The sequence below is a fragment of the Lycium ferocissimum genome, chromosome 2 (assembly GCF_029784015.1).
Source record: "Lycium ferocissimum isolate CSIRO_LF1 chromosome 2, AGI_CSIRO_Lferr_CH_V1, whole genome shotgun sequence".
In the NCBI taxonomy this organism is placed as follows: domain Eukaryota; kingdom Viridiplantae; phylum Streptophyta; class Magnoliopsida; order Solanales; family Solanaceae; genus Lycium; species Lycium ferocissimum.
In genome coordinates this window covers 63120827-63192344 of record NC_081343.1, presented here as the reverse complement: position 1 = coordinate 63192344, position 71518 = coordinate 63120827, and the positions used below count along the sequence as shown (strand labels likewise).

General features: G+C 35.1%; 6 protein-coding genes and 2 non-coding genes across 9 annotated transcripts; 4 read left to right on the top strand and 4 right to left on the bottom strand.

The window, feature by feature from the left end:
* Window positions 1-7400: 7400 nt before the first annotated feature.
* Window positions 7401-7490, bottom strand: LOC132048497 (small nucleolar RNA U31b). Its single transcript, XR_009413024.1, has one exon. It is a non-coding gene; the product is annotated as a small nucleolar RNA U31b (small nucleolar RNA).
* A 4956-nt stretch (window positions 7491-12446) lies between these two features.
* LOC132046703 (U-box domain-containing protein 3) lies at window positions 12447-15811 on the top strand. Of its 2 annotated transcripts, XM_059437423.1 has the most exons (3): window positions 12447-12893; window positions 14585-15377; window positions 15494-15811. In XM_059437423.1, the coding sequence occupies exons 1-3, from the start codon at window positions 12586-12588 to the stop codon at window positions 15503-15505; spliced, it is 1113 nt and encodes a 370-aa protein (XP_059293406.1). In that variant the 5' UTR covers window positions 12447-12585; the 3' UTR covers window positions 15506-15811. The 2 variants fall into 2 exon arrangements, with proteins under 2 accessions (XP_059293406.1, XP_059293405.1); XM_059437422.1 differs by having other exon boundaries at window positions 12448-12893; window positions 14585-15811.
* Window positions 15812-17928: 2117 nt separating this feature from the next.
* LOC132046702 (probable aquaporin NIP-type) lies at window positions 17929-20950 on the top strand. The gene is made up of 5 exons (XM_059437421.1): window positions 17929-18371; window positions 18459-18680; window positions 19521-19718; window positions 20175-20236; window positions 20313-20950. The coding sequence occupies exons 1-5, from the start codon at window positions 18255-18257 to the stop codon at window positions 20509-20511; spliced, it is 798 nt and encodes a 265-aa protein (XP_059293404.1). The 5' UTR covers window positions 17929-18254; the 3' UTR covers window positions 20512-20950.
* Window positions 20951-22472: 1522 nt separating this feature from the next.
* Window positions 22473-41398, top strand: LOC132046700 (protease Do-like 7). Its single transcript, XM_059437420.1, has 24 exons — window positions 22473-22951; window positions 23501-23571; window positions 24392-24526; window positions 25808-25866; window positions 26589-26625; window positions 27847-27972; window positions 28832-28921; window positions 31213-31278; window positions 31358-31414; window positions 31494-31559; window positions 31998-32105; window positions 33178-33258; window positions 33387-33436; window positions 33629-33794; window positions 34643-35161; window positions 36099-36281; window positions 36358-36463; window positions 37933-38103; window positions 38203-38282; window positions 38383-38610; window positions 38968-39183; window positions 39370-39527; window positions 40139-40250; window positions 40720-41398. Exons 1-24 carry the CDS (start codon window positions 22696-22698, stop codon window positions 40894-40896), a joined length of 3318 nt encoding a protein of 1105 aa, XP_059293403.1. The 5' UTR covers window positions 22473-22695; the 3' UTR covers window positions 40897-41398.
* Window positions 41399-41866: 468 nt separating this feature from the next.
* TRNAM-CAU (transfer RNA methionine (anticodon CAU)) lies at window positions 41867-41940 on the bottom strand. The gene has a single exon. It is a non-coding gene; the product is annotated as a tRNA-Met (tRNA).
* A 621-nt stretch (window positions 41941-42561) lies between these two features.
* Window positions 42562-43053, bottom strand: LOC132047862 (leucine-rich repeat extensin-like protein 1). Its single transcript, XM_059438841.1, has one exon. It carries the CDS (start codon window positions 43051-43053, stop codon window positions 42562-42564), a length of 492 nt encoding a protein of 163 aa, XP_059294824.1.
* A 2746-nt stretch (window positions 43054-45799) lies between these two features.
* Window positions 45800-46509, top strand: LOC132048299 (uncharacterized). Its single transcript, XM_059439206.1, has 2 exons — window positions 45800-46036; window positions 46251-46509. The coding sequence occupies exons 1-2, from the start codon at window positions 45978-45980 to the stop codon at window positions 46420-46422; spliced, it is 231 nt and encodes a 76-aa protein (XP_059295189.1). The 5' UTR covers window positions 45800-45977; the 3' UTR covers window positions 46423-46509.
* Window positions 46510-60659: 14150 nt separating this feature from the next.
* On the bottom strand, window positions 60660-61573 carry LOC132046699 (uncharacterized protein At1g66480-like). Its single transcript, XM_059437419.1, has one exon. It carries the CDS (start codon window positions 61361-61363, stop codon window positions 60860-60862), a length of 504 nt encoding a protein of 167 aa, XP_059293402.1. The 5' UTR covers window positions 61364-61573; the 3' UTR covers window positions 60660-60859.
* Between the last annotated feature and the right edge of the window lie 9945 nt (window positions 61574-71518).

The window sequence follows — 71518 nt, the reverse complement described above, 5'->3', positions numbered from 1 at the left end:
TAGTTAGTCGGTTAGTTGCTTTAAGTATCTTGTACACAGTAGCTGTTTTAGCTAATTGATTCAATACACAGATAATTTCAATTTCGGACTAACTGAGTTCTCTCCCCAAAATCTTGATCACTACCAAACTTCCATGAAGTAGAACGATGAACTTGGTAACATGAGCATAATGCACATTAATGGAGAAGAAATTTTGTTTTTGATACCCTATCCCCTTTTGTATTGAACTATTTTGCACTAGACTTAAAAGAGACAAATTAATTTCAATAAAGGTGTCGTCCCTGGGTGTAATTTTATATTTTGTAGCAAAAAGAAAAAAAAAATGATATCCTTAATACTTATCCTCTAATCCTTCCATACTACTTACTGATAATAGGTACTCTGTGAGGGATAATTTGGAATTAAGAGTAGCTGTTAAGCATGTTAAAGCACATGAGTGAGATTGTACTTTGGTTGTCCCTCATCATTAGAGAATGCCAGATCACGATTCTTTTTAATTTTGATATTCTGTGTAGTATTCTTCTTGGTTAATACAATTATTGTATAGCAGGACTTCATCGGAGTAATTTATTAGCATCTACACGTGCAAGATCAATTTAAATGTAGAGTACTAAATATGTAAGTACGTTGTCATTATTGAAGAAATTAATAGAGGATGATATTTATATATATATATATATATATATATATATATATATATATATATATATATATATAGGGGAGAGAAAGGAAGCAAGTATAGAGTATTTAATTGCATTATTATCGTCATTTTAGGGATCTTTTAATGCATTCCCAAGTTGGGAACAGATTGGTATGGGCAACTAATTAACCGACTTAAAAAGCTGGATTTCAAACTCATTTGCTGATCTGCACAGTTTCAGTATTAATACTTCGTGCAGATAGTAGAATGTAATGTAGGTTAGTTTAGAGCTTTTGTTCATTGGAAGTACTTTCTCAAATGGCTCTTAAATAGCAAACATAAATTTTAAGGTTATTGATTTATGATCTTACATCCATTGATAACTTAAATAAATTTTTATACTATATATATCGGTGCAATTATTTAACTTACTAAAAATGTTACTCGTACTTAATTGTTCTATTTTGTTAATTATTAATATTACTAATTTGGTAATGTAAAAAAATTACAATATCCGTATATACGGAGGACAAGAGAAAGAGTTGAAGAGCTAAAGGCAAAGAAGGTTGCATGATCTTTATTACATATCCCGTAATTGGAGGAACTTGGAATAAACTCATGTCCACATAGTCAACAACAGAGTTGAGTTTTCATGTGGCATTCATATTATTGTAGAAATTACATATATACACTATGTATAGCAGCATGTGTGTGTCGATTTTATATATGGAGCAAGTGAAGTTGGAAAAGGCGTACTTCACCTGTTAGCAAAGTTGTCTTCCAAGTGAGTCATGATGGGCGGCATGCATTTGGTTGACATCCACTTATATCTAACATGTTACTTTACATATCACTAGCTGTTGAATGAATCTCTTAATAATATTCTATTCAAGTATTCGTACACTTGACCACCCTTTATTCTACTAATAACTAAATACTAGTATATCTCTCAATAAGTGATCCTTTTTTTTTTTTTTTTTTTAATATGATCAACAATCCGTCGGAAATCGATTCTTTGTGCCAACCGCAGTCTTCTGATACTCGAGAATGATGGGCTTGTCCCTCTATCTTTGGCGCAGGGCTTGAACCTATGACCTAAAATGCAAGTTCCTCAACCTTTGTCAATTGAGTCAACTCTTGAGGATTTTTTTTTCTCTCAACCGCATCATATTCATATCTCAGTTTTTTTGTATATGCCGTATTCGTTTTGTACCTTAATTTTAAATGCTACAAGGTAATTTCTTTTGTTCAAAAAATAATTAACATAGAAAACTAAAAGACCTAAAAAAGAAACAAGATTCCGGTGCTTGTACCCATTATGCGGTGCTTTACTTGCCAAAAGCTCAACCGAATAGGGGTGATAAGTTCCAATTGAAAAGGAAAAAGAGAATGTTTTGCCTTTAGAGGGGTGATAAGTTCCAATTGAAAAGGAAAAAGAGAATGTTTTGCCTTTAGTGAGTCCTACTTGGTGCGAATATGAATTAATCAGTCAAATAAATTTCGATTAGCAGACAATCAGACAAAAAAAAAAAATGAGAAGGAGAGAAATGTATTGTTTTTTGTTTCAAACAAAATTGTTTCCTATTTTTCATTTCTCCTTCAAACCAGATGGGCCTCACAGCAATTGGGCCTATTGATGCAGACTTGGCTCATTCAGGAATCTTAGCTTGCGGGGAGAATCAGAGTCCGTGGTCACACACGAGTTGCTATGGTTTTTTTGCGCGGATTGTCCTTCTTTTGGGGTGGTCTTTAAATTTTGTACCTCAAATTGATGGTCTTTAAGTTTTGCTATTCGCTTGAAAATGTGGCTGAAAATACTGAAGTTCTGGGTTCGAACCCCCGCTCAGGCATAAAAATAAAAATAATTTCGCAAGGTAAAGCTTTGAGAAAAGTTTGCGTTATAAGGCAACCTATGCTGGATCCGACATAACTTTAGTTATGCCTTAAGACAACCTATGTTTTCTCCGGCGGAGGTTGCCTTAAGGCAGAACTAAAAGTCTGTCTTATAAGGCAACCTCTATCGGATGCGCAGAACTTTAGTTATGCCTTAAGTTAACCTATGCCGCATAAGGCATACTTTTCCAAAAGCCTTGCCTTGCGATTTTTTTTTAATTTTTATGCTTGAGCCGGGGTTTGAACCCAGAACCTCACGTTATTCTAGGCGAAGGGCAAGAATTAAAGACCAGCAATTTGAGGGGGGGGGGGGGGGGGGAATTAAAGACCACCACGAATAAGGGGCATTCCTGTGGGTTTTTTTTTTTTTTTGCCGGGTTGGCCCTTCATTTGGGGTGGTCCCTCAAATTGGGAGTCTTTAATTTTTGTCCCTCGCCTAATACCCCGAGGTTCTAAGTTCGAACCCCAGCTTAGTAAAAAAAAAAAAAAAAAGGAGTTTTACAAGGCAGAGGTTTGGATTCGCAAGGCAGAATTTTGCCTTTAAAAACTCTGCCTGAAGCATGGAAACTGCCTTGGGATCCAAATCTGCCTTGCGAATTATTTTTTAAATTTTTGACTGAACAGGAATTCAAACCCGAAACTAAGGAATTTTTAGCAAAGAATAAAAATTAAAGACCACCAATTTGAGGGCCAAAAATTAAAGACCACCCCCAGCAAAAGCCAATCCTACAAATTTTGACATTGCAATTTGTAGGATCTTTCTTTTTTGAATTTCGTGTCGATTCAAGAATCGTCATATGGTAATAACAATATAACAGTATAGTAGTAATTATTTTACATAAAATTCTGGGGTGGGAGGTATTAGCACCACAGAGGCCTATACAACTTAAAATTTTATTTTGCTAGAAGACAAGGAAGCAATGAACATGCAAGTTGGAAGAAGAGAGACGAATATCAGAGAGCTACTATTACTTTTTCATATTTGATTGATACTACTAGCAGTCTTACAACATGCAGCAGGGCAATTGGTCTCCATAATGGAAAGTCTAGTCTTAATCTGATGATAACGACCATGCATTAATCAACGCTTCGATTTAATTGCTTAATAAATATCCTGCCAATTATAAGCATCTAAATCAAGATTAGGATCCCACATTTGAAAAATGAACTATCAAGCATATGAATGATATTGATTTTTATCCACCTATCATTAAGTGATACTGTAGGAACATTTCTATTTACACTTTTTATAGAGAAAAGCAAAAAGATCGAATATATTCCATTTCTTGAGAATATTCGAAATTTCCGGATTTGTGCAAAGTCGATATTACATATTTATTATACGATTCAGGAACATATATAACTCTAGAATACAACATTGGAACAGGAAAATGACCAAATCTTAATTTAATTGGTGATGTATTTTCACCATATTTAGAGTTATTAATTTTTAAGGCTACGACTAACAAATTTGGGAAAGTTTACGTACTTGTAGGGATTTTTACATGAGATCACACAATTTAACTTCAGCAGTTACAAATTGAAATGAGAATGCACAGTATTTACTATGGTTAAGTATAAATACCAAAGAATTATATTATTCTAGTTACAACCAAATCATATCAACTAATTAAAGTCCTATAAATCCTTTTTCTATTTTAACGATAAATCGACTAAGCTGCAAAGATATAAAATATATCTTGTTTAAATTAGGATTATTTAATCCACATAATATTAACATTTTCTTGTATTATCTTATTACCTTACCAAAGGATAGATTCTGCATTTCTACATTTGTCGTTGAAGGCAATTGCTTAACTAGAATAAAACTCATAACAAAAAGGCGTGCCTAAATTATAGTACAACTTTATCTTTCCGTCCAAAATATAAATTGTAATTAACAAGACTTAAAAATTAATTAAGAAAATAAAGAACGTGAAAAAACATCATATATATATATGTAGATTGTAAAAGCTTTGGGGAGTATGATCATGCTTTACACGCTTTTATATCAAGAGGAAATTAGTTGGGAGGAAGGTAGAAACTTAGCTTAATAAATAATCACTTGAAACCCAAGAAATGAATATAATATCATACACTTTTTTCTTTCATTCTTTTTTTTTTTTTCCTCTTTTTCATGGGGGTGCATAATTTTTAGGTTTAGATGCCTTATACAAAACGTGTAGTCTACGAAACATGGCAAATTAGGATTACAAACCCTTTCAGCTTATCTACTTCCCACCAATAATGCAATGAGTTCAATTACTTGAATCGCATGTTTCTTTTTATTATAACTTGAATCGCATTAATCAGCTAATAATCATGTCAAAGGGCCTACTTATTAATGTAGTGCTACTAATTCCCACCAATAATAATGTGAGTTCAATCACTTGAATCGCATTGAATGGTTGATAAAAAATAGTCAAATTAAAGGCCCTACTCAATATACTTAATCCTACTAAAGTTCAGACTACATCATGACCATTGGGCCATGCAAATATGGTTTAGTTATGGTTCTACACGCCGTTAATTAGAAGTAAATTAATTACAAGAACAATTATGCGCGCGTTATTTTTTTAAGCTTAATTTCTTCTTTTGCCCGGCAATGTACGTAGCAAAAATACATTGTGTCTGCTCTCCGTCAAGATTTTAAGTGAGTAAATTTGTTTAGTCTCAATTTATATGTAAATCCAGATAAGTACACTCAGTATGCTACATGATTTAGCTAAATGGACATTGAATTGTTATATTTCTAAAAATTGCAAAAAATGTAATAATTAAATTACTGTGTTGGGGGGCGCATCAAACCTGTTAAACTTAAATGAATTTCAATTTTTTAAAAGTGAGATTTGTATTAAGTATTGTTATTTGAGAGATAGGGTCGGATATATTGGGAAGAATTTAAGTAAACGTGGGTCATACAAATAGGTAATGAAGAAAAAAATATTTTTAGTCAATATGATTGTTATGTAAAAGTTATAGGATGATAATTGAAAAGTACTCATAACTTTAATAGACCAAATAAACTATTAATGCATAGGAGAAAATGGATTGGCTAACAGGGACTCTAAAAATGTTGAATGGATAGGCAAAGAAAAGTTGTACAAGGAGGCTAGGAGCCTAGTGTAGTCAAACGGCTGCCAATAACGTTTTAAACAACGTAACGTACCCCAACTAGATAAGAACTATTCGCCGTTGGGTTCTTTCTTTCCTTTATTTTTGTTATACAAGTCATTGGGATCTCTAATATTTTGTAGTCCGTTGCAAATATAATTTTACTTATATAGAGAAAAATCGTTAAAAATAATATAAGAGAAATTATAGTGGACATAAAAGATGTTTTCGTTCCGATAAAAACACGATGCACAAAATTATTAATACGTTACACCGACTAAAACAATTTGCCACAATGTAACGGGCATCTTAATTCTGACGGCCCGACCAACAGTCTATTATTTGCTATTATGGACCCCTACCTCTCTCAGCCCTCCGTCGGCAATTACCGCCTGCCAATAAAACCAAGTCGGCTTTAATTTTCTAACACCTTTTAAGTATGACATCCTCTTAAAAAGAGTTAGTAGTAATAAGGATGATTTTATATAGTAATTAGGAAATTTTTGATCTCAATGAACTTGCGATTAATCCTTTTTCATAGTCAAATATTAAAACAAAAAAGGTAAATTCTTTGTAAAAATAAGAAATGTTGAGAATATTCCAACTTAAAATTAATATTAAAATAATAAAAGGTAGATTCTCATAAAAATTAAAAATATTGAGAATATTCCGCCTTAAAATTTAAAAAATTAGCACAGTCACATATTCAAGTACCTCTAATGAATGATGTACTTGTATTATTCTTTTATTAATTTTTTTTATCTTCTATATATCCTCTGTAAAAAAATTCCTTGACATATATTTGTATACATTAAGAGTATGGACTATTCAACTTCGCAGCATAATCCATACGCCTTCAACAAATTGAAGAAATGGTCTTTGTGTATTAGTTAAAAGATAAGAGATTAAATCAATACTAAAAAAAAAAAAACAAATATATAAAGTAAAAAAAAAAATTGGATTAAAGCATTACTTTTGTAGGTATACGATGCTGAATTCCTCACTGAGCAAACATGTAACAATCATCTTGTCTACTATTCCTAATTAAAATTCTTCATAAATATCAAGCAATCTCACTCGTATTGTGCACAACAAACTTCTTAAAGCCATAAAATAGTGTCGAGTCTTCTTTTCAGAAATATAACCAATGTTTGTTCTGCATTGTAACACATTCCTTGAACTTTCTTTTAACTCTCAAGTCTTGAACTTTCTTTTAACTCTCAAGTCACTACTCTTTTGTCTGGATATAAACACGTTGAAAAATCAATTGGTAAATCTTGCACATGTAATTGAATCCAATGCATGTGACACCGTTACCGTATTATTCAAATATCTATTAAAGCATCAAATAAAAACTCTTTCTCTAGTGAAATATGAATATAGCGATCAACGCATACAGTCTAGATATAAACAGTTTAGATTGTACTGCGTGGTACAATCTTAAACCAAGTACAGGGTACTGCGTACAATTTACAGAGTTTTCATCTGTAGAGTTCAAATATAAATGACTTTTGAGTTGGTTTAAGAGGGAGGAAAAGATGAAATCCCCCAAAACTTTAAAAGAAATGATATATGATATATATGGTTAGATGGTATTGTATGTCTTTAGACATATGATTGAACTCTACAGATTACGTGGATAAGCATCATCCCACGTTATTCACATATCTTTCATAAACATGATTAATATCCAAGAAAAAAAATTTAAATATACTAAATACAAAATACAGAACAAATTAGTCATTGTATTAAGGAATCATACATAATGTGTCAATCACCACATTGCAAATTTGATTTTTTGTATGCAACTCGAGACTGGACGGTAATAACTAACATCTTTTCCCTTTTCAGTTTTCATATAAAATATTGTAGCAAATAGTAATAACAAATAAGTTAAACCTTTTCTTTTTCCTAATTCTACACATAATAATAAAAGTTTTGTGTTATTACTGAATAATAAGGTTCAGATCAAGCTTAAAATAAAAATGGGTCATCTAAAATAATACCTTCATAGGGATTTTATTGCGTCGAAAAAATAAACTTTTTTCAAGAGATTTTAAGATTATTAATCAAACATACTCATCGAAATAAAAAAGAGTCGCTAAAAATGATAGGATAATTCCTTGACAAAGCTTCTTCGGTATTGTCTTTATAAAAACCACCATTATCACTCTATTATCCGCACCTTGATCTAACCATGGCAATTGAAGTGATTAAATGCACAATAGTCACATTCTCTTTCATTTCTCACTGTAGGCTACCAGAAAAGTTACAGTTAATGACTTGCCATACACTTAACGACTTGCCATAAGAATGACTACTGGAATGACTATATAATGCATGAACTAAAAAGTAAACAACATTTTTCATGAAATAACGTGATAATAATAAAAATAACTTATGATCATAGATATAAGCCTAATAATACAATATTCAATCCATTTACAGCAAAAGCGTGTATCTTAGCTTTTAGAAAAAGGTTCTCTACTATACCTTACTCTCATCTCGCCATTAGTCAAATCTCCATTTTTACTCATCTATTTATTTATTTTTTGGTAAAATTCTCATGGTTCTGCAAAATCAAGAAATAATAAAAAAAAAAACATTTTCTTTTCCTTGATTAGTTCCTCTTCTCATTACTATATATATAAAAAATTGTATAGAAAAAGAAAATACTCGAATGACACCATACACACACCAGAGGATGTTTAAAGAAAACGCATAACCATATCCATGAATCGAAAGCCCGAATACTGTTAAAAATCAACACACAAACTAATACTTAGGTTAACTAAAGAGCAAGAAACTTTGTATTGAGATATAAGTAAATGCCAAGGGAAATGACAGCGTGATAGACCCAATGAAATCTTCAATATTGGAAGTAATAGACAATAAAATGGATAAATATGAAATTGAAGTGATGGACAATGGAAATTAATGAATATGAAAGTAACCATGTTTAATGACATTAAATGGAGAAGGAAAAAGGAACGTGTGAATAGGAACTAATGGAGATTAATTCATAACTACTCAGGAAAGAGAAAAGCAGAATTAAATGGAGAAGACACAATGGTTGAAAACCTGTGCACAACTATTCCCGAACAGACATATCAAAATATTTTTTTCACTAATTAATTCATTCAATTAAAATACAAAATAAATAGATTTTCTGGTCTAGGAGGGTGCCACGTCAGCGGGCCTATGTCCTGCTTATATATATATATATATATAGAGAGAGAGAGAGAGAGAGAGATTCTATTTTCACTCACATACCCCAAAACTTTCTTTTTGTGTGCAATTGGAACGAAGTATTATGAAGTTGATTATGGAAGGGAAAACCAGAAAAAAAAATATATTACTAACAAAGAATAATATGGCCATGTGAAAATATATTTGGAAAAGAGAGAGATATGCTATATGGCTATCTTGGAAGTGTAACTAGGATAACGAGCGCACTCTAGATGTTTCTTTTAAATTTCTGTGTGTTTTTGTCACAGTTGTTTTCTTCTTTCTGTTTTGTGTTTTATGACGACCTAACGAGGTACATCAAAGAGTTCATATGGCGCACGAGCAATTAGAAAAAGTGAAAATTATTTCCGTATGACTACTGCCTCTAAAATTGAAAAAGTGAAAATCATTATTATATGACTATTACGTCTATTTTGTCGGTTGCAGGCGTTGTGAAAATAGTTAGTTGGGACTAGCCTTTATATTTCATTGTAGTATATATACTTTATCTGTACGTTCTTCCTCCAATGATGCTTATTTAAGAGAAAAAGGAAAAGAAAAGGTGAACTTGCACTAAATTCGCACTTGGGCCTATTCCTTCCACGTCTGAAGATGCTTTTGGGATATTTAACAACGTTGTCCACCAAATTATCGAATGGTATCATACTTCTTATATATTTCATGCTTCATTTTTTTTCAAAGAAGAAAACCTCAAAAAGTTAGGGGCAACCTTTTGGATTGAAAGCTCCCCTCATACCACACACTCGACTGACGACCATGTGATAAGTTTGAATTTTGATTGGATAGAAATCGGAATAACTAGAGTATTTAGGAGAGGTAACTAAAGCTCGATAGCAGGGGTGTATATGGACCGGGTTGATTTGAATTTTTTAAATACCAAATCAAATTCATTGCGTCAGGTTTTTAAATTTATAAACCAAACCAAACCAATAAAATTCGGGTTTTTCAACTTCAGATTTTCTCGGGTTATTCGATTTTTTCGGGTTTTTTCCCGAAAAAGTCTTCATACAAAACATATGAATTTTACTTCAAATATTTCTTTAGTCCTAGTAAAATACAACTATATAACTAAGGTGTTTCTTAAGAAAATAACACAAAATGTGAGATGGGTGATGACATCGTATTAAAATGTTCAACAAAAAAGATAATAAAATCGATTAAAATAAGTATTGCTAATTAATAAGCCATAAAGAAAATGACTTTAATCTAAATATTAAGTTATGCTAAAATAAGTACGGCTAATAAGTATTAATTACATGACAAAGAAAAAATTAAGCTATGTATTTTTTACACTCTAAAATAATTATGCAAAACTAAACAATAGATATCCAACATTACTGTCATTCCTAGTGTTAGAATTGAATTTCTTTTGTTAGCATTAGTGTTGAGTTGGTTTTGATTTGGACTTTATTTGAGTTACTAACATCCATGGGATACAAAACTTATTGGCATTCAAAGTTCTAAGTTCAAGCTTAAAATAATATGATAAAAGACAAAAAACTATGAAAAAATTAGGAAATATTTACAAATAAATATTTTTATGTATAAAATATTTTAAAAATCGAATACACATAATGTCGGGTCGGTTTGGTTCAGTTTGACTTTTTTTAGCTAAAACCAAATCAAACCAATTATGGTCGGGTTTTTTTTTTCCAACACCAAACCAAGTCAGACCAAACCACTAGTCGGGTTTTTTTTTTGGTTTGACTCAGTTTATCGATTTTGTGCGATTTGTCGGTTTGCTTTGTACACCCCTACTCGATAGTATATATATAGCTGGAATCCTCAAAAAAGTTATTGTAAAAATGTATATGACCCTCTTCTCTGGCCATTTGAACTTAACACTTTGGTATTATGAAAGCATGGGCATATTTCATGGGTCAGCAATAGGTTTGTCGGAACTCAATAATTTTGATTTAAAATTTTCATATATGTTAAAAAATTCACTAAATAAATATAATTAACTTATTTTAAATTCAGTAAATCAACTACTTATGTTGATGAATATCAAAATCAAACCCATAAAATTCAAAACTCGAATTCGCACTTGTCAAGTCTATAAGCTTACCTTTAGACAGAGTTGAACCAAAATTTTCTTTCCACTTAGAAGTATACAACTTGTATCCTCAAAGCTAGTTTCTAGAAATGTCCAAGTACCCTTCTTATTCATTGTGTTTTCTTGTTTCAATCTTCGGAATGAAAGCAAGCTTGTAAATAAAATACTACTATGATAGAAGAAGATTTGGGAGGAAAGTATTAAATTTAGATTATAAGTGAGTAAAAAACTTCCTTGTGAATGTATTAAAAGTTTTACTGAATAAATACAAACAATAAATTGCGATAGGATCTAAAATTCAAACACGTAATTAAAAATGAAAATGTGGATAATTTCGTTTTCGCATGTGACGCAAAAGGGAATTATAACAATAAAATCCCCCTCTAAATCATTGCAAGGAAGAATAAGAAAAAGTGGAGCCGTGGAGTGGAGACTTTGTCGTTTGGTGCATGGCCAAAATTATCTCGGGATTATAATTCAGGGATTATTTTATACCATCCCTTAGATGGTATAAAATAGTCCCAGGATAAGAAGGTATATCCCAGCTTATACCATGGAATTCATTTTATACTTTATTTGGTACAAAGTATAAATTTATCCCAGAATAAATTTATACCTTCTACCAAATATGATACAAAAAATTAGTGCTGGGATATCCCAGCTTATACCTTCTACCAAACGACCCCTGATGGTTAAGTAATTTTTTCTTCATATGGATAAGATTAAAAGTTGCCAAAAGCATACTCTAAATAACGAGACCGAACCATCTTGGTAAAAAGCATATCAAAGACCAAACAACTACCAAAAGCCGTTGGAAAAAAAAGAAAAAACAAAGAAAAAAAAAGCACCCTCTGTCCCCACAAGTCGGGTGCAGGTGGTGACTTTTTATTTCTCATCCCATTTCCAATATTTACTTTGAGATGTGACTAATTTATATTACATACTTATAAAATTTCATTTTAAAAATATTTATGCAATATTTTATCAAATATTTTTATACAATCTCTAATTAACAATGACTGATTACTTTATAATAAGGTCTATCAGAAACATCATCTCTATCAATCACTAAGTAGGAGTAAGGTCTGCAAACACTATATTCTCCCGTACCCTCACCTGGTGGGATTATATTGAATATGTTGTTGTTATTGTTGCACTTTATGGTAAAAAAAATTTGCATTCGATATTTATATCAAATCGATAAATACATAACACGTGTCTTCGCACATACTATTATCGCTAAATCGTAAAATTTATACATATTTTTAACGTAATTATATAAATTAATATAATAAATTTTAATTTACCTAATACCCTAACATACCCTTTGGGCTTTGGTAGTGAGGTGGTGGGTTCTTATAACTGTTGCTTAACGCCACGGCACCCCCCCTTTTGCCTTTAAAAATCTCAACCTTACGTTTCTTTTTCTCTTTTTTTTCCTTCTCAAAACTCAACAATATTACTGCAACTACCATACCATACCATACAATACATCTATATTACAATAACAAAATTGTCCCTTTCCTTTTAACCTCTTTCTATATGCTCTCTTGTCTCCCCTGAGAGCGAGCTTATTCTAAGCTCAGATATTTATTTTCTCTCCATATTACTTGTCCCAATAATAATAATTAATATGGAGTCGGAGGGCGAGAATTGTGTGCAACTTAACAGTCCGTCAAGTGTTACCGACGGTGATATAATTCGTGTAACGGCGTCGTCTTCGGCAGTTCAACAAACGCTTTTTCTTATTCATTCGGATGACGTCAGTTTGAAAGTACAGGCGGCTAAGGAGATCCGCCGTTTGACAAAGACTTCTCAACGTTACCGACGTCATTTTTGTAACGCCGTTAAACCCCTTGTTGATATGCTCCGTTCTGATTCTTTTGAATCTAATGAAGCTGCTCTTCTTGCCCTCCTTAATCTTGCTGTCAAAGACGAAGGGTACGTTTAATTTTGTTTATTGGATTGATTGGTGCTAATTCTGATTTCAATTTCAGTCTTTGGTTTTTGAGTTTTCGGGCTAGTTTTGATTTTCTTTGAAGTGGTACTTTTTCTTGATATTGTTTTTGGAATTTTCAGTTTCGCATCACTTTCTTGCTCTGTATTGGCTTAATTAAGTGTTTGTGAATTCTGCTGCAGAATTTGATTTGTGCTAATCCTGATTACAACTCAATTTTTGTGCTTGCTAGTTTTGATTTTCTTTGAAGTATGTTTTGTTGATTTATTTTTGGAATTTTCAGTTTTTCTGTCACTTTCTTGCTTTTGGTTTCTATTTGTATATACATCTTTTTCCTTGGAATCAGTGTATCATTAGAGGGACGTTGATACTTTTTCTTCTTTATTTCTTTTCTTTTTCTTCCTATTTTTATTCAGGTTATGGAAATATGTGACCTTGCAATTGGTGGTTATTGTTTTTATAAAGAATTCAACTTTCAGTAATAAAGATTGAAATTTTAATTTTTGAGTGCTAGTATTTTTGTGGGGCTTCATTGAGATTCTTTTTTTTTTTTTTTTTTTTGGGGAATGAGTGATCAGACTGAACTCGTGATGCAATTCACTTCTGGATCCAATTCTTGAAGCATCAAAATGTGCAAGAATAAGAATTACCTTCCTCCATTTGTGTGGATAAACTGAGCAGAGTAACTGCAGTTGTTTTCGATTTTTGATTGGTTCATTAAAAGATTATAATACTGTAGTTGCCTCTATCTGAAGATTTATTAAAGTTAATAAAAGTCAGAGGCATATGCTTTTCGATCGATCCCTTGGCATGGGATGCCTAAATTTGCAGGTGGGGCTGTTCTTTTATGATTTATCCACATGCTTTCTTTTATTTTCTTCTTTTAAATTCTTTACCCCATCTGCTTGTCTCCCTTTTTTCTTTTCTTTTACTATCTTGTTTATGAAGCTATCACATGGATTGGATTCTTTTCTCTGATAAATAAATTCTGCTCTTAATTAAAGTATTCTATTGTACGATGGTTGTTGCTATTTTACTAGCAATAATGCATTGATGAATATAGATTTGCAGATCACTCAAAGGGATTGTTTTTTCCCATAACCCTGTATGGGAAATATTAAAATTTAATATTAAAGTGGAATGACCCTTATAGGATTAGTACTTCGAGATACTGTAAACTATGTTAGATTTCAGTGGTTGCTTTGTACTGTTAACACTCTTACTCGTATTTGTTCGTAGTTCCTAAGTGTCAAATGATTTGGATTCAACTCTCGCCAGGATGTACCCTATTTGACATTTCAATTAGTACTGTTGTGAACAAAACTGGCCCTCCTTTCCCGTTCCTTTCTACAGTTAATAATTTGGCTACTCAAATCCATTCTAGTATCATTTTAAAGAGGATAAAAAAACTTCAATTTTATTTGATGAGGAAATAAGTTCGACAGAACCATAAACCTAATGAAAATGAGATCCAGGTTTGGTTCCTATATGTGAATGCTGGACTGCTTGCTTTTCATCAGACAGGGAAGTATATTTTACCATCTCTGAGATCTAAGCTAACAAAATATTGAAATGTGAATTCTGCCAACTTCAAACATATTGTAGTGTGCAAATATTAATCTTTGGAGCTTCAAGCTTAGTTGTTTAACTAATTTATTTCCTTTTTCATCTCCAGAAACAAGATAAATATCATAGATGCTGGTGCTCTGGAACCCATCATTGGCTTTCTTCAATCAGACAATGCAACTCTCCAGGATCATGCTACTGCCTCTTTACTCACATTATCTGCTTCTCCTGCCACTAAACCTATAATTAGTGCTTCTGGTGTTTTCCCTCTACTAGTGGAAATCATAAGGCACGGCAGTTCACAAGCCAAGGCTGATGCCGTGATGGCTCTTTCTAATCTGTCAACTTATCAAGACAATCTACTGTTGATCCTGCGGGCACAACCAATTCCATCTACAGTTTCTCTGCTTAAATCCTGTAAAAAGTCTTCAAAAACTACTGAAAGATGCACCGCTCTTATAGAATCTTTAATGTCTTATGAAGAGGGTAGGAATTCATTGATATCTGAAGATGGGGGAGTACTTGCAGTGGTGGAAGTACTTGAAAGTGGATCTCCTCAAAGCCGAGAACATGCTGTAGGAGCTCTCCTAACAATGTGTCAGAGTGACCGCTCTAAATACCGAGAACCAATTCTCAGAGAAGGTGTAATTCCTGGGCTCCTAGAGCTGACTGTTCAAGGAACAGCCAAGTCTCGGACCAAAGCACAAACACTTTTGAGGTTGCTGAGAGAAACTCCTTACCCGAGGTCTGAGCTCGAACCTGACACATTAGAGAACATCGTCTCCAATCTCATATCTCAGATAGATTGCGAGGAGCAATCAGGAAAAGCAAAGGAGATGCTCGCCGAGATGGTACAAGTTAGCATGGAACAAAGTTTGAGACATTTACAACAAAGGGCGATGGTATGCACCCCAGCCGATCTGTCTGTTCCTAGTTGTGTCTCCAAAATTACTTCGAAATGATAGATTTTTTTTCCCTTTGTTTGTTTCTTCCTGTATCCCTTTTCCTCTTGAAACAGGGGCTTGTGTGAGATCGATTCTCTGTATTTGGAAAAGCTGGATAGATACTGAAAATTGGCAGTCCGGGCCCTTAGATAGATAGGTCATAGGTGCCAGGTGACTGTTTAGTGATCAATAAGGTGGAAAATTATATGAGGTCTTAGAAGTATAGTTTATGAACTTGGTCTTTGTAACAACCATGCAGTTTATACAGCCAGCGAAAGTTTCCTTCTTCAACCATGGTTTTCATGATTGTAATTATGTGATGGAGCAACATGCTTGAAACTACAATTCTGTACAGGAAATTTCAGCTATTTAATCACTTCTCTATATGTGAATTTAGGTGTTGTCTTTAGCTATTTTCAGATTTGTACACTTTGAAGTGATTCTGGTGAGTGTAGCTAAGCAGCAGGGCTTTAATGTTGAATTCAATCTTTATATAGTGCTGATATAATTGTTGCTAATTTGTGCTTATAATTCAAAATTCTATAGCTTTCTTGATTTCAACCTCTCCGTTTTGCTTTTATTGGATGGTGACAGTTTGTATTAAGTGTATTATAAATGAAGCTTGTTTGGCTCTGTGTCGAAATCTATTTGGAGTTGATAAATATTTTACAGGTGTTACTTAACCCGGCTTCTTTAACACCAGGTATGATTTCATGAGTATTAGAAAACTATATTCTACCGAACACTAACTTTTGTTACCTACTTTGCGTAGTGTAGTGGGGATGAGGTAGTTAGTTGGGGCTTTGATGGAACAACAGCCCAAAAGTTTGATTTCTTAAAAACACATCCTGCCTGCAATATCTATGAAATTTTGGGGATTAAATTCGGCTTCTGTCTGCAAATTGAAGAACATAAAAACTTTATTTGCATAGGATGGAAGTAACTTTTTAGTAGTACTTGGACGTTGTGAACAGTGGCAGATCCAGGATTTTCATTCAGGGTGTTTGGAAAAAAGAAGAAGCTAAATATACACTGTAATTTTTTGCCGAGGGTGTTCAAAAGTTAATATATGTACATAAACACATAAAATTTACTCTATATATACACTGTAATTTTTTGTCGAGGTAGATCCGCCCCTGGTTGTGAATATGTGGGGGTTTTCCCTTTTTTTTTTTTTTGGCCACCATTTGTTGGTTTGCAGGTTTCAGAACAAGACACAGAATGTGTTATCAGCGACTGGAAACGTGGCAAATAATGAGTGAAACATGACAAATATGTTGGCTTCATTTGCCTCAAAATCCAATTACCAAACAAAATTGCTCACACAACTTATGTGCATGAAAAAAATATTTCTTATGTGCCGTTTCTTTGCTACCAGACCATATTTCACAATCATAGTCACACAAGCAGACACAGCTGGGAAGAGTCCGGCAACGTTGAACCGTTGAGAGCCTAAAAAACTATCTTCAAATACTGCCAAAATAGAATCTTAACGTGTTAAGAGTGATGTAAACATCATTTTCCTGACAAATAATTTGAACCAAGAAAACCAAACTCCTATTGTGCGGACGACAACTTATCATTTTAAATTTGTGAATTAGAGAGGCCTTTTTCAAACTGTTCCCTTTCTGAGCAAATGAAAATGCTGCTACTTTGAGAAATTATGCAAATTGACGAGTAAACACCGAGTTGCACCGGATATTTACACTCGATTATATGAATTTACTGTGATTAATGCTGTAAAAGTATATATTAATTAATTATAGTTAAGTGCATTTTTTATTTTTATTTTAACAAAGTGTCTCACTATTTTAGTTAAGTGCTAAAAGTCTATATACAAATGAAAAATAGACATATGAAAAATAAAAAATAAAACGGCGACTGATTCACTCCAATCTTATAAGTAAACCTGATTCTTGCGAAAAAGCTGGAAATCCAGGAAAGCTCCGCTATACGTCATTTAACTTGTGAATTGCAATTGGCCACGTGAAGGTGATATCTTTCTAGTTTCAGCCTTTATTTAAGGCACCTTAAACGCTCAATTGTCCCATAAAGAGCTAACTTCCCCCAAGATTTTTGTAATTTCCATTTGGGATTTACACTGGTATATATTAATTTACCTGCTTATGCGATAAAATAAATTGACAACATATATATTTATTAACTTAAAGTGATAAAAGTTTGTGTACAAATATATATCATCCCCATTTATCAGTTTGGACGCAAATGTCGGGTAAGATAAGCTTTTTAATTTTTTTTACGTTCCTTTCCTCATTAGCCTTAGGATTTTAAGTCTTTTTATCTTTGAAATTGGCCGTAGGTAAATCACATATGTTATTTACTTCTTTATCTTGAAATGTGAATAAGAAAAAGTAAACATAATCATGATCAAATTGAGATATTCACGGATTACTGATTCAAAGTTTGAAACCTATCCACGTTTTCCCCGATCCTAATAAACCGTAAAAATCCTAGTATATCTTTTTTACTTTTTCATCATTTTAGATAAGTTTGCAAAGAGAAGTGAGTACGTAGAGTGGAGGCGGCCTTTTGATAGATAGTGCAGAATGGAGTTTCAATATTAAGCTGCAAACTCCAATCCCTAATAAATCTCTTTTAAATTTGCACTATCTATCATAGATTACTGGATTTGTCAGCATTTAATTTGTTAAACTCCAGCCTCCAACACTCTCCGACTAATATCTTATCCTTATCAACTTAGCAAACTAGAGAAAAACAAGCCTCCTATCCTATCATATATAAGTATATTTTAATTAACTAACCTTATATTATCCTACTATCAACCCTTTTAAAACTAAAAAAAAAAAAAAAAAAATGGCAGGAAAGAAGGAAGAAGAAATCACCCATATGGAAGAAGGCAATATCCATACAGCCTCCGATTCCAATGTTGGATTTTGTTCATCACCTTCGGTCACAGTCATGGTTCAGAAGGTACAAATTAAATTAATTTGAAACAATTGTAATACTATGATTATGTAGTTATTTGATGAATTGGATTGTGATGGGCTAATTTTGCAGTTGATTGCTGAGGTCATAGGGACGTACTTTGTAATATTTGCGGGGTGTGGATCTGTTGTAGTGAACAAGATTTATGGGAGTGTTACATTTCCAGGGATATGTGTGACATGGGGACTAATTGTGATGGTGATGGTTTATACTGTGGGACATATATCAGGAGCACATTTTAATCCTGCTGTCACTATTACATTCAGCATCTTCGGTCGCTTCCCATGGAAACAAGTACGTACCTAAAATTTGTTCTTAAGTTTAATTTTGTGCATCGACAATGTATAGTCATTTTTTCACAATTAAATTAATCTTTATACAATAGTAATTTTATGGATTTACTTTGGGAGCGTATAGCATAGCATTGAAATTACACTACTGAGTAATTTGCACGGAAAAGAGAGAATTTTGGATTTACAGTGTGTCTTTTGTAAGATCCATAAACAGCAGAATCTATTTATCCAACCCTCAACTTTCAATTTCACTAAGTCCTAGAAATGTACGTTTGGTTTGGATAATATATATTATGCATGAGAAGAGGTTTATGCATGAGGAGAGGTAACAATTTCTTTTAAATATATTGTTCATACATACAGAGGCAGAGTCAGGATTTGAAGTTTGTGGGTTCGGGATTCTAATTCTTCCAAGTGACTGGGTTCTAAACTAATATTGTACATATTTGATAAAAAATTTAATACAAATATATGGTTCGGACCAAAGCTACTGGGTTCGGTTGAACCCACTCCCGAAGGGCTAGCTCCCCCGCATACATAATAGAGGAAATAGATCTCGAGGAAGAAAAGAAACTAAAAACGAGTGTAAAAGGGGATTTTGTGTGGATCAAGTTCACATTATTCGAAGTTTAATTTTGTTTCTCTCTTTTTCTTTTTTTATACTTTTTGGATTGTGGAATTATAAAGCTCAAAGTTCATCCAGTAAACATTTGTTCTGAACTTTCTCACATTGGGTCCCCATTTCAAATTAGTAATAAGTACATATGACCTGTATATTTTCTTATTATAAGATTTTGTTTCTTAATCGTGATTATCAAGAAGTTTATTCCATATATTGCAGGCACCTTTGTACATCATAGCTCAACTAATGGGTTCGATTCTGGCCAGTGGAACTCTGGCTCTAATGTTTGACGTAACACCGCAAGCTTATTTTGGTACAGTTCCAGTTGGATCTAATGGCCAATCACTTGCTATCGAAATCATCATATCTTTCCTTCTCATGTTTGTCATCTCTGGCGTTGCTACAGATGATAGAGCGGTACGCACCCACCCTTTTTTTATTTACGAGTCATAAATTTATTACTTCCTTCGGTTTAGTTTTGTTTGTCATAGTTTCACTCTAAATGAAAGATTAAAATAAAAACATTTTTTAGAAAACGTGTGGTCTAAAATATGTCATAACATTTGTATAGTTATAATACTCCAGTTTTGAATCTGATTTTAATGTCATTAATATTTATGCGATTATAAAGTTTTTCATTAAAAAAAATATAGAAATGAATCATTACTTTTGGATGGACTTACATGAACATAATGCAAATAACATAAACAGAGGGAGTATCTTTCTTTCTGAAATTTGGTATTGAGTCAATCTTTAATTTGTTCCAACTCTCCAGTAGTCTAATGATTGTATTTTTCTTTTTTCACATTTGGTAGTAGCATATTACTAGCTAATGCGTTAATTATTTATTTTTGCGTTGTGTTTTAATTGCAGATTGGACAAGTTGCTGGAATAGCTGTAGGAATGACCATAACCTTGAACGTTTTTGTTGCAGGGTATGCTAATTAGTTATTTCACTTAGTAGATTTTTATAACATTCTTTGTCTAAATCTTAATCGAATTAAAATGCAGGCCAATTTCAGGAGCATCGATGAATCCAGCAAGAAGCATTGGTCCAGCAGTAGTGAAGCATGTTTATAAAGGTCTTTGGGTATATGTGGTTGGTCCAATCATCGGAACCTTGGCCGGAGCATTCGTTTACAATTTGATTCGATCCACAGATAAACCACTGAGCGAGTTGGCTAAAAGTGCATCGTCTCTTCGTAGTTAAAGAGCAAATCAAATACATTTAACCGAAGTTTTAGACCATGCTACTCTTTGTCATCCCAATTTTGTTGGATTGCCACAAGGAACATATTTAGGGCATGCCACGAACAAAAGAATTGGCATTTTTGCAACATTTTTTTTTAATTTTTTTTTGTCACCTTCTCTCCCTACTTTGCTACTTTTTCATCACCTATGTTACATTACATTTCCTTGAAAAGTAAACAAGAGGGTTGATAGGTAGATCTGATAGGATTGGCGGATGTTGAAAAGTACGTGTATATATATTTTTAATTATCGTAGATGAATAAGTACTGTAGGATGCGTGAGATCACACTGAATATGTTATTGTTTTAAAGAATAAGTGTAGGTCTATGTTATTTCCAATTTAATATTTCAACTTGGCAGAGGTTATTTTAGACTATATAATATATATGTGCTCTTAATTCTCTCTTCGAAATATTGTGTTTTGTAATGCTCTTCATCTCCCATTAAGAAGCTGACATGTATGTCAATAGGATGCCCAATTGACGCAATCCAGTTCCCATCTATTTTAAGTCTTGGACGAGTATCTAATAATTCCTTTATTTAAAGAAAAAAGAAAAAGTAAAACCATTGCAGTTTGATGTTTCACAATATTTTCAGACTGTTAAAGGAGCTAAAAAGATTTCCAATAAATTGTGTACATCATGCATACAGCCATGTAAAAACACAAACACACACAAGAAAAGAAATGGAAAGTTCAAAGAACCTTATTCTCCAGTTATTCAGAGGATTTTTTTTTTTTTTCATCTTCCCAATCTAAAATGACCCTTGAGCTTGGAAATACTATTTTGCATTGTTTTGTCTTAGTTGTATTAATATTTTGTTGAACGATATTCTTACAACATAACTTGAACCTTCGACGTACTTAAACGGTATATAAATAATTCAAAGCTAGCACACAGGTTTCTGCTAAACTTTGAGGGAAATGATCTCCCATGTTCACTTACAATTTGAATATAAAAAAATAATCCTACAAAAATTTCTTGTATTTCCTGTAAAAAAAAAAAAAAAAAAAAAAAAGTTACATAACTTAAATAATATTTGTAATGAACTACCAAACCTTTCAAAAATCTGCTACTATCCACTTCAAGTATGATGATAATACTTACAAAGGTTACAAAGGGTTTCAAAGTCTTAGGCGGCCCCTTAAGGTATCTAGAAAAAATATGCTGACAATTTTAAAGGCTAGCTTATGACTTTAGCCTGATTTTCAATTTCCTATGGAAGGTGTCGGTCAAACTCTTTTTATTCAAATCCCCTGCGCCCACCCTTGCAATCGTTTTTTTTTTTTCCAACGTAAAAAGAAAAAAAGGTACTTAAGTTATTCACGTGCTAGACGTAGCTACAGATAAAAGTATTTGTCCTAGTAGCATAGCATGAGAGGTCTACTTGACAAATCTTAAACAAGTTTAAAGAGCTATATAGGTATTTCGCCTTAAAAATGGGAGAGATTACACAGGACTCCTTTACAAGACTCATCTCTATCAAGAAAAAATATGCTTAACTGGTCACTACCAAAATCAAGAGGTGTCCACTTGAAAATGGGAAGAGATTACACTGGGACCCCTTATCATTCTGGCTCTTGATAATCCAGTACTAAGTGATCGTTTGATAATTAGCTAAAATTATTCCGAAATTAGCTAAAATTATTCAGGAATTATAATTTCGGGATTAATTTATCCCATTTCTTGGAATTATTTTATTCCATCTGGAAGATGGGATAAAATAATCCCAGGATAAGTGAGATAAGGGGATATTCCACCCTTAGGATAAGGCTTCATTTTATACTGTGTTTAGTAGGAGGCAGGATAAATTTATACCTCCTAGCAAACACAATACAAAAAATTAATGTTGGAATATCTCAACCTATATCATGCACCAAACGACCCCCGAGTATACAGACACTCACGAGATTAGCCCACGTGAAAAAAAGAAAAAAAAAAGTACGGGGACATTTTCGTAATTAGATGTCATCCGTACAAAAGCAATGGAGAAATGAATGCGACGAATGACTGAAGGAAAAGCAGTTGTCAGCGCCAATTCAACTACTCACTCCCCGTCGATCTTCAGGAACATCCTTCATATTCTCTCTACATATCTTTGCATCAATAAATAGATACTTGGAGAAGGAAATTAGGGTTTCGAAATGGGGGATTCGCTATCCGATGGAGCCTTGGGAACGGAATTGTGTATGGATATAGATCCTCCATTCAAAGACAATCTCGCTACCGCTGAAGATTGGCGTAAGGCGCTTGATAAGGTGGTTCCTGCTGTTGTTGTTCTCCGTACCAATGCTTGCCGTGCATTTGACACCGAAGCTGCTGGTGCTAGTTATGCTACGGGCTTCGTCGTTGACAAACGTCGTGGAATTATACTTACAAATCGACATGTTGTTAAACCTGGTATTACAACCATTCTTTTACTTCAATTGTTTTTGTATAAACTTGTTTTTAGTAAAGATAATGCTCACCTGAACTATTACCTTTATGCCAGTTTCATATCCAACTATCGGTTTTTCCCTTTTCTTTACCTGAACTATCTCCATCTATGTATTGAGGGAATGGTTGCTAGTTGGCCTAATTAACTTCGAGGTGTGTTTTGATACCTAGATGGTGATGGTTCAGAAAGTGAACAAGACTTTGATTTGGCATCAAGTTTAAGAATGTAAACAAGACTTTTGAATCTTGTGGTTTTAAAATTAAAGATATGTAGGTTTTCTTTAATCTTGTGGTCTTAAATTAAAGATATGTAGATGCTCTTTAATCTTGTAATCTTAAACATGCCACGTGGAAAGTTGGAATTAGAAAGTTGCCAAAAAAAGGAAAGAGACATTCTTTTTGAAACAGATTAAAAAGGAAAGTAAGACAAGCACATTGAAACAGAGGGAGTATATCTTTTTAAGTTCAATTTTTGGTCTGATGGAAGTGTTGATTGTTGTTTTTGCTTTGCAGGACCTGTGGTGGCTGAAGCTATGTTTGTGAACCGTGAAGAGATACCAGTCTATCCGATATATAGAGATCCTGTGAGTTCATCTTCAAGCTCGTCTTTTGTATAGCACTCCAGTTTTATATTCCTCGTCACAATATATAATGCACTCTTTTCATTTTGAGACGTTTTTCGATCATTTAACTTATTTAAATAATAATGGTTTTAAGGAACATTGTTATCTGAAAATGAGGTATTTTTAAACCATTCTGAGTAATTGTCTATATATATTTTTAGTTGTATCCAAGCACCCGCACCCTTACTCTTATTCGTGTCCTTGAATTTGAAATGAAAGAGATCACGGTCGGACACGTAATTCGTGCCAATTTCAGGTACTCACAAGTCACAACCGTATCCATAGCAATGTAAGAAAGGATAAGTCATAAGTCTCCTTCCACCACCCGAGCCATTAGTGTACTTAGGCCCCCATCACAAACAGAAACACTAAATGATACTCCGGCCATTTCATTTTATAAGGCTATATATGGCTGGACACAGAAAAAAGAAAAGCTTTTACCACTTACCCAAGTCATCGTTAGAACTTAGAACTTGTGGTCTTTAACATGCCTTGGAATTTCTATGGATATAAGAGCATGTCATTAAGGGTAAAATGAAAAGTTTAAAAGTTAAAAGAGTTTCCAAATATAAAATGTTTCATTCTTTATCACTTTATGAAATAGATTAAAAAGGATGGTGTACCGTACAAAATGAAGCAAAGGAAGAATGTCTGTGTTGATTTCAATGTGATGTTATGCATAGGTTTATAGGGACAATGGGAATTGCCGAAGAATACTTGATAATCATATTCCGCACTTTTTAGTTTTACTCATGAATTAAGCTTATTGATCATCTTCTAGGTTCATGACTTCGGATTCTTCCGTTATGATCCTGCTGCAATACAATTTTTGAGCTACGAAGAGATTCCTCTTGCTCCGGAGGATGCTTGTGTAGGACTAGAAATCAGGGTTGTTGGTAATGACAGTGGAGAGAAGGTATGTGGAAGAGATTTTATTCTGTTGCCTTACTTTGCTTTGTAAATGATGCATCCAGGTGGAATGCTTCTTTACATGAAACTTGTCACTCGGTCATGTTATGACTAATGTCCTATAGTTGATCAGAAGGGAATGAAATGATATTTTGCCTACTCATTATAGCATCTTCAAAGAATCAGTAAATGGGTTAAAACTTTCTGGAATGAGTGTTCCAACTCTTAGTAACTTTGCTGGAGGTGTCATACCTGTCGAAAGATGCTCATGATAGAGGCATTATGACTTGAGAAAAACTTTGGAGGCCTGATATCACTTAAAACGTGTAGAGTGCATGACTCTTAACGTGTAATCTACTTGTAAACTTTGCGTGTGATTGTTGAATGCTGACATAATGTCTTGGTCTTCAACGTCAAGCATTAGAATACGTGTGTAGGCTGTTCACATTGACCTATATGTTGCTGTAGACTGGAAGCATCAATAAATGTGTTTTTTCGACCCAACCACTGAAGACAAGCTAACTGTCATGAGTCTTTACCTTTATTAACCACACTCCTACTTACACGTGAGCTGGCGTGAGTATTCAAGGTTGCTTCTTAAGTACAAAGATTATGGTGGTGTTTATGGCTGACACATTTATGCTGTTTTGGACTGGGTGTGAGACCACGTTTAATCGTTTGAGACTATGGACGTTTGGATTAAGGGGTATGTTGCATCGCTAAGACCATCCAAGTGGATACGTGTGTTACTAATATTTATCTGATCAAATAGCACTGTATTTTAGAATTACTTATTTACCTGACCAAATAGCACTGTATTTTAGAATTACTCGATCTATAGTTGTTCTGAGGTTTTCTAGTCATTTTGATGGGTGTTGGGTGGCTAGTCTTTCCATTAGAGTAATTTGAAATATTGGATTCTTGAGGTCTTTTAAGAGTTAGCTGCCACTATTACTGAGTTATCCATTATTTTTTTTTTCTGTTTCTAACATTGTCTTGCAAACTATAGCTTACTATTTCTCTTGTATGGTTCTCAGATTTGTTGTGTTACCTGGCCTTTCTCTTTTAGACTCTCTTTTTCCTTTATGGACATAGTCGTGCAACTAACAATTATGTTTTAGCTTACTAGTTGTCTTGTGTGTTTCTCAGGTTTGTTGTGTTACATGACATTTCCTTAGGTTCTGTCTTTCCTTTGCTTGCATCCTTTTGATTGTTTTTTGAGGGGCTATATTTTCTATAGAAATTTTCATATCCTATTCCTTATTTTGCTTTAATCTGGATTATGCAGGTGTCTATTTTAGCTGGAACGCTTGCTCGTCTGGACAGAGATGCTCCGCATTATAAAAAGTATGTGATGGTCTACCTAAAATGTTCATTCACCACTGGAGATTTCATGTATTCCCTAAATGATATGGGCCGTAAGAATCTCATTAAGTGCTTAACATTCCTTCAAAATTTCTTTTGTAAAGTTTCAGCCAAAAATAAAAATTAAAAATTAAACATGCTTCTGTAAACATACTGTGCTGCTTTTTTTTTTTGGTGGTGTTGGTGGGCTACTATCTCTTTCATTAGAGTGGGTTTTGCTTTGTGCAGCCAGTTGAATTTTTTTGCCTATTATGAGTTTTTTAGTTTTGATGTATGATGACGCTGATTATTAGCATTAGATTCTTGCATGATTGAGTACTTAGCACAAATTGTACGCTCCTGCTGTTTTAAGGTTTTATTTTTCCTCTGATTGGTTTGGGTGCAATGATTACGTCACATCAGCATTGCTTGCCTCAAAATCAATGTAGTATGATTGTTGCTTGCGTTATTGCACGTCAAGGACTTCCTTATTGTCCAAATACAATGAGCAAATTAAAGCTTTACGATGCTAAAATGGTCTTGCTTTATTAAATAACTTAATTATGAAACTTACCATTTGAGTAGAGTGTCATTTGTCATGTTATGGTGATGTCGTCTATATGATTTTCTAGTGCCTGTAATGTTTGTGCCACAATTTGTTTTTCGTATTGCAAATGTTTGGTAGTACAACATATTCGTTCTGATAACTCCAATTTTTGGTGCAGGGATGGATACAATGACTTCAACACTTTCTACATGCAAGTAAGCAGAACAATGTTGATCTCAAGTTATTTGAGCCTGTAATAGAAATTTGGGCTTTTTAGCATGGTCCAAAAGCACAAAATTAGCTCCTTAACTTTAAAATAGACCTTTTGTAATAAAACTATCATTGTCTTTTTTGTACTTATCTTATCTGCTACTATTTTCATCCTTTTGATGCCTTTATGAAAACTCACTTCGTCAAAAAAAGAAAGAAAGAAGAAGATATGTTTAATCACGTGGATGGGGGCTAGAGAGGTGATTTTAACAACTGAAACTCCAAGTACATGTTAGTTGGTGCATCATGGGCAAAAGAAAGGTGGAACTTGTAAAAACCGTATTGTCAGGTCATTAGTTGTCTATGTTGGAAGTTGGATAATTTAAACTGGTCTGGAATATAGTGTTCAATGCAAGGCAGTGAGTGATGTGATACATAGCTGAGCTCTGAGAAGAGAGGAGAAGGGGTAGCAAATACGATGTGGCTCCTTTGGCTCTTTTATGGTTATTTCTGCGGAAGGGATGTAAAAGTGTTAAAGGGAATATTAATGATCTTGCCCAACTTTGCTAATATAACGTTTTTAGTTGATTTTTGGTTAAAACATAAAGTGCTTGTTAGCATAGGTATGTCTTTCATAAAAGACTAAACTTTTGTCCATGTTTTCTGCTTTTTATGTTCCACTTATATACAGGGAATATATTCCCACATCAATAAAATATTACTTTACCAAGAAAGATATCTGTATGGTTCTGAGTCCAGGGATGAGATGGTAGTGAACTTATTCAGTGCTTATGCAATCCAAGAGACATTTCATTGCCTTACTGAAGTCAAGAGGCTTTGGGTGGTTGGTCCAGATTATAATATTTAGATCTGGTGGTTGCTGTACAGTTAAATGATTCTTCTTGTGCCTACATTTGGTATTTTGAAGTGAACTTATGAGAGAAGATTACTGATAAGTAGGTTTGGCATTTCAATTGTTGTCCATGTACAAAATTTTCATGTGTTTGATCCAAGAAAAAAGAATTAGGGTAAGAGGTGAGGGGCTTGTTGCATTCCAAAAATAGATAAACAAAGATATTCCCTCAACTGTGTGAACCACCTCATTTAATAGTTAAAAGCTGTTATGGAGGGGAATAGAAGTTAATTTATTTTAGGTCATCAACATACTTCTACCCCAACTTTCAGGACTATAGTTGTTGATTTACTTTTGTGTTCTTTGCCAACAGGCTGCTTCTGGGACTAAAGGTGGTTCAAGTGGCTCCCCTGTAATAAATTGGCAAGGGAGAGCTGTCGCCTTGAATGCTGGGAGCAAGTCATCAAGTGCTTCTGCATTTTTCTTGCCATTAGAACGAGTTTGTACTCATTCTTATATCTTCTCTTTGTTAAAGACCTCTCTGTGCTCTATTTCTGATCTGTGGAAAGTGTGCATCTGACAGTTGACTCTAGATAAACTAGGAATTTTTTAATTTAACTATTGAGAAGTATTATCAATGACTGTTGCTTTCGAACAACGCTATGCATTGCAAAGGTCTTTATTGACTTCTTGAATGGGCAAACAGTAAGTATTTTATACTTCTCTGGAAATGGTTATTTGCATTTTGCTTTCTATTCTGCCTGTTTTAAATCTTTTATTATATCGGAAACCATATCTTTCATTTCATCGACTTTCTTTCCTTTTCTTTTTCCTGGGTTTTCTGTTGTCAAATGTGCGCTAGTCCCTGATATGCAGGGTGGCAAGTATGTATCTCCATCATTATAATTGTCTCTTTGTACTCTATGGGCTATAGGATCCAAATTCTTTATTTCCTTGAAACCACTGAATTTTATTTCTTTTTGTTATTTGGTCTTTTCCTGTTATTATTCATGCGTCATCCTTGAAATAGGTTGATATCTGTGAGGGGATTTGAAATCTAAAAGTTCCTTTTCTGATGGCTTCCGCTCTATTTTATTTTCCTAGTTAACAGTTTATGTTAAGTTGTGTCTTACCTTCTCATTTCTTTAACTGCCTAGATGAGGCATGTTGGTTCCTTATTTGGTGGCATTGCATTTTTTCTGTTTCCCAAACCCCCCCCCCCCCCCCCCCCCCACCAAACAACACACACACCCCCCCACAATTATTGCTGGTTAAGGTCTGAACTTTCTCTGTTATTAAGTATATCAATTATTAGTTTACGGACACAAACACTTATATATTTATTTTTTTGTTTATAGGTTGTCAGGGCACTGAAATTCTTACAGGAAGGAAGGGATCTTTGTACAAATAAATGGGAGGCTGTTACTATTCCTCGTGGTACGCTTCAGGTTTGTTAGTTCGGTTCTTCTGGAACTTATTCCCCCCAACCTTCTGCACCTTCTTTTAAACTTTATTTCTTTCTCAAATGATTGCTCCTGTGAATGGTAGCTCTCTCAATTTTGTTTTTAGCTTTAGGCTTATGAAGAAGTAACTTAATGCATAAATATGAATCTGTCTTCTGATTTTCATGTTTCACTAAACTGGATACGATAAATGTCATATTGCCTTAAAAAAAACATTATAATAGAGGTTGGGTTTGCCCACAGATTCAAGTGGCAAAGGTTGAGGGACTTGTTACTTTCTTTTTTGATAAGTTAAAGTTTTATTGAGGGACTTGTAACTTAGGTCACAAGTTCGATCCCTGCGCCATACGAAGTAAGACTGGTATTTATGTGGAGAAAGGTGGAGGGGCGGGTCCATTATGCTCGAGTTTCGAAGGTTTGGGTTGGTCCCAGATATATTTCTCGATCATCAAAAAAGAATCTCTAGATTGGGTTTTTCATTTTCATAACATGATGAAACGGATCCTTTTAGTAAAGCGAGATCAGAGTACATGTACTAAAAAGATGCGTTTCCAGTACCAAATGTATCTACTCTTGCATCTGCCCACTTTATAACAGATAAATGATTTTTTACAAACCATGGGTGCCGTAATTTCAATCTTTGATGTTGTGTATCTTATGTGGCACGGGCATGGTCAGACATTTCCTTGATTTGTACTTCAAATAAACCGATCATTCATGTTTGATCATCCTTGATATGAGTAAAACTCCATAGATATCTGCTATAATTGGAGTTATCTGTTAACTTTTGGTCTATCCGAGAATTTGTTTTTGTGTTTGACCTCTTCTTCCATGATAATTGTTGCTATATTCTAATTGAAGTTTCTCGAGGAGAAATCCGTCTCCAAATATGTTCTACTTCCAACATGCTTGTCCAACAAGGCTCTCCTTCCCATTAAGGGAAATTTAGGAGCCGTTTGGACATAGAAACTAAACATTATTTGGTATACATTGGACTGTTTTTTGGTTAGTTTTTGAAGATGAGTTTTTCAAGTTTTTAAGTGGAGAATCTTTTTGCCATCTACAAACCTTCAACCTTTTTTCAAGTGAATTGCCTGTCCAAACACAACTTCTACTTCCAAATACCAATTTTCCCTACTTATTTCTCTTTACCTTTTAGCGATGGTCAAGTGATGAACAATTTTCAGAATTCAGAGACTGTTAAACTTGTTTTCAAGCTGGTGCCTTCATGTTTGGTGGATGATGGCCTGCCCATCTCTACCCTTCTTCACTTAAATACCAGGCTTTTGTCTGCGGTAGAGTTTAAACCCGTGATGTGCACCTAACCCACACATCACAAGCTGCACTCTTACCACTAGACCAAAGCCGTGGGGCCAAATATGATGACCCTTTAGAATGTTTTACTTCAGTCTGACAGCTTAATGTGGTATAGATCGTAATATCTCTTGATATTCTTCTTTTGCCACTGGACCAATGCTTGATGGGTCTCAAGTTTTTGAACCTCATCTGGAGCTACTTCTTAGTTGCATATTTATATGGCTTCCTCGGTACATAATTCCTTATTCCAAAGTTGCAAGAGCTCTTCCGCACCATCAGAATCAAGTAATCCTGAAATGTATTCTAATAGGCTAATAGCCCCCTTTAACGAAGTGTATTCTCCCCAACATATGGATTATGGAAGGCATATCCTAGTTTTATTCTCCTACCTGTATATTTCTTTACCTTACATTATAGAAAAATGCTGCATATTTAGAGGAGAATCTTAGTTCTCATCTTCAGCAGATCAGATAGTCATGGTTATAGTGGATGGTAGTACATTACATGGTGTATGTATGTTTGCTTGCTAAACTGTACATGAGTCCTTTGAGATGATCTTAAATGGGTGGATCCTTCACTATTGTGCTATATTATTTTATCTGCATGAGTTGGCTTTTAACAGTCCTTGCCAGCATTTATTCTGTAAAGGTTCATGAACCCTTCTTGATTTAGTCTTCTCTTCGGCTGACCGCTATTCTGCATATGCATCTATGTGACATGTAGTTTACTCGAACATAAAAGTACAGTAGTTTTTAAGGCACAGAAGGTCTAGGAGAGATGGGGAACTTCTCTCTTCTCTCGTATATATTTTCTTTGAACGGGCTTCTTTAATCCCCGAAAACAGACTTCAATTTCGTGTTGTACCATCTGAAATCAAAGAGAAGACAGGGTAGGTCAAGTGAGGCAACCATAATCTTCATAAACAGACTTGGTTAATTGCATATATGTTTCTGATATAGGTAACTTTTATCCACAAAGGATATGATGAAACTCGTCGGCTTGGCCTCCTTAGTGCAACAGAGCAGGTAAGCACCAAAATATTTTTTTTGCAAGCTCTATTACTAATATGACCATACAATAACCTTTTGAAATATTACTGAATAGTTGGTGCGCAATTCCACTCCACCCACTGAAACTGGAATGCTCGTCGTTGATTCTGTGGTAAGTGCACTTCTTTCGAGTGTCCTGACACAGTATTGTTCTGTGTATCAACACTTATTCTTTCTCTGGGTTGTCACAGGTGCCCGGTGGCCCAGCTCATAATCATTTGGAGCCTGGTGATGTGCTTGTTCGTATGAATGGGGAGGTTAGTCTGGCTTTGTTGTTGTAAGACATCTTATATTGACGGTTTTGCTGTCCTTATTGTGCTCTGATTCTATGCATAATTTATTAAAACTTTGATTTAAATACATCTACTCGGCTGATACCCCGGGGTCGTTGTCCACAGTCTTTTTTATCTGTCACTGCATCTAGATTCTGCAGAGCTACTTCAATTGTCACGGACCAACCATTTAACCAGATTGAATGAGGGACCTAACTTAACAAAGTCATGCATCTTGTCAATCCTTCTCCTTGACTGTGTGCTACATGGGAAAAAAATAGTTCTAGTTCTCCGATTTCTTTTCTCTCTGACCAAGATGAATACAGAAATTTTACATTGTTGGCAATTGCTTCTTTAGACAGTTGGAAAATCATTCATATTATGGTTCATAATACTAATTTTCCTCCTGTAAGCTTCATTCAGGTGATTACTCAGTTCCTGAAGATGGAGACCTTACTTGATGACAGTGTTGGGCAGAAAGTTGAGCTTCAAATTGAAAGGGGTGGAACTCCTTTGACAGTGGAACTGTTGGTGAGTGTTTTCTTTGATTTCTGTAGTTGCAAAGTTATGTACTGTACATCATAGTTATCAAATGATTAGGATTTTGGTTCATGTCGGTTAACCTTTGGGTTTGGTCCAAGCATGACTTGTTAATTCATCAGGTGCCAATATACTTCTGCGATGCTAAATGTAGGAGATATCTCATTCAACTATTATGATAGGTATTGCGTATCGAAATGGCCAATCACATTACCAATCCTTGATAATACACGACAGATTATTATAAAATATGCATGGATAAGCGCGCAAGCTGGCCCGGACACCACGGTTATCAAAAAAAAAAAAAAAACGCATGGATGATGTCTGCTAATGACTGAGCATTCCCATCCATATCTCACTAAAAATATGCTAGAATCCTTTTTTTCTGGACAGTGTGGATAAATGAATTACGAATAGCTCAGAACAGCAATAACAGAAAGAACAATGAAAATAAACTTGTAGATTTTGAAGTAAAGTTATCATCTCTCCAATATCTATAGGTATTGTTTCTTATTTTGTTTATCTTTATACATTTGTTATTTGTCATATTCTAACTGGGTCTTTGCATTTCTGTTTGCCATGTACTTTGTGCACAATAATGTTGAACACCTGGGTCATGGTGTGTAATTATGTAAGAGTAAGATTGTTTTAAAAGTACTATGTTAGCCTTTGTATATATGGCTACCAGCACAGTCTGTGCTGATGAATATACTGAACCTTTGTATGAAAAAAGACTTTATTTGACCACAATAGGAAAGCACTAGTAAATAGTAAGGATAAATGAAGAAGATACGGAAGCTTACCTACTCTGGTGACCAGATAATTGATGTGTTCCTGCTTAACCTCCTACTAACAGCAACGTTTCGCTATGGCAATTCAGCTTTATCACAAAATTCATTGCAAAAGTGGTCTTTTATATTTTAGCTATGGTGATTGAACTTATATGTCATTCCAAAACGTTCTCTTTTTGAGAGCCCTAAGGCTGTTTTTTAAAAGTAACATAATTCTATTGGCAGAAAGGGACAAACAGCCAATGTGACTCATCTGCTTATGTTTCCTTCAGGTTGAGGATTTACATTCAATTACTCCTGATCGCTTCTTGGAAGTCAGTGGTGCAGTTATTCATCCCCTTTCTTATCAACAGGTTTGTGAGATTCTGCCGCTACTGCCTCACAATCTTTAATGTGTCTCTACTCTAGCAACATTTATCTGTTACGTGTAATTGAAGCTCACGTTTCTTCTTTGTTCTATCTCTTCCCTCTTTTAATGCAGGCTCGAAACTTCCGCTTTCACTGTGGTCTTGTCTACGTGGCAGAAACAGGGTCTGTACATATTTATTTCCATGTTTAGATGATTGCTATGATGCAGTTATTGGCTTAAGTTATTTTGCTTTACTTAACAGTTCATACTCGAAAGTGTTTCTGGTTTAAGTTTAAAATTCTGTTGATGCAATCTTTAAGAGTATTTTACTTGGAAAAATAATTTCTGACAGTTATACTACTTTGCTATTGTAGATATATGCTATTCAGAGCAGGAGTTCCTCGCCATGCCATCATAAAAAAATTTGCAGGAGAAGATATATCAACCCTTGAAGACTTAATTTCTGCTTTATCTAAGTTGTCTAGGAGTGCAAGAGTACCATTGGAGTATATAAGCTACAATGATCGTCACCGGAAAAAGGTATTAGTAGTGACTCTTTGCTTATGTTGATTTCCTAATACTTGTGCTTTGCTATCTTTCAGAAAACAATCACTGCCTCTTTTTTTTTTCCACCTGCATCTGTAATTCCTGCCCACTACTGCCATTTCCTTCTGTTTCTTGGCAAAGCGTGATAATTTGTTTATCTACTTTTGGTATGCAGAGTCACAAATACCGATCTCTGTTGGTTTTATTATTTCTGCTTTAACCAAAAACTATGGATCCAAGTGGGTCTACAGTCGGCTACTACTGATGTCAGAAAGGTGTTAATCTTGATTTGAGAGCGTCAATCAAAACGGAAAAGAAAATTAATAGGATGTCAAACTGTGTTGTCACCCACAATTTCCGGATCATGGCAAGAAAATGTGAATATGTGCATCAATTATATTATTTTGTCTAAATGGTTATTTGAACCCCCGAAAACATCAGTAGAATTGTATACTGTCCTCTTAGATGGTTTAGGTGTTGTGGAGGTGGATGATATAGATGATTAACCTGCAGGTAAACATTGTCAGTCTTGTGGTTTAGTCTAGTGTTAACCATTTGATCATCAAGCCTGGTAAGGCGTTGAGTTGCTGAGTTGTGAAGGTGTAATTGTCTGAAACATATATTCAGAAAAGATCCCCCGAAGAAAAAAAAATTACTGTCTGGTTTTGTTCCTCTAAAGAATGAAAATTCCATGTTGCTTTCGCAGATAACTCTCTTTAACAACTTTAAATCAATTACAGATGCTAATTTAGTTCCTGTTGGTAGATGTAGAATAGTCCCTCTGGCGCTTTTATCATCTCGTTGTACCAAGGCCTTCTCATAGAAACTTCTTTTTGCTGCAGTCTGTTCTGGTCACTGTTGACCGCCATGAATGGTATGCACCTCCTCAGATATATAAACGTGATGACAGCTCTGGTTTGTGGACTGTGAAACTTGCCTTGCCACCTGAGTCCCCACTTCTATTCTCTGGCATCCAGCCAGGCAAACAAGATTTGTCAAATCATAGTGTTTCTTCTTGTGCTACTGAGGTTAGTGCAATTGATCTTAGGCCGAAACAAGTCAGCCAAGAATCAATGGACGGAGTTACCAATATGGAAACTAGTTGTGACAATGTTACGGAGGGAGTAAACAGTCAGGATGATTCTGATGCTGGAACTAAGAAACGGAGGGTGGAAGAAAACTTATCTGCAGATGGCAGTGTAATAATTGACCGCTCTTTAAATGGACATAGAGAGGAAAGGTTTGATGACTCTGGGGCCGTGAAGGATGCAGCTCTGAGAGATTATCAAGGTGCTGCACCTGTGGCTAATAATGCCTCTGTTGCTGAGCGTGCGATAGAGCCTACTCTTGTGATGTTCGAGGTAACTTTAGTTCTCTCCTATGCTTGTTTCTTGTGTTACTTGTATTACTGGAGTTGGGTTTTACTCCCTAAGCAGTTTTAACATAATGAGCATTGATCTTAAGAGTTTGGGCTACCAGTACTTAGAAATAATCCCTGTATTAAACCATGCTTTGATTATCAGGTGTTTGGTTCTTTTTCTTTTTGTGCTTCTGCATTAATAATCTCCGCCTTAGTAATGTTGTAAAGGTGTATTATATTAATCTAATTCAACATGCAATAACAATACACGTCTTAGATTTAAACGTGTATATGCATGGTCATTTCTCATCCATATTCTAATAATGATGAATCAAACATCTGAAACCAAATACAGAATTCACTCATTCACTATATTGTATAACAATCTCTATATTGCAATGTATGTATAACTTGTCTGCGAACCAAACACCACCTCCTTTTCTCTTTGTGGTTCATGGGAGGTGGATTTTGTCATCTAAGTACTTACAAAAAAAGGTTTTATCATCTAAGCAGAATACCTGAAGGATATATAAGTATAGAATATTTAGTTACTTTATTAACATAGTGATTGACCACCTACCGTATTGTATGCAGTCTAAGGCCTCATTTGTTTGCACTTAATGAAGATCTGAATCTTAATCATTAGGATTTCAGTCATTTAAGTGTGTTTGTTTCTTAGGTCCAAATCTTAATCATTCATTTTTTTTTTCCTTTACACTGTTGTATAATGTAGAAGATGCTGAATAAAGTTACTAACTCCTGGTTTTCTCTTGGTAACTACTGGTTAAGATTGTTATATGTTCTCCTAGTAAATATGTAATATGAAAAATCAATACTAATATGCTGCAGCTAGTTTTAAGGTATGTCTAGACATGTATGGTTCTGTGGTTATTCCTATCTCCATCATCTAGGTTCTAAGTGCCTCTCATGAATTGCAGGTCCATGTACCATCATTATGCATGCTTGACGGAGTTCACTCACAGCATTTTTTTGGAACTGGTGTTATCATATACCATTCCCAAAACATGGGTTTGGTTGCAGTTGACAAAAACACCGTTGCAGTATCAGTTTCTGATATAATGCTATCTTTTGCTGCTTTTCCTATTGAGATTCCTGGAGAGGTAAAACCTATTTTTGTCTTCACTCTTACCTGCTATATTGACATTTTTTTATTGATTAGGTCTGTAATATTTTCAGGTAGTTTTCCTCCATCCTGTCCATAATTTTGCTCTGGTTGCATATGATCCTTCTGCTCTAGGAGCTGCTGCTGCTTCTGCTGTTCATGCTGCTGAACTTCTTCCTGGTAAGTGGAAGCTTCCTCTCTTGATCCTTTATGCTTGCCTTTCTGATACTTCACCCAAAAAAACATGCTCTTCTTTTTATTGTTGTTATTCTAACGGGTTGGTGGAAGTGATTTGTCTCTGCAAACAATAGAGAACACCTCTCAGTGACTTGATTTAACAATGTACAAGAAGTGTTTTTTTATATAGGAGTCTTAGGCTATGTATAAATGATAGGTAATCAGTTCCTATACTAATAAGGTGAATATTCTATAATTACATATAGAATGAATCCATATATCACATTCATTATTCACTTGATATATGAACAGGCCCCCTCAAACTCAAAGTAGGGAAACTAACTGGAGTTTGTGTAGTTTGAAAACATAGAAAGCTGAAACCCAAAATCTCATTGGAATAGTTCACAATCACCAAATCGGAAAGCAGTCCTGGAATTCTTTCCTTCGGAAGTCGTTGGTAACTGCACAATGGAAGAAAGTGCTTCTTGCATTATACCCGGAACAGAATCTATTCTCAATCATCAAAATGATATTTGGTACTGCAAAGCTCCAGAACATTGTCAATGTAACTTGAATAGCTAGAACAATGAGAAGAAATCCAAAGTTTAGAGGAGGGAGTTGGTCGTCGATTGCCGGTCGCTGGAAATATGAATAATGCTTGAATGACCTTAAAGAGAGGAACGATGCCTGAATGATCGTTCGGAGAAGGGGCACCGGTTTTCCGGTGAGGAGCATTGTCAAGCACCAAAAGAAAGAATAAAAGAAGAAACATTGACCCAGCGGGCTAAACGTATTGGCCAGTGCCGCCTGCGGTAGCAGAAGCTATTTGAGTCTCTACCAAGATCTTAGAGGCTCGGACACCATGTGAAAATCTCTCTTTGACTTGATGGCTATCCATTTCAATGAATCTGCACATGTTTGAATATAGATACTTTTTCACTTGATATTCTATCAGTCTTCATTCCAATTGCTTCTCGTGCACTTTAGATGTACTTCGAGAATTTAGAAAAGCGCCTAGTCATTGAATGGCGTTTTGGACATCCAGCTCTGACCATAATATGCTTTTGGTGTTTCAGAATATAATCCCGCCTTAGCACCATCTTTCTTCTCCTCTTTTTCATAATATTGTATTAGAAAACTGTGGTCTCCTACTCCTTATTGGTATTCTTGTGCCAAAAGGGATCTGGGAATTTTTATATACTTAGTGGACTGAACGAACAATATATATATATATATATATATTAAAAAGAAGCCTCTTCTCCAATGTAATTGGGATTTTATGCTGAATGGGATAATCTTATTTTCAAAAAAAATGCTGAGTGGGATCTTTGAATTATCATTGTGGTAAGTGGAGCCCATATAAGTCCTTTTTAACTTGCTCTAGTTATCATGTACTCCAGAAAATGGCCATCTTCTCCATTACTTTTTTCGCTAATGTTTGTTTAAATTTTAATATATTCTGTTGCCAACAGATCCTGCTCTTCGTCGTGGGGATTCAGTATATCTTGTGGGATTGAGCAGAAGTCTACAGGCAACTTCCAGGAAATCGGTTGTGACAAACCCATCTGCTGCTGTGAATATTGGTTCTGCTGATTGTCCACGTTACAGAGCAACAAACTTGGAAGTGATTGAGCTTGACACAGGTTACCTGTGCCACTTCTGTCATCCTGATTCTCTAATCATATAGTATCTTTGCATTTGTTTGGGGCATTTCTTTGACGCCATTATGTTTCTCATTTCAGATTTTGGAAGTACGTTTTCTGGTGCGCTGACTGATGAGCGTGGCAGGGTTCAAGCTTTATGGGGAAGCTTTTCAACACAGGTTTGTACTCCCAACTGATGCTTCTCTCTTGTTAATTGGATGTAACTAGTTTTAGAACTTTTTTGATAATTAATTGGTTTTGCTTCATCCATTTTTTCAGCTCAAGTATGGTTGTAGTTCGTCAGAAGATCACCAATTTGTCCGGGGTATTCCAATTTATACCATAAGCCAAGTCCTTGGCAAGATTATTTCTGGTTCAGACGGACCTCCTCGTCTTATAAATGGTTTGCAAAGGCCTATGCCACGATTAAGAATATTAGAAGTTGAACTTTACCCAACTTTGCTTTCCAAAGCTCGAAGTTTTGGACTCAATGATACTTGGATCCAGGTACACTGCTACTTCTGGAGATATCTGTTTGGTTTGTTATTTTTTGTGCTTGCTTTTCCTTTTATCCATATGTTACCCCGGGTGTTTTTTTCTTTTCGTCGACTTTAATTTAAAAAGGTCTAGCCAAGATACATGTAGGAAAAAGATGTATTTCTATTAAATCTTTTTCTAACATGTTTCGCGTCTTTAAAGCTTTAGTCTCAATCCTCAAGTAGTAAAGAACTAGACGATAATTATTTGATGGTGACAGGTATATTCTAGATGTGTATGTTTAGATAATGATATGAAGATGTTTGACATGGGTGCACCATATGTGTGGGATGTAAGCAGTTTCTTAACACCTGTCATACTTTCTAGGCCCTTGTAAAGAAGGATCCCATGAGACGCCAAGTTTTGCGGGTTAAAGGTTGCTTTGCTGGATCAAAAGCTGAAAATTTATTGGAACAAGGGGATATGGTCTTAGCAATTAATAAAGAGCCAGTTACATGCTTCCGTGACATCGAAGACGCATGCCAATCATTAGACAGGTCTACTGACAGCGATGGAAGACTTAACTTGACAATCTTTCGTCAGGTAAACCTCTGGCAATTCGTTTCCATTTCCTTCCCCATTTTTTCTTTTATAGGACCAAAAGAACTTCACTACTGTCTTGATCCAAAAAAAAAAAGAAAAGAAAAGAACTTAACTGCTGTCGTATGTCCTGCTTGAGTCAGTTCTTCATTCTGTTATATTCTTTTAAGTGATTTAATGAATTCTCAGGGCCATGAAATTGAACTACTTGTGGGAACGGATGTGAGGGATGGAAATGGAACAACTCGTGCAATAAATTGGTGTGGTTGTATTGTCCAAGATCCTCATCCAGCTGTACGTGCACTTGGATTTCTTCCCGAGGAAGGCCATGGAGTATATGTAGCAAGGTTAGTAGTTGCTATACTGGAAAGCTTTGTTTAGATGTTAAGAAAGTTGGAAGAATGTTTCTTGAGAAAATTGCAGCAAAATAAAGGAAAAAGGAAATAAGTTTCTTGTATGCATTTGTTTTAAAAGGAAGAATAAAATCCAAATTGAGACAAAAGGAATTATCCAAATTGAGAAAAAAAGAATCTTTCAAGTTTACTTCACCTTTTTCAAGACCTGATTTGAAAGAAGTATTCTTGTGGGAATCTTTTACCGCTTTCATCATAATTTATTAACTGAAAGAAAAAAGAGTTGTTATAATTATTCCTTGTTATCATTAAGAGAGAGAGACAGACAGACAGACAGAGATAGAGAAGAATAATTGTTGCTAGTTAGTATATTTCATTAGATGTGCTGAAAATATCTGTTAAGCAAGGTAATCACTGATCAGCAGGTAGCGATGATTTTTTTTTTTTGTTTTGTTTCTGATGAAGGGCTGATTGAGCCTTTCAAATTTTCATGATGCATTTGTTGATGCATCTAATGTAAAAGAAAGAGAGGGCAGTTGGATATCTTTTGTTGAGTTAGCTATTAGCTATTTGTCACTATTATTAATGCCCAAAGTAATTCTCAGGTGGTGTCATGGAAGTCCAGTACATCGATATGGTCTTTATGCTCTTCAATGGATAGTTGAAGTCAATGGAAAACCAACTCCCACTTTGGATGCTTTTGTTGACGTCACAAAGGTATGACTATTTATTCTGAGATGTTTTGTATACATTATGTGTTTGGAAAGATATGAATATCAGCATAAATGGAGATATTTTTCTCGTTTAAACGTGGTTTTTGCAAGGCTTGTCAATGAATAGATCCTTACTGAACCCCTCTCTGTATGGGTATTTAATTCCTGCTCACTAGGATTTTTGGAGAAAAGAATGATAATGTATTTAATCTCAAACACAGTTGTATATTCTTGCTTAGTTTTTGGTGCAATATGGTTACGAGAAATGTTGTAGAGACTGAAACCATGCTTGACTTTCAACTTTCATTACAATCCCTGTAATGTTCTCATACATTTTGGATGAACTCTTTGCTGAGCTTTTAGCTTGCACACATGAATAATATTGCCTTACAAAAATGATCCTTACTGAACTTAAAGTTTTCGACTGATATCTTGTTACTGTCTTGTTCTTATGCCTAATTAACTTTTCACAGACAATAGAGCATGGAGAGTTTGTCCGGGTACGAACCGTCCACCTGAATGGGAAACCTCGAGTACTTACATTGAAGCAGGATTTACACTACTGGCCAACATGGGAGTTGAGGTTTGATCTGGAAACTGCTATGTGGCGACGCAAAACAATCAAAGCTTTGGACTCTGGTGTTTTGTGAACTGACTCGGCTGATTAGGCTTTACTGCGGGAGTGCAAAATTGAGGAGCATGTTGAAAGTTCATCGGATTCGTTGGTAGTTAGTCCAACTTATTGGAGTTGAAAGTCGCCATACATCAATATATGCAAAATCATATAAAGCAGGTATCTGGCTTTATTGCCTATATGTTGTAAATGACCATTTATCTGATGAAATAATAAATCGTAGTATTTTAGACAAGAGTTATAGGTTCTAGTGTTATACATGTCTTTGTGAATTTGAAGATGTGAACCATGAACTAGGGGTTACTTTTACCCACCAGATTCGTGGTGATCCCCCCTTTTAGCCCTATAGGCTTAAAGCATTTTTTCTTCTGAAATTATTGTGTTGATTTAGCTGGCCGTGTTAGATCCTATATATGCCAGTGCATGATATAGAGTTGTATTGCTTTTTTCTGACCTCTCCAGAATTTTGGTCAGTTGAGGGACAGAGATACTTGAATCCCCATCGACCTCTATGTTTATTGCTTGTGTATGATTACGCGCTTAGCTTGTATGCATTTATAGATGTAGCAGCTAGTGCATTCATGAAATACTTAAATAAGAGGCAAAAAGGTAAAGGAATGAAAAAGGAAGGGAGGTTGGGTTTGGCAAAAATCTGCCGATGCTTCACAAAATCTTCTCCCCAGAACCATCTGTCAGGTTTTTTGGTTTATGATGAGTTTAAGTTCTATGTTCTTGCGTTGTAAGAGGTATCTACAGTCAGGTTACTTATAGGGTGATTCAATGTTAATAATACTTGGAATGGATGGTAAGAACTAGCTATAACATGTTAATTTCACTGTCGGTGTAACAAAAGAGTTGGCCGTGATAGTGTAGTGATTCTATCCCTCCCCTACGTTTTCTTTCTCCTTCCACTCCAAAAAGCGAAAGGCGGGAATTAATTACTAGTTAACAGATTCAGCCCTACAATAGTTTGGCAAAACAAGATGTTGCAGAGACAGGATTTGAACCCGTGACCTCAAGGTTATGAGCCTTGCGAGCTACCAAACTGCTCTACCCCGCGCCAAAGATACGAACTGAAAACTAATAGATAAACAAGGATTAAATGCGCCCCTCCACCCTATCAAACTATATATACACTGAGATCCTTCTGATGATTGGAAAATTGGGACTGTTGGCTACTATCTTGGCGAAAGAAATGTTTGGTAGTGTGGAGCTATCAGAGACTTGAATTAAGGCTACTGAATAATCATTGAACTAGTGAAGGCAGCTATTGGCCCTTGTTGCAGAACTAATTTAAGTGATTGTAGCCTACACTAATTACTTCATAGTATACTAGTATACTATGGCAGATGAAAAATAAAAATAGTACATTATGTCTAACGTACTAACTTGATGCAGTAAACCCTTGAACCCGAGAGAGAACAAATTTGTAGGGAAGAACACAGAAGAAAGGAGATGCTTTTTCTTTCAACCTGCTCCTTCCAAAAATAATTTAAACATGATAGTAATTGAGAATCAGAATACTTGCCACTTGTGCTGTTGCCCTCTTGAGAAGAATAAGATAAAAGAATACCCAGAAAAATTCATATTTGTACCATATTGTACTGCACATGAACTTGCTTAGTGAAAGCCAAATGCTGAAAAATATTGATGCAAAATCTTGCCACCTTCGTTTGGTGCATTACTGACACCAAATAAGGAGAAGAAGTGCAGCTTGCATCAATAACTTGCTCTTCATCTGCTTGATTGTCACATAATGACTTGCAGCCGAAGAGTAATCAGATGGTGGTGGTGGATTCTTGTAGTAAAATGGGAGGTAAGGCAAAATTGGATTAGGAGGTGGAGGGCCATACACATACACTGGTGGAGGGAGAGAGTATCCATCTGGCGGCAAATAATACCCCAATGGTGGTGGGTAGTTGACTGGCCCCGAAGGTGGCTTTGAAGGAGTAGTTGGAGTTGGTTGCTGCAGTGAAGGTGGCGGTGGTGGGCAGTCGGTAGGGGTGGGTGGAGGAAGACAAGAATAGGGACATGCATTTGGTGGCGGTGGAGAAGCATAGAGAACAGCTTCATTAGAACTTGTTATCTCAGACGCTTGAGCATTTCCAGAAGAACTAAAAGTTAATATTGTTAGGATCAATATTGGAAGAAAGCAGCAGAATTTTGTGGCCATGGTGTTTTCAGAAATGGAGTAATGGAGAACACTTGGGAATTCATATATATACACATAAAGGAGAAGGAATCATGCGAGCTGATGGTGGCCTCGCTAATGGAATATTAGGAAAAGGTACCCTTTTTCGTCAACGATATAATTGGTTTACTGGTTAAGAGTAAGCGAATTATTATTGGAAACTTTGAAAGCCACCTTGAATAAACATTTGGATGAATCCCTTACTTTTGAAGCATCTTACGTGAAAATGCTTTCAATTCGTTTTGATTTTTTACCTTTCTGACTTAAAATCTTATGCGTTGTCGATGGAAGGTCAATTGATAACCCGATAATAATGATAAGTATGCTACTACAGATTACAATATTGATGGTGTAAAAGATCCTTATCCTTTCTATAGCGGTTTGCCCCCTTCGATGATACATGAGTTGCAAGGGAAACCGCTACAGGTAGCGGTTGCACTCATAAATGTAACAGCGTACCTATCCATGAGTTGCAAGGGAAAATGTTGCTCTAGCGAATAGCGATCACTTGTTACTATGTCCGAAAGTATGATTAACTGTATTGATCGAAATGAAAACACTTTTTCTCCACACCTTTTATTCTGAAGTCAAAAAACACGATTTATTTCATTTAAATTATACTGAACGGCGAAAACTTATATATACCACTAATGCACTATATTTGAAATCTTCTTAATACCATGAAATTGAAGTTACTTGTACATTCTATTCATAAATTTATATCAAGGGGAATGACATAGTGGTTTCAAAAAATTTATTCAAAAACAAAAGAAAGCAACGAAGGAATAACATATAAAGTTCATGAGCATCAATGCTAGCTTGGGTGCATGTGGCTCAAAAAAGTGCTTAGGATTTGTGTGCATTAGTCTGCATTTGGAATCCAAGGCAACAATGATTGAATCTTTATGAGTTCATTTTGAGAAGGGACATACTTAAAGTGTTAATATGTCTTTTATTCCATGAAAATTAGTGTTGATCAATCTTGTTAACGAAATAAAGGAGGAATTATTGACTCAATTGGTTGTCACTTGAAACCGCAAAACTCCCTTAACCAGATTGCCACATGTATGGGGTCCATCTCTTTAGTTTTATGCATCAGTAATCTTCATATATATTTTGAATGTCTCAAGTTGGCCTAATATTATAGTAATTGTACGCATGCACGTAAAAAATTCACGAGAATCGAATCTAGCTTTATATGGACCTTTAGGTGAAAGGTCAAATTCCATGTATAAAGTAGAAACTATATTCATTCCATCATCCTCATCTATACTTCTATTGTTCTACAGTATATCATATATGAGTTGATTAAATTCTCGTTTTGAAAGTGTAATATCTTGTTTGAGAGGGGCGCTTTAAGAGTTTGTGTTGTAGCAAGAAAAACAAATACTCTTTTTAAGTGTAGTAACTAGGAAATGAAGAAGTACTACTAGCTTGTAGAGATTTGAACACACTTTTTCTAGAGCTTTTGGATTTATTTTGGGTCTATGATTATAGTTTCCATTTTAAACATCCGATGCTCCTTATCAAATTAAATGTACATGTAATTCAGCCTAGTCTTGTAAATGCGCGGGGGGGGGGAGATGTTGAGGAGCCACTATACTACTGGCGGCGGGTTCGGCCGGACTCAGAAACTTTGATCCAAATTCTGTCTCCGCCTGCGGGGGATGGGGATGGAAAAGAAAGAAAATAGGCTTAACATTACATACCAATATTATGAAAGCAATACGCGAGAGTTCAAAAGTGAGAATTTCACGGCGGGATACCTTTATTTCCGACTTGTGGTATGAATAACTTGGAAATTTTGACTTATCTTTTCAACTTGAGCCCCACTGGTGGTATAAATAACTTGGAAATTTTGACCTATCTTTTATACTTGAGCCCGACCAATTTAACTAATTTCCATGGTCAAACTAGTTTAGTTTAGCTAAAAATGGAGAAATAAGGAGAGCAATCCCGTCTTTTCATTTTATCTCCTCTTTTTATATTTCTTAGGATGATATTAGATGTTCTAAATGGGCATGAAAGCCTTTTAGATAACAGAAAAAACATCTGTTTGAGAACCATGCACCCATATTTCTCCAATTCCGTATAATTTTTTGCCGGAATATGTACCAGTTGTTCATTACGTCTCAACATAAATGGCATTATCGGGGAAAATTATATATTCTATTTGACTAAATAAATGTAAAACTTGACGTGATATTTTTTTATTAATTTCGTGTACAAAAATTAAATAATTATCACTAAAATGTTGGAACTTAGAAGAAACAAGTAAAACGAAGAAAATATTCCTCCGTCCATTTTTACTTGTCCACTTGTAACTTCGCACACTCCTTAAGAATTAATAAATGAATTATGTATTTTATTATAATTTTCATATTAATTGGTATATAATCTCATGGACTCAGAGAATGATTTGAAAATGAGAAATTAATGTTAAGGATAAAATAAAATAAAAAAAAATTCTTGATATGCTAAAGTGAACAAGTAAAAATAAAATTTATTTTTAATATAGTGATCAAGTAAAAATGAAGAGACGGAGTAATCACGGAGTAATAAAACTAACTTCCAACTCCTCGATTTTGGGTATGATAATATTGTTATATTCCCGTATGGACACGTGTCGGTATGCAACAGTTGATTAACACGTCTCTTCTACCACCAGCTTCATAAACCAACACGTGTCCAATTCCACGTTTAAATAAACATCATCACCGCCATTCATCACTTTGCGAACAATCCTATTAATAGCCCGATTTTCAACTTGTCGATTCATGCTTCTTTTAGCAAAATTTGTGTGTAACATTACAAAAATTGCAGCTTTCTTCTTCTTCCTATTTCTTCGAGCTGGTCCTCTGACTGTGTATTTGGCAAATACCACAACTGCGTAGTAAGGAGAAAGAATGGGTGGTATTGGAGTTCCAATTTGTGTGCAGTGTGGCAATGCTAGCAACCCTTGTAGGTCAGTATTATTTGCGTTTGACTCGAATTATGCGTCAATTGATTGCAAAAAAAGAAAATGTACTACTCCCTCAGGTTCAAAAAGAGTGTTCGCTTAACCTTTATTTTTTTTTTCCAGAAAGATTCTTTATTAAGTGTTAAGTGGCTAAATTTCAATACTTATTTAGTTAGGGGTAGTTTAATCAAACTTTATTGTGTTTATTCTGAATTGACAGGTGCAAGGTGGTTGGTCCAACACTTGGTTTCTTGGCTTTTGCTGCGGCAGCAATTGTAGAACGGCCGGTTGGTGCACTGGTTTATGTGTTCCGTCACTCTAAGGGCCGTCGGATCATGGGTCATCCAGCCACCGTGATTTATCCTTCAGTCACCAACTCTATTCCTATATAACTTTTTTTTTTTTTTACTTTTAATAATAATGTAAGGAATGTTGCTTGCAAGTTCCATCTTACTATAAACGTATGTCAGTTTTAATTACTGTACCTAGTAAGTAAAGGATGACGTGGTTTTGTTTGTAGCACGATAATAATGTATGATGCTTTTGTAATGCACTAAGATATATAAGCACTATGTTGGTTTTGTGTATTTGGATTACGAATAGTTTGTTGTGGTTAAATTCTTAATATCGTACTTGTTATAAACCTGTATTCGAAAATAAAGATAAACAGATTCTGGAATATTTTAGAAAATAGTATCTTGATAGCGTTCTTAGAGAAATTATTTCCCTCCGTGTATCCGAGGTATATCCTTTCAACGATGATTTACTCAATGTTGGAGTTGTACAACAAACTCGAGTGACTGCGAACTCACTTAACGGCGGTAAATCACACGAAATTTTTATGAAGTACAAGAAGTAGAAGAGAAAGAAGATCAGAAAAATCGTAACGAATATCTTATAGATTAGCAGGATATATACAGCCATGGAAGCGTTGGTTCAGAAAGGTGCAATTCAGAGGTTGCACCCTTTCAGATAGGTTGTGTTCCGATAGATGGGCAGGAATAATTTAAATTATTCTAAGAAGGAAAACGGACCAGCAGGTCAGAATCGGATCGGGAAAAATGGGTCATAATTTGAATTTTAAAAGATTAATCAATCAATCACTTGATCAAATTCAAGGCCAAGCGAGCGCCGACGACCCAGAGGCTTACCTCCTTTAGGAACTAGAAGGAGTGCATCTATATTGGAGCACAAAAATTTTCCTTTCCACACAGGCCTGCTGAAAGAGTAGGCAGGTAAGGCAATGGCCTAAGGCCCCACTTTTTTGGGGGCCCTACTTTTTTTTAACACCCTACATGTATATATTTACCATATATTTACTACTTAAAAAAAAGTGTACGTTAAATTGGAAGTTTGAAAAGATACTGGGAAGAAGTACAACAGTTATTTCTTCCTTTTATTATGGGAAGTGGGCTCCGCATTGGGGATTTTGTTTGGGGAGAGAATGGTAACTTCTTCCCTTTTATGGGGGAGCAGAATGCTGAGCATAATTGAGGGAATGGGATAACTATTCTTGGTAATTGTATATTTGTATTATTCTTTTTATTGTTTTTTATTGTTTATATTTACTTATTTTCTTCTTCTTTTCATCATTTTTGTACTCTTATTATTATTGAAAATTCTCAGTTCCTAAACACCTAAACATTCTGCTGCAAAACTTAGTACTTACGAAAGATCAAGATTTACTTTATGGCTTCTTCTTCAAATTATCAAGCCTTGCAACAAGCAATCATTATATTGAAGCAGCGCAACACTATTTCGATATCATTATATCAACTTATCAAATTCTTGAACCAGATTTTATTGTTCTAACTTTATCTTATATTTCGTTGAAAATTTGTCATTGTTGATATTCTTATTTCATAAGTAAATATTTTTGTTTTAGTTATTATTAGAACTTATTCAATTTATATGTCAATTAGAAAATATGAATCCGATTATGCAAAAAGAGAGATTGAATAGATTAGCTATATTATCAATTGAAAAAGAATTGTTAGAACAAATAGATTATAAAACGATAATTAATGAGTTCGCATCTAAAAAAGCTAGAAAAGTAGACTTTAAATAAAAATATATATGACGATATTTTCTTTATTTTATTTTTTTAAATTAGGGCCTCTTTATGAAGTTTGGCCTGAGGCCGCCAATTTTGTTGAGACGGCCTTGTTTCCGCAACCAATGTGGAAGAAATGCTTCATCCAAAAAGCAAAAAGAACAATTTAAAATTTTCATTTTCCCTCCATATTTTTTTCCTCCATTTTCCATTCATTTATCACATTAAAGCTCAACAGTACTTGCATACGTATTATAATCTGGCCAAAGAGGACTAAACTAATATTATTAATAGAGTTTAACAACATTCTACTGTGTTACCCATTAAGAATAATCAAGAATTTTGTAGAGTGATGTTGTGGGCATGATAGGGAAATTCGGATTTTGGTTAATTCAATTCGGGCAATTCGCAGAATTGCCCTTCTTTTGGGGTGGTCTTTAAATTTTGCTTATTTGAAATCTTTAAAATTTGCCCTTCTTTAACACCCATAGGTTCGGTTCGAACCCACGCGCGGTCAAAATTTTAAAAAAATTCGCAAGGCAAGTTTAAATTTCGCTTTATGTCAATACTTTTGTTAAGGAATTACAAAGTGACCGGCATACTTATTTGTGAAAATCAGTGATAACGATAATTCCTTCAAAACTTGGTCCCGTAAAAAGTTTGCCCGTTAAAAGTATGGATTTGTGAAGGAATATCATGTGCGGACCCGCATTTACCTTTTTTCCAAGTATGCGGGTCCGGGCGCAAGCAGATACAAAGTTATGCGGGTCCGGCGATAAAAGTTTGCCCGTTAAAAGTATGCCCCCACCGGCATTTTGACCGGGAATTATCAAAGTTATGTGGAACACTTATGCCAAGTCTACCCATAAGGCATGAGTATGCAAGCGTAAAATTTGTAATTCTTAACAAAAGTATGCGGGTCCCGCATACACGCGACTCAAACCCTTGTCTTGCAATTTTTTTTTTTTAATTTTTTGCTTGAGCGGGGGTTCGAACTCGGGAGCAACAACGCGAAAGCTCAAAGTTGCATGCGAAGGGCAAAAATTAAAGACCGACGAATATGAGGGGCATAATTTAAAGACCACAAATATGAGGGGCAAAATTTAAAGACCACCCCAAAAGAAAGGCACTCCGCGCAAAAAAATGATTCAATTCCTCTGTTCTTTACTTGAGGCTTTGATATGAACTTTTGTCGGGCCGGTTTTGACCAATATAGTCAATTTGGGTACTGATTGAAAATCAGTGATCGTTTCAAAACTTGGCGTAAAGAACCCAGGGATTTGTGTACATATGTGCATTACCTTTTTCCACGTTTGGGATTGTATACGGTAAAAGTCGGATTAATGCTTGACCGGTGAGACGGGGGAACAAGAAAAGAAAGAAACAAGCACGAACGATCAGACCGGGGTATTGCATCGAAAGTGGTTAATCAAAAGGAGTCGGAGGAAAACCGTAAGGTCCGGGTTAGTCCGCATCGGCCGATCGGTTTCTCCATGGCCGAGTTGATCGTGGCCGTTAGTCCTACATGGCCGAGTTGATCGTGGCCGTTAGTCGGTTTCTCCATGGCCGAGTTGATCGTAGGCGGTTAGTCGGTTCATTCAATTGCCACGGGTCAAGACCGTTCTGCCACATAATGCTGCCAATCGTACGGGTGTCAGACCGTACGACCCAACCTTATCCTTTTAGGGTCTTCTTTATTTCAATAGGGCTTTGTGTTGTATGAAAGGCCCATAGGGCAAAACTATAAATAGGGGGCACTTTCCTACTTTTAAGGGTTAGCTTTTCAGATCTAAAACATTGTATTAGAATTTATATTGAAGCTTTCTCTCTCTCTTTCTGATTTTGGTTCGGGTTGTAGTGTTGTTAACTTCATTCAACCGTATTCAATATAACAGTGAAATATACGTATATATCTAGCTCAAATCCATAATATTAACATATTCATCCAAGTTATTAGCACATAGATATATATAAGTCATTATAAACGAATCCGCATATACATTCCTCATTAATCGAAATAGATTAAAGTATCCACATATCCTATACCTCATTTACAAATTCAATTTATTACCTAATTTCGGGGTAAACAGTTTGGCGCCCACCGTGGGGCAAGGATAATAGTGGTCTTTGATCTCGGTTTCAGTCGCTCACCCATTAAGATTTTTCAATCTTTCGTTCGTCTCTGTGAAAACGGACCAAATGGCGAGTAGTGGATAATCTGGTCACGTCAACAACAATGAGATTATGGCCGAATAAGACAACAGTGGGCTACGGGGATTGCCAGCTGAACCCGTCGACCCAAACACCGTCGATTCGAGGGAGGGTCTCAACGGAAGAACACCGTGAACCAGGAGAATGCCGCCCAGCCGGCCACCGATCCCTTAAATACTCTCAATTCAGTTACTTTGTCCCGGACACAAGGCCAGAAAGTGCCAAATACCCCGGATGATATTAACTTATGCCTTATCTTTGAAATGTTGCAGGAACAGAGAGCAGCTATTGCCGAACAAGGAATCGTAATAGCCCAGTTGCAAAGCAAAAATGATGAAACGGCTCCGGAGAAGACGAAGGGTGTTGCCGACCCAGAAGGGATGAAGCACGGATAGTCGAGAGCAATGGATCCGGAGCTGGTTCGTCCACCGAAGTGTTGAGAATGCTCGAAACACTGGTGAAGCGGGTAGATTCAATCGAGAAGAGGATGGAAACATATAACTCTCGGGTGGACCGACATCTGAGGCTCGCCGTTACGAAAGGACCCCGATTCGAAGAGGTACATTCAGAGGCCTTTTCCTCCGAGCGCGGCTCCGAAGTTGATCCCGAAGAGGTTCAAAATGCCGGATATCCAGAAATATGATGGTACGACGGATCCCCAGGAACACGTGACTTCATACACCTGTGCCATAAAAGGCAACGATGTCGAAGAAGATGAAATTGAATCCGTATTGTTGAAAAAAATTCGGGGGAAACTCGTCGCGAAAAGGAGCATTGACCTGGTATGACCATCTGCCCGAGCATTCAATCACTTCTTTCGAAATGCTCGCGGATGCGTTCATAAAAACTCATGTCGGTGCCAAAAAGGTACAGGCCCGTAAGGAGGATATTTTCCGGATAGTCCAAAGGGATGACGAGTTATTGCGTGAATTTGTCAACCGTTTCCAAAGGGAACGGATGGAATTCCCTCCGGTTCCGGAGGAATGGGCTGCACAAGCTTTTACCAAAGGACTCAATCCTCGGAGTTCGACGGCCTCGTTCAAACTAAAGGAAAATTTGCTGGAATACGAGGGCGTAAACCCGGCGTGTCCACACGGATACAAATCGAAGATTCGGGTAGAGGATGACCAGCTCGAACTTTCCCCGGGTCCCATAAACATAAACAAATGCTCTGAGAGATCGAGGAAGAATTACGATCCGGAGTCAAGGCCATCGAGGGAAAGATATCAGCCATACTCTCATTCAAAGAAGCCAAGCTTCAGGTCGAAAAAATCGAGGATTAGTCCCGGTCAATTCTCCAGCCGAGGAGATAGACGAACTGAGCGACCATCGAATAGCCGAGGGTTGTCATTTAGGAGTGATGCGGAAGCTCGGCTACCGAACGAGACCCGCCAAGGATATCGGAATACAACTTTAGTGTCAATACCTCGGATCTCGTCTCGGCCATAGGTCGCATCGCAGAAGCAAGGTGGCCGAGACCATTGAGGTCAGATCCCGATCAACGAGACCCGAACATGATATGTGAATACCATGGAACCTATGGTCACAAAACTGAAGGCTGTCTCCAATTAAGAGAAGAGGTGGCCCGTTTACTGAAAAATGGTCACCTTCGTGAATTCCTGAGTGAGCGGGCTAAAGGCCACTATAAGGAAATGGAGTCAAACAAACGGGTTGAACCGGTAGAACCTCAGCATATAATCAACATGATAATCGGGGGTACAGACGCTCCTAGAGGGCCGGTGATGAAACGGACAAAGGTTTCCATTGTTCGTGAGAAGCGCAATGATTATGTGCGAGGGTTCCATCACCTTCAGCAACGAGGATGCGGAAGGCATTATTCAACCGCACAATAATGCGTTGGTAATTTCTATTCTTATTTTTAAATCACAAGTTAAACGTATTTTGATTGACCTGGGTAGCTCGGCCAACATCATCCCGGGAGTGGTTGAACAAATAAGGCTACTCGACCGCATCGTACCAAAGAGTCCGGTGCTCGGCCGGATTCAATATGGCGAGTGAAACCACGAAGGATGAGATTTATTTGTTAGGCCAACATTGATGGCACTATTCACAAAACGATGTTCTATGTAATTGAAGGAGATATGAAGTATAATGCATTGCTGGGTAGACTATGGATACATAGCATGAGAGCCGTGCCATCGACATTACATCAGCTGCTGAAATTTTTGACCTCGGAGGGGGTAAAAATCATCCGGGGAGAACAACCCACCGCAAGAGAGATGTTCGCGGTCGAGGAAGCGTCACTTATTCCCAAAAAGGCAGATTAAAAAGAAGAAGAGTCAACCAGGGGAAAGGACTCCAAATAGCGACTACCGTGCACGGGTTCGACAACGGAAGCGATGGCTGGTTGGACCCGGTACGAAGAGGATGATTTTGGTGTACCCAGATCATTCTTCTTGCCGGATAACTCGGATTCGACAAAATCTACAGTAGAGGAGTTGGAGCAAGTCACCTTGTTTGATCATCTACCGGATAGAAAGGTATACCTAGGCACGGGGTTAACCTCGGAGCTCAGGAACAAGTTAATTAAATTTCTTCAAGCTAATGCCAATTGTTTCGCATGGTCCCATATAGATATGACAAGTGTGCCGCCGGAAGTAACAACTCACAAGCTCAGCCTCGACGGGAGATTTCCCCCGGTGAAACAGAAGCGGAGGCCTATGACAGAACCGAAGCATGCCTTCGTAAAGGATGAGGTAACAAAGCTTTTGAAAATAGGCTCTATTCGGGAGGTAAAATACCCGGATTGGCTGGCTAACGTAGTGGTGGTGCCGAAAAAAAGTAATAAATTTCGAATGTGCGTTGATTATAAGGACTTAAACAAAGCATGCCCGAAGGATTCATTTCCGATGCCTCACATCAATAGAATGATCGATGCGACGGCCGGGCATGAGATGTTAAGTTTTCTCGATGCTTACTCCGGGTATAACCAAATCCGGATGCACCCGGAGGATCAAGAGAAAACATCCTTTATTACCCGGTATGGGACTTACTGCTACAATGTCATGCCCTTTCGGATTAAAAAAATGCCGGTGCAATTTATCAACGCCTAGTTAATGGAATGTTCGAAGAACAGATAGGGAAAACAATGAAAGTTTATATTGATGACATGGTTGTCAAGTCCCTGGAAACAGAGGACCATTTAAAACATTTGCAAGAAACCTTTGACGTGCTCCGAAAATATAACATGAAGCTTAACCCGGAGAAATGTGCTTTTGTGTCCGGTCGGGCAAGTTCCCGGGTTTCATGGTTTCTAACCGGGGAATCGAGATTAACCCGGACAAGATCAAAGCGATCGAGGATATCGAGGTAGTAAATAACGTCAAAGGAGTGTGAGGCTTACCTAAGGATAGCGACCGAGTCGGTTCATATCGAGATCTTCGGATAAGAGTCACCATTTTTTCTCCTAATTAAGGAAGAAGAATGACTTCACTTGGACACCGGAATGCCAAAAAGCCTTCCAAGAATTAAAAGAGTACTTATCCAGCCCACCTCTATTGCACACACCGAAGATGGACGAGCAGCTTTTCCTCTACCTTCCCGTGTCCGAGGTAGCGGTAAGTGGTGTTTTGGTCCGAGAAGAGTCAGCTACGCAATTCCCCATATATTATGTGAGTAGAACTTTGGGGGATGCAAAGACCCGTTATCCCCATCTTGAAAAGTTGGCATTGGCACTGGTAAGTGCTTCTAGAAAGCTCAAGCCTTACTTTCAATGCCACCCGATATGTGTAATGACTACTTATCCTCTAAAGAACATCATGCATAAACCGGAATTATCGGGGATACTAATTAAATGGGCGGTAGAAATTAGCGGATATGATATCGAATACAAGCCTCGGACGGCCATCAAGTCCCAGATCTTAGCCGACTTTGTGGCCGACTTCACCCCGGCCATGGTCCCCGAGGTTGAGAAAGAACTTTTCTTATAAAAAATAATTATAATTATTTTTTATAAGAAAAGTAAGACACTTAAATTGACACCGAGAGATATTATTTTTTCAAAGCATCAGCTAAGTATTATATTTTTGTTGTTATATTTTCGTAAGAAAGTGAGACACTAATCATTTTCTAAGACAACCAAAAATATAAGACATAGCTTATGCTTACGAAAAATAATATCCCCTTCGTATCAAATTAAGTGTCTTACTTTCTTTTTAGAAAATAATTATAATTATTTTTTGAGGCAACCAAAAATAATATTCAGAAAATAATTATAATCATTTTCTAAGACAAGAAAAATATAACACTTAGCATAAGCTTCAGAAAAACAATATCCGTCTTAGCATATGCTTCGAAAAAATAATATCTCTCGGTGTCAATTTAAGTGTCTTACTTTTCTTATAAAAAATAATTATAATTATTTTTTAAGATAACCAAACATGTAAGTTTTAGCTTATGCTTAAGAAAATAATATCATCTTCGTATCAATTTAAGTGTCTTACATTTTTTTTAAAAATAATCATAATCATTTTCTAAGACAAATAAAAATATAAGACTTAGATCATGCTTACAAAAGATAATATCCCTTCGTATCAATTTAAGTGTCTTACTTTTCTTTTTTAGAAAATAATTATAATTATATTTTTAAGGCAACCGAAAATATAGTATTTATAAATAATTATAATTATTTCTAAGAAAACAAAAATAGAATACCTAGCTTATGCTTAGGAACAACAATATCTCTTCGGTATCAATTTAAGTGTATTACTTTCTTTTATAGAAAATAATTATAATTATTTTAAAAATATATACTTATATATAAGATTTAGCTTATGCTTAAGAAAAATAATATCCCCTCAACACCAATTTAAGTGTATTACTTTCTTTTATTTTATAAAAATTTCTAAAATTAATTAACATGAATGTTGAAACGCTAAATATTGAACGACAAAAATATCCTCAAAATGTTGATTGTCTTTTATGCCCTTTGAAAATTAAATTTTTTCTTGAAAATGTATTTCAATGTTGGATAAGACTATAGTAACATTTAAAACTTTAACTAATATTTAGAATATTAAATTTAACAAAATTCTATAGGATATTAGAAGTAAAACTAAAAAGTGAAAGTTAGAGTAGAAGTAGAAGTTGGTTAAGTATAATAAGCACTCAGCATAGCGCAGCAAAACGATGCGTTATGTAAAAAAAAAAATCTTTTTTTTTAATTTTTTTAAAAGCTCGGGTAACGGATGTAAACGGGCAATGTTAACACATTTTTACATAACGCATAAAAAACATGCGTTAAAGGTACTCTGGTAACATTTTTTTTTCGTGGGGTATTTTGATTCAATTCGTTTTTTATTGGGTCATTTAGGTTCCGGACTCAACGCTGAGCATAATTGAGGGAATGGGACAACTATTCTTGGTAATTGTATATTTGTATTATCCTTTTTATTGTTTATATTTACTTATTTTCTTCTTCCTTTCATCATTCTTGTACTCTTATCATTATTGAAAATTCTCAATTCCTAAACATCTAAACATTCTGCTGCAAAACTTAGTACTTACGAAAGATCAAGATTTACTTTATGGCTTCTTCTTCAAATTATCAAGCATTGCAACTAGCAATCATTATATTGAAGCAACACAACACTATTTCAATAACATTATATCAACTTATCAAATTCTTGAACCAGGTTTTATTGTTCTAACTTTTATCTTATATTTCATTGAAAATTTGTCATTGTTGTTATTCTTATTTCATAAGTAAATATTTTTGTTTTAGTTATTATTAGAACTTATTCAATTTATATGTCAATTAGAAAATATGAATCCAATTTATGCAAAAAGAGAGAGATTGAAGGATTAGCTATATTATCAATTGAAAAAGAATTGTTAGAACAAATAGATTATAAAACGATAATTAATGAGTTCGCATCTAAAAAAGCTAGAAAAGTAGACTTTAAATAAAAATATATATGACGATATTTTCTTTTCTTTTTTTTTAAATTACGATCTCTCTATGAAGTTTGGCCTGAGGCCACCAATCTTGTTGAGACGGCCCTGTTTCCACAACCAATGTGGAAGAAATACTACATTCAAAAAGCAAAAAGGAACAATTCAAAAATTTCATTTTCCCTCCATATTTTCCCCCCTTCATTTTCCATTCATTTATCACATTAAAACTCAACAGTACTTGCATACGTGTTATAATCTGGCCAAAGAGGACTAAACTAATATTATTAATAGAGTTTAACAACATTCTACTGTGTTACCCATTAAGAATAATCAAGAATTTTGTAGAGTGATGTTGTGGGCATGATAGGGAAATTCGGATTTTGGTTAGTTCAATTCCTTTTTTCTTTACTTGGGGCTTTGATATGAACTTTTGTCGGGACGGTTTTCACCAATATAGTCAATTTGGGTACTGATTGAAAATCAGTCATCGTTTCAAAACTTGGCACAAAGAACCCAGGCATTTGAGTACATATGTGCATGGCGTTTTTCCACGTTTGGGATGACCAAACTTGTCAGGTCCTGAATAAAAATTCAAACTAGAAAGGAAATTAAAATGTTGAATCAAACGGGAGCTACGTATTGTATGGGGAGTATAGCTTTTTCATTATGTTGTGTGAAATTATAATTGGTAAGGGGCTTTTTTTTTTTTTAAATGTGGATTCAATTGATACATTTATAAAATTGAGTACAAATTAAAATCGAATCAAATAATCTCATGAAGGCAACAATCTCAAATTTCATTCAATAGAAAGCATAAATCCCAAATATTCATACAGTATCATTTATCTCTGTCTTTTAGCGAGGAATTAACTATGTGAACTTAAAAGCTTAGAACTATTAGCGGAAAAAATACACTAAGAAACATGCAGAGTTAAGAGTTCCAATGTCTTATAACTTATAAGTCCGTTTAAGTATCTTTGTAATGGCTTTTTCATCCGATAACGAACAGTATCTGACACAACATATATATATATGAGCACACACGTACATATACATGTATATTTAAAAGTGCAACAACAAACTTTTTAAAGGACGGGGCAAAACTAAAATAGCAGGATCAATTTGAAAACTTTAAAAAAGGTATGGTAAACTAGTACCCCAGCAAAGATCTATTAAATTTTTTATATGCAATTTATGTTAGGCCTATTATATAACTCAACGTTGCACATGATATGTTGGCCATTGGCTATTTTTCGTCATTTTGCGTTCAAAATTTGGGTGGTTAAAATTTTATTTTGAATGCACAAAAATGTTTCTAGGGTTTATCTTTGTTTAGAGACGACTCAAGTCAGCGAGTCAAGTCAACACATTAACACTTTGCTCACGCCAAGCTTACATCCATTCATTGAGAGTAGTCCCAGTCATTGGTCAATTTTCAGCCATTCCTATTCTGTATGCAGTGACCAAATTGGATTGTTAGAGGGACAAGAAATTTTGACCAACAGTTTGCTAGAAATTACCTTGTATAGGTGAAAAGGCTCAAAGAGCTATCCAATACTATGAAAATGTGACCCTTTGAGAATGCAAAAGACAAATTAACTAAAATGCTTAATTTTTTGTGAGGGGAAAGATCGGCTTAATTAGTAATTAGACACTTTCACTTCTAATCTATAACATTATTGATTTCGGAACAAGAATGGGGTAAAAATTAACCAACATCGAGTTTACACCAAATCATCTATATATTTGAATAGACACACATATTAATTAAGTATGACAAATTCATGTGTATTTTACTTTATTAACATTTTGAATTGGTTTGATTTAAACACAGAGTGTGAATATTTAAATACTAATGAATGGGAAACCAAAAAGAAAGCAAAATGCTTACTAACCAACTTGACAGAATTTCCCTGAATGTTCAACTAGTAAAAGGAGAGACTATGACTTTTCTTCGTCATAGTTTAAACGAGTAATTCTACTCTGCCTACTTAATAGTATAAAACCATAACCATAGGCACAACCCATCCATAGCTAACTCTAATTTGCTTTCTTTCCTTTGATCACCTTTCATCATCTTTTATTCTTGCTCTTTCTTTGTTTGTCATAAACTTTCTTTTCTTTTTGATCATTTTGCTAGCTATAATCTTGGTTAGACTATCCATGATGGCCTTTTTATGTGGAGGTGGCTTTCACAAGACAGAAAGGACGAAGAAAAAGAGTGTGCAATTAGGGGGTAAAAAGCCAGTGGAAAGGCTAGAGAGTAGCATAAGTAGTAAAGCTCTGTTGATGGTAAAAATGATATCTTGGAGGAAAAAAGTGGAACATGGTGATGATGATCAAGAAAATTGGGAAGATGAAGATGCACTGTGGAAGAGAACTATTATTAAAGGAGAAAAGTGTCGTCCTTTGGATTTTTCAGGAACGATTTCTTATGATACTGATGGGAATCTTGTTCTAGACTGATCAATCCTTCAGTACTTCTGCCTTCTTTTTATTCTGTTTCTTTTTTTTTTTTTTTTTTTTTCCCTTTGGGTGGTGAGTGTGAATACTGGGATTTCTATGTTAACCAAGATTTCCAGATGAACGGGGTAGGGTATTAGTATATCTTATACATAATTTAGATGTGAAAAATTGTCCTTTGCCCCTATCGGAAATAGGATTGACTACCGATTCCGAAGGAACTGGAGTTACATCTCTTTTCCATTCAAGAGTTCTTATGCGTTTCCACATGATTGTTCTAACAGTCACTTTGTGTTCTTATGGTTGATGGTTGTAATTCTATTAGGATTTAAGTTTTATAAACTGATGCAAACAAAGGGAAGGAAGTGAAGAAAAAAAGTACTTACTCAAATTGGGGCAGAGGGTTAATTAGAGGAAACAGAATAATACAGTTTACTATATTCTTAAAGCTTACAGTTGCAGAGCAATTTCGTAAATTTCGGTATTTTTCATCAAATTCAGTTCCAATTGATGTATAAATAAGATGCCTGTGTCCTGGAAATATAAGCATAACAGGGGGCTTCAAAGTCCTGCTCCTGAAAAAAACTTATCGAATAAGCTTAGTTGCCTGAATAGGCACGAACCAAAGAAAGCAGGACCAAAACTATTTATCTTGTTAGAGACTCAGATCAGTGAAATATCATTACACAGTACTACAGTTTGTTAATGCTTTCATCTAGGGGTCATGCATAAATGCACGTATCACTAAACATTGAAGCGTCTGATGTGACTATGAATAAACAAATTATTGATAAAAAGCCTTGTTATTTCTATAGCTAGTGCATCTGTGATTCTATTACTAGTAGTTTGAATTCTTTTCATAATAATCTCTGGTAATTCCAGTTATTTCATCAGAACACAGTTGTGATGAGTCAAACTCAATTTCAAAAGTTAGTCATATTGGACAATTGGAGTGTGAATAACATAACATGTGAGCTAGCCATGAAAGAAGAATTGCCCTAACACTATATCGAAAGCTCACAACCCATTCCCTCAATCGATGTGAGACTTGAATATAAAGTTTTGGTATTATTGTTTTGGATGAAACCGAAAAAGTTGGTTATTTTCTTCATCTTATTGAAAAATATCCAGAAATAAGTGACAAAATAGGAAAATCCCTACTTGTTTCATCTGATGGGGATAGGTTGGCCACTTTTGGCCCAGTCAAGCAAACAATCGTTAGTGCCTCACTACCTTTGTGCCCCCAAAATCTTATCTTCTAATTCATCTCTTCCTTTACTATCTCAACTTCACTTTAATTTCGGTCTTGACCTTAACACAATGCACAAAGTTCCTATCAAAATTTAAAACTCTCCTCTAATTTTCTAGTGGTATTTGGTTAAAAAAGAATTTCAGAAAAATTGAAAAACTTTTTTGAAAGAACAAGCACCAGCTAAAAATCAAACGTTCTAAACTCGGACAATACCAACCTTTTCTCTTTTATTATAATCAGTCTTAAGAAAGTTATTCACTATGTCCTAAGTTGTTTGTTGCTATAGTTTAATTGAACATGGAATTCTTTATAAAAATAAAAATAAAAGAACTTTTTGACACAGAATAGATATGAATAAAAAGTGACCTTTACCAAATATGGTTTGTCTTGGCATACAGTGGATTCTAACAAATTATGTTAATGGCAAAACCCAAAACAAAATTAACTGGTATTTTTTAAATATAAAAAACTATCTTTTTCTTAAACAAACAAAAGAATTAATGGTAACAAATAAATTGGAAAACCAAAATAGAAGTGGTACGTATGAGGGCTATATCCACTACTAAGATTCTGAGAACATAGTCGTCATCTTTGACGAATGGTCTCAAATGATCCCAATCCTCAGCCCTCAACCAAACCATCAAACTCAGACAATCTTATTTTCCTAATTTACACTTAATCCTCTTGTTAAAAGAGAAAAAGAACGTTCAAAACAAAAGACAAAACGAAAAAAGTTAACAAGAAGATCAATATATAACAACACTACCAGAAAATAAACAGATTGTTATGTAAAACAAAAATAGAAAAGCAAGCAGAAAGTCCTGTAAAACTATATGCAATTCTTTGAACTAAATTCTTAACCCTATCATCTGTACTTCACAAGTCACAACCAAACATAAAGAAAAAAGTTAAAGAACCTTAAACCAAGCAAAAACTAGCTGACATAACTGGAATTGGGCATACAAAGATCCATAATTTTCTCAGCAGCTTCTCTTTCATCTCTGCTTTCTTCAATCAGCTTCAACACTACATCTCTTGGCAGCTTCATCTTCAGCTGAACAGCAGCTCCATTATTCGTCTTCGAAATCGCCATATCAGAAGCCGATCTTCTGCTCAACATAAGGCACTCTAGCCGATCCTTTGCACTCATCTGAACAGCAGATTTCACCCTTCTTGTAACCTTACTAGCAATCTCCTCTTTAGGAAACAAAGGCAATTCAACAAGGAAATATATTTTGTTTGGCTTCAATTCTTGTTGTGGCTCTAATGGTTTAGCTCTAATTCCAAATTTCTTCACTTGGTCTGGTTCCAATAAAACATGACCTGGGTAGTCTTTAACTACGTCCGACGTTGTTATTGGGGTGTTGAGTTTCAAGATTTCGCCGTTAATCTTCATCACCTTTGTTTTCTTCTTGTTTCCTCCTATGTTGTTCCCCATTGTTTCGCTTTTTTCCTAAGAGAATCTTGATTCTTTTCGTATTATGGTTCCTCCACTTATATTTTGGTAGTATATAATTATATGGACAAGGAACTAACTTTTTTGTTAGTGCGTGTGCGTGTGAATTTGTGGAAATGTACTGGAAAAGGTTTTATTTAATGGCTGATGTAGTGTAAAGTTAACAGGTTAAACTGAAATCAATATATATCAAAATTTTAGAAACAGTCACTGATAAGAATTTAAAGGTTGAATATTGGACTAAAAATTTCTCCCAACATATTCAAGGGTGTTTAGTATTTTAAAATAGATGTATAAAAAGTAATATTAAACTTACATATACAATGTAATTCCGGCAAAAGATGTTCAATTGTTCACCTCTTAAATTTAATTCATCAAATATAAATCTGGACCCGCTGTGGATTATTTTATGTTTCCACTAAAACCATGATACGACTTTTGTATAATACTAAAAGTGCTTTCACAAGTATTGTACTATGTGTGTGATGATTGTACCTTATTATGGCAAGATTAATTTGAAGACGAAGTGGAAAGGGGGTTATTCAATTCTATTACGACAAAATTCTATCTGGATCTGAATAGAAAGCAACAAACGAAATGAAAGAATTAGCCGACTTTTGTTTTAAAATATTCACATTGGAGTAGCAGTGGGGAGTTGGGCTTTCTTGGGTTTGCGATAATCTAAGGCTGGTGGGATTATATTTATTGGCGTGGTCTGGATAAGAAGGCATGGGTATGGGGGGATAAAATATCAAATATATGGAATTTAAGTCTAAGTTAGTTACTTGTAAAATTGGCAACTGTATATTAGCAAACGTTATATTGTGGGAAAAAAAAATTAGCAAACGTTAGTTGATAACTTAAAACATAATAGAAGTAAATAACATCTTATACTAACATGTTAAATTGTTTGTTTACATGACTTAAATATAAACGGCACAAAGTCCCAACCAAATTGCTATCTGGATGTTGACAGCAAAGCGTTTCCATATTCAAAGTCATAATCCTCCTTTTTGTGTGTTGATTAAGGAAATGTTTGCTTCTGTCACAAAGAATTCAAAATTTTAGTATGTTGTGTTTTCATAGAAAAGGTCGAAGGAGGATAAGATCTTTCGGTTAGACTTGCAATTGCTATTTAAATGAAAGTATTACTTGATGTTAGTTATAAGGTGAGGCCAAAAGAGAAAAAGGCAAATAAACCTCTCACAATTACTGCATCCAGGTGGAAGAGTTTCCACCTGGCTTTTGACCTTGGATTATGATGGATAACAAAAAAGTGGTGGCTTAAGACTCAGAAATTCCGCTAAAAATGTTTCAAAAAGTAATTTTTGAACTATATACTCACAGTAAATTTTTGGAGAATGGTGTTCAAGCGACCGCTCTTCATAATATGAGGCTTTGCCATTGGTTACCTTCTCTTTTAGAAATGTCCGCACGCAAAAAAAAAAAAAAAAATTGCTGTAACCTCGGTAAAATTATAGCTGGACAGAAAAGAACCACATTTCTTTTCAACAATTATACCTAGTTTTGGAACTTTGACTCCGATAAGCTCTTTAAATAAGGCCAATGGCCATGTTCAACTCCACTTTATTAATCTTTGAAAAAAGAGTTAATACGATCTTAGTCTACAGATATATGCTGACGTTTGTGGTGATGTTAGGAAATTCTTATATGCTTTAGAGTATTCAAGATCAGAATGAGCTTGGCCAGAAAATGTGACGCTCATTGAAAACATTTAAGTCCTTTTCACTGAAGCCTAGCTAATGCTTCTTATTTTATGTTATTATCTTTTTCTATGATATTACTTGTTAGTGTTTAAATGAGCTTGCGCGCATCTCAATTAATTTTATGAAGTACCTCCTATTTTGATATGTTAACTAAAGACTCAAAAGCGCTCTGTCATGTCACAACGAGTGAGTTTATACATGCAACAAATTTGGGATTCTTAAGTTCGAACATGCCTTCTAAATATCAGAAAACTAACTTTTCAGTTTCAAATTAAGTGATTATGGATTGATTAGAATATCCTAGGCATATTCGAAATCCACATTTTATTCATGTCATGATTAATAAAAATAAGTTTCTTTTGTTAGATTAATTTGATAATTAAACAAATAAGAGAGCTAACAAACAGATAACATAATTTTGAGTTTAACTTAATTAAATTATGAGTTAGCCAAATTAACTCGCTTGCTTTTTTCTTCATCAACCCGCTTATATTAATCCAAACAAATTTTAAGTTGAGTTATAGTTTAATCCATTTACTAATTCAACTCGTTTTAATCCGCAATTACCTCATAACCTCAACCTGCACTTACTTTGTACTGCTTCGGTTGCAGTAATTCGCATAAGCCGCTGCTTTCCATTTGTCACCATCAATTTGCAACGACCACCAACGAAAAATTATGAATTATTGATCCTCTTCGCAATTGTAACGCACAAGACTTAAGTACTAAACCAACCACCTCATTGATGAAATCTTAATCTAACACGTACATTACCCAACTTAGTTAATTACTTGATAAACCATCACACTTCGAATGCAGATTTATTAACATCTCTAGCTAAACTCAGCTAGTACTCAAAACAAATATTTAGGTATGACCATTTGTTGTTTATTTCTGTTTTCGACCCGGCAAATTAAGATTGCCACAGGTACATTTTTTTTCCTTCCAATCCCAACTAAAGCTGGACAGGGTAAGTGATGCTAATATGTCTTCAGTTGTGTCATTGTCACCCGTAACAACTTCTAATCAAACCAGCACCCATGACTGAGGACATTGGTAAGGAGAAAGGGCTCGAACATCTAGACTTATATGCTATATTGGTTGCCCATGACAACCCAACATTCCAAAAAAACAACATGCACACTCACATTATCTAGATCAAAAAATAAATCGGAAAGCTGAGCTAATTTCTCAAACAGATGTCCATGAATGGATAGAAGAGCATCTATGTATGTAATATACGTTGTTGAATATTGCAGTAGTAAGGTATTATGTATACAGTTGTCGACTGTTTGTCAATGAGGGCATGGAGCTGGATTATGACGTCTTCTTCCTCTATGCTAAGTTTCTGCACTTTTATGTCTACGCTTAAGTAGTTTATACACCTTAATTGGCAAAGTTTTCCATCATGATGTAAACCTAATTTGGCTGAGAAAAACTTAACTTTCCAACCCAGGAGATAAGGGGAAGCTGAAATACCCTTTATCCATATAATTAACTTAATCATTGATTAATGGAATCGAAAATCTCTTTAAATCCTCAAGATGCCTTAACTAAAATGAATACCCTAAGCACAACGATAAATAGGTTGAAAGACGTGGTTGTTCTCTGCTTTAAAGTGGGACAGAATCTGGTTAAGCGTTATGTGTTTCCCACATTGTATGTAGATGATACACTGCTCTTCTGTGAAGCAGAGAAGGATTGGTTGAAACTTCTCAAAGTAATGTTAATAGCTTTCAAATTTTGAAGAGTTCCAGGATTACATGTAATTTGGCAGATAACAGCTTGTTTGCTGTGGGAACTTTACTAACATTCAGCAGCTGGAATCCTAGCATGTAAGGCATAATACCTAAATTAAGGCTAGGACTGCTATTAGGAGCAAAACATAAAAGCACAACTATAACGAATATAAAGTGGTGGAATTGTTTTTGAAAGAAGGCTAGATTACATGGAAAAGGCAGTACTATCCTCTGAAGGCAGGCTGGCCTTGATAAACAGTGTGTTAGTGCCATTCCAAACCACTATCTCTTAGTACTTGAATTACCAGCATACGAAGTAAACAATAAGTTAGTAGGATTAAGAGGCTCTGTCGGAAATGGACAGCGGGAGGAGGGAATACAATTCATCTTACAGCATGGAAACTAAGGCAAGATAGGAAGAAGGTATTTGGGCACCACAAAACTGAGACGCCAGATAAGAAGCTGTCTCAGCAAGTTGCCATGGAATTTTGCAATACCAAATTGAAGTTGTGCAGAACAGTCAACAACAGGATAAAGGGACTGCTCCCCAACAATCTTATCCTATTGAATGAGACTATTGAAACAAGAATAGGAAAGGGTGAGGAGGAGGATTAGTTAACCACCTTATTACATTGTAACATTGCCAGACGAAGTTTAAATTCGTTGCCTAGCATGTAGGACATGCCCCGAATTGTTGTGGGTGTTTATGGAGAAGCCACCACTAACATCCTTAGCAGTTATTCATATTAACAACAACTAGTAATAAAGAACCTTATTTTTTGCTAGTCTTGCATTTAAATGTGATGACACAGAACCACTTCCTTAACCATGCAGAGAATATTGAAATATCAACTCACATGTGCTGCACTTCAATGTACTCCTATAGAAACCCATCTCCAAGGGGTTTACCCCGTGTGCGGACCTTCATGACTGTAAATTACTTGCAAGCCTGCTAAGCATACCCTAAATTCCTGAAAGAAAAACATGCCAACTACAGCTTTCATCTAAGTTGTCATTACATTTCAATCTTTAAGCATCATATCTGCAATTCTACATTCAAAGACATGTGTTGTTACCTATCGGTCATCACATAACTGAAAGTGCTTTAGTTGTGACAAACTGCAGAAATTGCATAAAAGGGAAGCAACACATATAAAGAGCATTTCATTTATTCAGGAAAAATCAACAATGCTTGAAGAGCATTCATTTATTCAGGAAAAGATCTCCATCAATTTTTTACAAGAAGGCACCAAATACATAAATTTACCGAGTATAACATCTATTTCAGACTTTAGAATAGAAAGGAGCTAATTACAGTCTACAAAAACTCAGAAGGTGAAGCAGCATCTGGCTTCCCACTATCACTCAAGCCCCCGGGGTGCTGCAAGTTCTGCAAAACTTGGGCTGACAACGTCCCCAAACCACCCCCTAATCCATCATTCGCTGAGCCAAAAAATTGACAGATCAACCGAGCCATAATCCCAAGCAAATTAGCTTGGTTCTGGCAAGCATCAGCATGCATTTGCATCATTTGCTTTTCATGCTCAATCTGCATATTCACTAAACGCTCCCTCCACTCCATTTCTTCCTCCTCCCATTTCTCCTCCATCTTCATTCTTTGCCTCCTCTCCTCATCAAATTCCCTTTCTAACCTCAACCTTTTCTCACATTCCCTCTTTGCCCACATCATTTGTCTTTCTTCCAACATCAACCCCTTCATCTCTATCTCCTCATCACCTCTTCTTTCCGTTTTTTTCGATCTTTCTTCTGTATCCAACATACCCTTTTCCCTACTCCACTCTCTTTCCCTCCTCTTCTCTTCCCTTCTCATCAAAACATCTCTCAACTCCAAAACTTGCCCACCAACCATCCTAATCCTTTTACCACAATACCCTTTCCTCATTAAAACACTATCCTCAACTTCCTCTCCATCCCCGCTATCATCTTCCTCACTATCAATCCCAAATCCCAAACCCAAAACCCCATCATCATCACCATAAAGGCCAATCATTTCATTATTAGGGGAACTCTCTTTAACATCCAATTCAACATCACCAAACACTTCCTTATACTTCAAGAAGTTCTCCCAATGGTTCTCCCCATCTTTCCAGTTGAACTCATTATTTGAAATTCTGATTTTCTGTTTCACACCCAGATACTGATGACGCATGTTTTGAACTTTAATGGACACGTCACGCCAAGACCATTTGAAGGGGTAGTGAAGTGGGTCTTGTAAGTGATGTACAGTGTTGACATGGTCAGCTATGGGTTTGAATTTTCTCTCTCTGGTTTTGAGCTTGGATAAAGTGCCTGAGTTGAGGAGGTCTGAGTATTTAGTGAGGAGAGTTAGTTCTTCAAGTTCAGACCATTTCTTGCGCTTCATCTTATTGATTGATCAACTGTGTGTGAGGGGATGATTCGGGTTGGGAGTTAGGGTTACGCTTAGATTCGGGTCACTTTGATGGAGAAGATCGCGGAGGTATGTCCCTAGATTCGAGGAAGGCTAACACTTTTCACTTTTGGGTCGTTTCGTATCCTGGTATGTAAAATTTTGCTTTATTTACATCTCTAGTAATAGTACTGTATTTAATATTTTTGTATAATTAATACATACGAGTAAATAACTAAGTAGGTGTTTGGCCATGAAAATCAAATATTTTAGTTTATTTGGTATTTTGAAGTTGGAGTTGTGTTTGGTTATAGTTTTGCAAAAAAAAAAATTAGTTATTTGAATGTATTGAAAGTGAAAACAAGTGTTTTTGGTGTTTTTCAAATTCCAAATACAACTTCATGTTGTATTTGGAATTTTCATGGCCAAATGTTGATTTCCAAATAAAGTAAAAACGTTTCCTGAGAAAAAGTGAAAAATTCTTATGGCCAAACGGGCCCTTCTATATAATTAATTCCTTCATAATTAGCACCCACATTATAATCTGCAAGACTCTAATTAACAACCAAACAATCCCTTGAAATACGTTACCTCATTTAATTATAGGGTTAATCACATTTTTTATCCTTCAATTATGGATAAATTCTAATTTTAGTCCTCGTGTTATCTGGCTAGGCATATTTAACTTTTAATTGCTTGAAATGTATATTTTTGATCACTTTGTTTATGAAAATTCACAATTTTTCAAAATGATTAACCATTCTCCACTGTCTAATTACATATGTGTTGTGTTAAACTTATACTGATACTTCATATTTTAGGGTAATATACTTCTAAAAGTATTTAAAATATAAATACCTCTTACATAAATGGTCTAAAATCATACATCATATTTTAGGGTAATATACTTCTAAAAGTATTTAAAATATACATATCTCTTACATAAATGGTCTAAAATCATACATCTTAATTAGGTGAAGGTTAAATGTGTTGAATCACATATCATAAGGACCAAAATCAGAATTTATCAATAACTGAGGGATCAAAAATACTATTTTGTATCAGCCTTACTGGGTAGACATGTATAATTTAAAAAGGTGATATATTTTAAATGGTTAAAGTATTCATGTAATAGACACTTTAAAACATGTGTTGACACTACTACTAACAGGCCTCAAGCCAATTGTCACTCTTTTCCAAAATCTTTCTGGAATTTTTTATGATCGTTGAGTATCAAAAACAAGTATAAACATCTATATTTATACGCTCCCTCCGTCCCATAATAAGTATCACCTTAGCCGAAAACACGCATATTAAGAAGCCAATAATGCAATGTGGAGTTTATCAAATTACCCATATATAATAAAAATAAATTACTTTTATCTTTTGATTAGAGCATGCACAAGAAGTAAACCTTTTGATATTGGGAATCCAACAATACTAAATTACTATGTGGCTTTTTCAATCATCATTTAGATGTTACTTTATTGTCTAAGGGTAGAATTGGAAAAAACTAGTCGATTTATGTCTTGGTTTCATAAGGTGACACTTATTACGAGACAAAAAAATTTGGCTAAGGTGACACTCATCATGAGACGAGGGAGTATAATATAAAGCAAGGCACATACAAGGTGATGTGGCACCTCTCTTTGGCCAAGGATTCTATTTATCTTTTTTCTCCTTTTTTTATGACCTTTCTATATATTTTTCCCCATTTGTGTGCTATGTTAAAAATCCAAAAGCCACTCATTTAAATCTCTTAATTATGTTAAATGTGTTATGCGAAAAAACTGAAAAATCCCTCCTTTAATTCTCCTTAAAAGCACATTCAGACATAAGAATAATGGTGTATTCATCTTCATCGGATTGAGCTTTTGGTTTACTTCTCCCGTAGATTCTCAAATGGGGTGTATTCTCCGCATTTTTCTTCTTTTCTAAAAGCTACTCCTACTGTTTTTGTTTCATACAAAATATTATTCCACTGTCTTTTTTCTTTAGGTCCATGGAAAACATGATATGATCACAACACAACATTTGACATGTTAACTAGAATTTTTCCTCCATAACTCATATACATTTTACGTATGGTTGGGTTTATAATTTTCATTTTTCTGTATTCTTCGTCATTCATCATTTTCTTCCCATCTTTATTTATAATAACAATTTCACTCTCTGATTGTAAAAACCTTGCCTATATGGGGTATGCTAACGGGTCTTTGCTTTCATGTCTTGATTGCAGAAGAAGATTCACGAGAGCTTCCCATCAAATACAAGCTTGTTCTCAAAATCCTTAGAACTTGGAGAAGGTATATCGTACGTTCCTCTGTCTAAATTTATGTGACGTTTTCCGATTTTCGAGATTTAAATTATGTAAACTTCGACCGATATTCTAATTTGAACGCATTTCTAGCATATTGACATGAAAAGAATGGCAACTTATAATACTTTTCACAAAGTTTTTGAATATCTAAATTTCAATTTTATAATATTGAGTTGATTTAATCTAATCTAACTTCGCAAAATTAGTCAAATTAACTCTCTATAAGTCAAAACTGTCACATAATTTGAAATGGGAGGAGCATATTTTATCCCTTTTAACTCAAGGTGTTAAGTTGTAACATGTATAGGATTTTCATATAAGGGATATAAGTTTTTGATATATCTTTAGCTGAATCATATTACATAGGTTTTTTTTTTAGTTATTTGCTCAATTAAATAGTTGGTTTTAATTTTCTCTTCTTCTTCTTCTTCTTCTTTTTTTTTTTTTTTTTTTTTTTTTTGCATTTTTACTCATTATTGACATATATCTTGCGTTTTTTTTTTTACTCATTACTTACATATTTATAATAAATTTTAAAAGCTCAAAAGTCATTACTAAATGAGAAAAAATCATTGCTGGAAGTCTAAAAGTCACAAATCACTAGCAAAAACCACAATTGTCACCAATCCTCAAATTGTCACTCATTTGTGATTATATCAGGAGAAACACATGCTTTTTACTGATACTGATTTTCTTTCGCTTGACGAGTCACCATTTATTTAGTTAAACGATAATGGGTATGTTGTATTAGGGGCGGAGCCACACCTATTCAAGGGTGGTCATATGAACACCCTTCGTCGGAAAAAATTGTCGGATGCCTATATTAAATATAGAACTTTGTGGATATATACTAGTAATGAACAACCTTGACATAGAAAAGAAGGATAACCCAGCGGCTAAGGGTGTGCAAACTCTCGCTGAGGACGCGAGTTTGAATCCCGGCTGTGGCACAACTTTTTTTATTTTTGCATTAGAGAAACTAGTCTCTTTTCACTGAACGAGACAAGCCATAACATTTAAAAAGTGTTTGACTTTTTCTTTTAAAATTAAAAAATAGCTACTCATTAAACTTTTATCTTCTAACAGAAGCCAACTTTTTTTTTTATCTTAAAATAGTCAAAATTTTATCTTCTAACAAAAGCACCTTTTTTCCTCATAAACTAAAAACCCCTTTGCTTCTCTTTCCCGCCATCGCTCGCCCCTTCTCCTTCTCTTACTCCATCAAAAAACCACCCGCACCACCGACCACCGCTAGTCCGCTATCAACTATCACCGCAAGGTCCGTAACCATAACGCCAGTTAATATATGTAAGTAAATAACATCATTGAGAGCATGGAAATTTTGTTGTACTTTTGTCTCTTCAAATGTCTAATATCAACTTCAAGTGACAGAGATGGGAGGATGAGAGTAAGTGCAAACACATGAAAAGGAATTGTACTCAAGTATGTATGCTGGGCTAGGGGGTTAGTAACGACTTGTTAGTTGCCAAATTCCATCGGATTTCTTACATTCATTTTAACCTGAATGATTTTAATTTTTCATTCAAGAGTTGGATTCATCATTTGTGCTTTTTCTTTTTCCCCTTGTTATTTCATAGCAAATTAGGACCTATCTTTTTTATTTCTAGGTGATGGGAAGAAAAATTAGGGATTTTCATATATTGCTACTTTTTCGAGAGATATCTTTTTTTACTTCTAGGTGATGGGCTGATGGCAAGAAAAATTATGTAGTTAGGACCTATCTTTTTGATTTCTAGGTGATGGCAGTTTGCTACTTTATTCCTCCATATTTTGCTACTCTTCCTGTAGAACAGTAGAAGTGTTAGATGTACCAGCTGCAATTTTTGTGTTTTTTTTTAATTTCTTTATATATTCAGCGAGTAATTTGTATGACTGATTTCTAATAAGTGCATTGCATTTGACTGTTATTTCAGTTTGAATGGAGAAATATTTTCAGAAAGT

What these genes read in the sequence shown, in the direction of transcription:
- LOC132046703 (XM_059437422.1), top strand. Translation starts at nt 12,586, where the DNA reads ATGGAGTCGGAGGGCGAGAATTGTGTGCAACTTAACAGTCCGTCAAGT. An exon ending in CTTGCTGTCAAAGACGAAGG is followed by an intron (nt 12,894 to 14,584) that starts GTACGTTTAATT and finishes TTTCATCTCCAG; the next exon opens with AAACAAGATAAATATCATAG.
- LOC132046702 (XM_059437421.1), top strand. Translation starts at nt 18,255, where the DNA reads ATGGCAGGAAAGAAGGAAGAAGAAATCACCCATATGGAAGAAGGCAAT. An exon ending in TTGCTACAGATGATAGAGCG is followed by an intron (nt 19,719 to 20,174) that starts GTACGCACCCAC and finishes TTTTAATTGCAG; the next exon opens with ATTGGACAAGTTGCTGGAAT. An exon ending in TTGAACGTTTTTGTTGCAGG is followed by an intron (nt 20,237 to 20,312) that starts GTATGCTAATTA and finishes ATTAAAATGCAG; the next exon opens with GCCAATTTCAGGAGCATCGA.
- LOC132047862 (XM_059438841.1), bottom strand. Translation starts at nt 43,053, where the DNA reads ATGGCCACAAAATTCTGCTGCTTTCTTCCAATATTGATCCTAACAATA.
- LOC132046699 (XM_059437419.1), bottom strand. Translation starts at nt 61,363, where the DNA reads ATGGGGAACAACATAGGAGGAAACAAGAAGAAAACAAAGGTGATGAAG.
- LOC132046700 (XM_059437420.1), top strand. Translation starts at nt 22,696, where the DNA reads ATGGGGGATTCGCTATCCGATGGAGCCTTGGGAACGGAATTGTGTATG. An exon ending in TCAACACTTTCTACATGCAA is followed by an intron (nt 26,626 to 27,846) that starts GTAAGCAGAACA and finishes CTTTGCCAACAG; the next exon opens with GCTGCTTCTGGGACTAAAGG. An exon ending in CTATTGAGATTCCTGGAGAG is followed by an intron (nt 36,282 to 36,357) that starts GTAAAACCTATT and finishes TAATATTTTCAG; the next exon opens with GTAGTTTTCCTCCATCCTGT.
- LOC132048299 (XM_059439206.1), top strand. Translation starts at nt 45,978, where the DNA reads ATGGGTGGTATTGGAGTTCCAATTTGTGTGCAGTGTGGCAATGCTAGC. An exon ending in AATGCTAGCAACCCTTGTAG is followed by an intron (nt 46,037 to 46,250) that starts GTCAGTATTATT and finishes CTGAATTGACAG; the next exon opens with GTGCAAGGTGGTTGGTCCAA.